At 39.1% G+C, this 72089-nt stretch overlaps 1 protein-coding gene across 1 annotated transcript; it reads left to right on the top strand.

The window, feature by feature from the left end:
* Positions 1-21681: 21681 nt before the first annotated feature.
* Positions 21682-40151, top strand: LOC126153037 (charged multivesicular body protein 2b). The gene is made up of 5 exons (XM_049916046.1): positions 21682-21847; positions 22056-22147; positions 26801-26917; positions 37707-37887; positions 39776-40151. The coding sequence occupies exons 1-5, from the start codon at positions 21811-21813 to the stop codon at positions 39988-39990; spliced, it is 642 nt and encodes a 213-aa protein (XP_049772003.1). The 5' UTR covers positions 21682-21810; the 3' UTR covers positions 39991-40151.
* Positions 40152-72089: the final 31938 nt, after the last annotated feature.

Genomic DNA, 72089 nt, shown 5'->3' with positions numbered 1-72089 from the left:
ATCAGTGGGTACATTAAGTTTGCCTTGCACATATATGATGTTAGTTGTAAATTGCTCAATGTAGTCAATATGCTTCTGTTGTCTTGGTGATACCTTGCTTGGCATCAGTTTGAAGGTGTAAGTCAAAGACTTGTGGGCTGTAAAGATACTGAAATGGGGGACTTCCAAAGAATGCTTGTAATTTTTTACTGCAACATAGGCTGAGGACAGCACACGATTGTATGTCACCCACTTCTGTTGTGAGGCTGGCAACTTTTGGCTAAACAAAGCAAGTAGTTGCCAACACTGGTTTATCCTCTGCTGCAATCCTGCTCCAGCTACTTTAGCAGAAGAATTGGCCATTAATGTTAATGGCGCATTTGATACAGGGTGTGCTAGTAGAGGTGCATCCACTGTCGCTGTTTTGTTGACATTCAAAGCAGAGTCTGCCTTATGTGTCCATTACAGTTTATCGTTTGGCCTATGTGCACCCTTCAAGGGTTCATTCAGTGGTGCTATTATTGATGCATCATACGACACAAACTGGTGGTAGAAATTTTTTGTACCAAGGTAATGCCACAACACCCGAATTGAAACTGGCTGTGGGTACGCATGTTTGGCTTTGATCTTGTCTTGTGGTTTTCGGATGCCATGTGCCTCCTCTGTGTAGCAAAGAAACTGGACTTCCTTGAAGCCAAAACATCATTTTGATTGGTTCACTATTAGTCGCCGGCCGGAGTGGCCGTGCGGTTCTAGACACTACAGTCTGGATCCGAACGACCGCTACAGTCGCAGGTTCGAATCCTGCCTCGGGCATGGATGTGTGTGATGTCCTTAGGTTAGTTAGGTTTAATTAGTTCTAAGTTCTAGGCGACTGATGACCTCAGAAGTCACATAGTGCTCAGAGCCATTTGAACTATTAGTCGTTATGCATGAAACGTTCAAACAGCTTCGTCAAATGTTGTATATATGTCTCTTCAGATGCAGATATAACGAGAATATCATTTATATATCCATAGCAAAATTCTAGAACACACATTATCTGGTCCATGAATCACTAAGAAGTCTGCACTGTATTATAGAACAGAATGCCATTCATGTGAACTTGAATAAACCAAACGGCGTGTTGACCGCTGTCTTGGAAACATCTTCAAGAGTAACTGGAATTTGATAGTATGTTGTTGAAAAAATCGTTTTGCCTTGTATCCCAAAAGAGAAATCCTCATATGTAACACACAATATCTGTCTAGAATGGTTCTCACATTTAATCACTGCAGGGGCATCAACCGTTCTTCTGTTTGTGTTTCACTTACAGAGCAACTGCTACAGCTGCTACTTGAAGAACGGCATGTACTGTGATCTAACATGCTACGAAATACAGAAGCGTCCGATCTTACCCGTCGGCTTTGACCCATGACGTCACAAATGTAGCGGAAACGACCATAAACAACAATTCCAATATGGCGGATATAAAAACATCGCATATGTATTATAAACACTGAAATACACAAGTTTCACAAAAAGCCTAATGACTCTAACGGGACAAGCGTGGGAAATTAGGGGTTTTTGGGTGGGGACAAACTAAATATACACAAATGTAGCCACCGACCGCCATACACAACCACGCAATACAACGAAATAAATCAACATTACAAAACTGACCAAATACAAAAAAACAGATTCCTATCCAGAATCGGACACTTCCCTTGACCTATATAGCTCAACAGAACCTACCGATCACATCCCCCAATACAAAACTTAAAAACCAACACTTCCCTTACACCTACATACATCTACAACAGCTCCCGATCACATAAATTACGATCGAACACTTCCATTGACCTATATAGCTCAACAGAACCTACCGATCACATCCCCCAACACCAACCTAAAAAACCAACACTTCCCTTACACCTACATACATCTACAACAGCTTGCGATCACATAAATTACGATCGAACAATTCCGTTGACCTGACCATAAAAGACACAAAGGTTTCACAAGAACAATCTGCTAACATTGATAACAAACAAAGATAATAATAAACAAGTGGTACTCGAGGCCAGGCAGGGGGGGGGCTGCGCCCCCCCCTGACCCCCCCCCCCCCGCCAAAAAAAAAATTCCCGACCTAACCTCGTATTCAGTGCTACGCTACAGATCAGTGTGTAGGTCCCTAACGTCACGGGTCAAAGCCGACGCGTGAGATCAGATATTTCTGTTGACACAAAACATACATCAAAAACAAAAAAAAAAACGGAACTTACCTCAAAAAAGTTCCAGCCCCAGAAACTAGATTGGCCACCACAATCACACACAAATGCACCCTAACTAACCACTTTCAGCCTATACATTTTATCCACAGCCCCTTGATAAGTTCTAACGCTGTGTCGCCCATCATCGCCCTCAACCGAACACTATTAAGGCGGTCTTTCATATCCATTCCTAAACAAAAAACCACATCCAAATACACTCAATAACAAACTCACCCGACGTACAGCAATGAGCATTAAATTAAAACAAACGAAAACCATGAACACACCACCAGAGAGCACCACAAACAAAAACAAGACATCTACAAACACGCCACAATCGCAAAACAAACTCCGCGCCATAATGACGTCACACACCGCAACACGCTTACGTCACGGGTCAAAGCCGACGAGTAAGATCGAAGGTTTCTGTTGACCCAGAGTAACTGGAATTTGATAGTATGTTGTTGAAAAAATCGTTTTGCCTTGTATCCCAAAAGAGAAATCCTCATATGTAACACACAATATCTGTCTAGAATGGTTCTCACATTGAATCACTGCAGGGGCATCAACCGTTCTTCTGTTTGTGTTTCACTTACAGAGCAACTGCTACAGCTGCTACTTGAAGAGCGGCATGTACTGTGATCTAACATGCTACGAAAATCCTGTTTGATAATTTGTAATTTATTGGGTGCTAAATGTCGAGGGCGTGTATAAGTTGGTGGATCTGGGTTAGTGAGGATATGATGAATTGTCGAGTGTTTGACAGGTGCTAACGTTATATATTCCTTGTGATCACTGGGAAATTTTTTGGTAGTCATGTATATATTGTGTCCCTAGCAATCACTCTGACTGTCATAGTAGCAATGTTGTTCACCTTACTTTTTGCAGTCATGTTCGTTGTTTCATTGCTTAATTACTGCTGACATAGGTCCGGTACCAGATTCTAGGGCACCTGGAAGTCTGTTCCTAGTATAAGGTGTGATACACCAGCCACAGTAAACCGCCACTGAAAGGTATGACACAGTCTGAGGTTGAGCAGTAAAATGATATTCCCATATGTTATAATCTTCATATCATTTGCAGCTTACATGCAAGTATCATCCTGACAGTGACATGGTAACTTGGTCATGGGACATACTGATATTTCCACTCTGGTCTATTAGGTACTGCACTTCAGTGCTGTGGGCCATAATAGACATGGTTGTAGCTGCGACTGTATCAGCATCATGATTTGCTTCATTTGGTGGAATACACTTCTGTGCATCTTTCCCAAATTTTCTGTGGTTGAGCCGTACATTGAGTGTGTCTGGTGAATGATTTTGACTCCATGATTGGAGACATGTGCAATGTTTTTGTGTGTTTTTTGTAGTGCAGTCACTTGTATTGTCAGCTCAACTAGATGAGACTGTAATGTCATCAAAGTCGCTGAGATGTTTTCTCCTGTGCAGTCGTCATCATTGTGATGCTTGTTGTTTGGTACATTTCAACTATCCAATCAGCTGTTTTTACTGTTGCATTCAAGTCTCTGCGGAGTACTGTTGAAATATTCTGCACATCCTCCAGTAGTCAGGATAGCCATATACTGCGTGATACATAGTCACTGATGATATTATTTGCAAGAGTACACAGGCGATGATGCAGTTGTGGCTGAGTTCTTTCGCCTAATTCCTCTGTTCATAAAAGCTTTCCCAGACGTTTAGTTTCAGACTGGGGCAGTCGCATAATCAGTGTATTCTTTATGGCAGCATATCATTCAGTTTCTGGAGGTGTAGCGAGAATGTCTTGGACTTATGCAGCAAAATCTTCCATTAAGGCAGCTCCCACATAACTCTACAGTGTGTATAAAAAAAATCATCCGATTTGGCACGTCTATATTTCTGAAACTAGTAAGCAAATAGACTGAATTTTGTTTTTTGATGAACAGGAATCTCAAAGTTTTTCATACCTTTTTATAGATGTTCAATATGCACCATTAAGATGCACAGCATATCTCAATGTGGTATTCAAATTGTTCTCATACTGCAGCGAGCATGTCTTGGGTTACAGATTCCACAGCTGCTGTTATGTGGTGTCTCAGTTCATTCATTATTGTTGGTAATGGAGGCACATAAACAGAGTCTTTTATGAACCCCCACAAGAAGTAATCACATACAGTCAGGTCTGGCGACCTAGGAGGCCAATAATGTAAGACTGAATCATTTGGTCCAGTGCAAGTCACCCATCGTTCAGTAATCCTTCGATTTATAAATTCCTGCACTTTTTGAGCAACTGACAGTTTCAATAATGGATAGGAAAGGTCATTTTTCCCTCTAGTGTTGTACATATGAACGTCACTGTTCTTCACAAATTGAGATGGATTATTTATAACGAATTTAATTATCGAATATATGTACTGTGATGGTGCATTTAAAATACCTGACTCCTTGAATAGGTGCCTATATGACATCCTTGGATGAACATCACTAATTATTCTCACTGTTCTCTTTTGTGCAAGCAATACTTTATGTCTAAGTGGTGAGTTATTCTAGAAAACTATTCTATAAAACATTATTGAGTGGAAATATGCAAAGTACATTAGGAGGCTGATTTGTTTGTTACCTAGACTAGCGATTATACAAAGAGCAAAAGAAGCTCAACTTAATTGTTTGGGAAGCTCAGTAATATGCTTCTTCCAGTTCAAGTTGTCATCAATGAGAACACCCAAAAATTTGGAGAAATCTACCCTTTAACTCAGCCTTGTTCATTTGCTACAGCAATTGTTGGCATGACTCTATTTGGTGTACAGGACTGGATATAGTGAGTTTTTTTCAAAATCAAGGGAGTCGATTTTCTGAGAACCACTTAATAATTCTTTGAAAGACATCCTTAACAATACTTCAGCTTCTTTTTCTGGAATGGGATTTATTATAACACTCGTGTCATCTGCAAAACGTACTAGTTCTGCTTGCTGAACGTTAAATGAGAGGTCATTCACATGAATAAGGAACACCACAGGACCCAAAATTGAACCCTGTGGGACTTCCTTTGTGATAACTCCCCATTCGCTAGAATTTACCACCCTCCCAACATAATTTGTGTTATTCGGCACAACTTTTTGCTTTATGTTCGGTAAGTATGATTCAAACCAGCTGTGTGTAGACCTTTCAGTTCCATAAAACCTGAGTTTTTGTAAGAGTGTGACATGATCCACAGTCAAATGCCTTGGACACATAAACTACCAACTGGAAATATTTTGTTATTTAGGGCTTGTACTATTTGATTGGTAAATGTGTAGATAGCATTCTCAGTTGAGTAACCCTTCTGGAATCCGAACTGTGACATGCTGAGTAAATTATTTTCACTTACATGAGAGACTACTCTTGAATACATAACTTTTTCGAATATTTTAGAAAATGAAGTCAGCAATGAGATTGGTGTATAATTATTTAAGTCACTCTTGTCCCCTTTCTTATGAAGATGTTTGACAATTGCGTATTTCAATCTGCCTGGAAAAAATCACTGTAAAACCAGCAAAGCATTACATATATCACTAAGGAGTCCACTTATTAAATCAGAACAACACTTCAAAAGTTTTGACTTTGTCATCTGCTGACACTGCAAGTTGCAAATGATTGATGACAAGTCAGATATTTTTTTTTTAAAGTGAGTGTTCTTACTCGCCTCAAACCTGCCACACACAAGCAATACGCCAAGCAATTTCAACTAGTGTTATGACTGCCACTGTTCCAAGTTCTGCTCTGTTTTTAGCAGCAGTCACACTTGATCTCCATATCCCTACAAATACTTACAAAAATAAATTTAAAAAATGGGAAATGGAATTCATTAAACTTGTTTTGAAATGCTTTTCTTGGGAACTGTGGGCAACTGTACAGAATACATTAAATTTTTCACTAACGCCAAGTGGGGTGTGTACAACTTCCAGTGTTAATACAACTGATTTTTCGTTCGTTAATCCTCAGTTCCTTCCCCATTATTTAGTATCATAGTTGAACTCCAAGTACTTCCACAGTTTGTTTTCGAAGCTCAATGGGTCTGTAGAAATGTTGTCAATAGCAGCACTACTGATTACTAAAATGCCTGCTTTAAATTATATGAGGGAGAATTAGATTATATGAAGTGACAAGATATTTGATTGTAGCTGTATAATAGATATTCCCTAAACATTTAAACTTAAATGTCCATTTAATATTATATGTCATTCTGTTTAGAAGTTAAAAACTTTAATATTGCTTGGAAATGGTTAATAAATAACTCGGATTCAACCACTGCATTGTGACAATTACTGTGAAATTCTAATTAATACTACTTCTACAATGTAAGGTTCAAAATGCTAGTAACAGCAAATTCAGAAGGTGTATTTTGTACTACTTCTTCATATAAATGACAACTCTGTTCTCACTTCACCTCTTAGAGTAATTTGTGGTCCCCTGAACCTTGGCAAAGTTAAACGATACAAAATTGCATGACACACTTAATAACTAGAGAAACGGGTCACAGCCGTATTTTCACACGTCACTGCAACCAACCAAGTGGCCTATTGCAAGCACAACTATCATGGAATCCATAAGATTAGTTGGGATTTCCATGCACTCATCAATCAGTGATCGATCGCTGCTATTTGCCTACACACGAGCGATATATGTAGTAATCGGTTGCTTATGCAACGAATCACTGTGGTATGTTACCCATATGTGGGGCTCTTAAAGCCAGGTTTCCACAAACACGAATTACTTATATGTTCATACCCCCACTACCAACCACGTAAGTAACTTACATTTGGAAACACCCAACTTGTACAATGTCATGCCAGTTTAAGCATAAGTTACGGAAGTTAAAAGGCATTTAACTTTCTTGCAACATGTCCCTGTGGCCACATTTGTCTACAAGCTTCAGCAAGTGCCACTAAGTGTATATGCTCTCATTCTGCTTTGGTTCATTTGGCAGCACAGACTTAGAAGCATTTCTTTATATACATGAAAAGTCATACCAAAATAATGGGCTTAGTCTTCAGCTAAACAAATAAATACTTCATGAAGTGACAAAAATTTCTTAAGCAGTGCGATACAAATGTTATTCTAGCATTCAGTAATTCCTTATAATCATTTATTTTTACTACAGAGTTATATTGTTGTATTTTACAGGATTTTAATTATGGTCAATTAAATCCCTTGTAGTCACTCCATTATATACATCTTGTGGTACAGTGCTGCAGACTGTATGAGAGTTCCATGGTTCTATGCCACATTGTGTTTCTTCATTGTTTCTGATTATATAGTTATTCCTTGTTTTGTCTCGCTGACACTGAATATCATGCAAACCGCATACTTCTGTGTAATTAAATTATATGAGGAAATAAATCTTTCGTGAGTTAACACATACATTGGTGCCACTCGATGTGATCATGCATAACAGTACTTCTGCACCTGCTTTCACATTACAAGCTGCATCAAAACTTATGACTGTTACTTCTATGCCAACCACGTCGGCTTTTCATTCAATGCAAAGATGAATTCCTTGCCAGTGCCTAGCGAGTCAGCCTCAAGTTATGGAGTTATCAGCAGGGTTACAATCAAACCACCACCTTTTTTGTAACATGACCCCTGGCTTTGGTTCGCATAATTAGGAAGCCAGTTGTTAGTACAGATTATGGCAGAGGAAACGAAATATAGGGTTATCAAAAAGAATCATCCAATTTTAAAAAAATCATAACTATTATGTTATTTGAGATACGGTGCGAGCAATGTGCTATTGGAAAGAGCAAACTCTCGAATTTTATACGGTTCCCACTAGGTAACAGCAGTGTGCATCCACTTCAGTTGTTGTAAAAATGGTGTCGGTACAAAAGAAAATATTCTGTGTTCTACATTTTGCGCAGTGACTGTCAGTAATAACTGTTCAGCGTGAATTTCGTACTAGGTATTGTGTGGATCCTCCTACAGCACAGAGCATTAGATGATGGCATGAACAATTCTGAGAAATAGACTGTTTGTGCAAACGCAAATCGCTGGGCCATCCCTGAGTGTTTGATGCAGACGTCGAATGCATTGGCCATAGTTTCACAAGGAGTCCGCAGAAATCCATTCACCATGCAGCTCAATATGCCCCCGATGTCCGTCTGACATGTATTGTGTCGACTTTCACACATGAAACCATACAAAATGCAGCTCCAGCAAGCTCTTCGTGAAGTTGACAAACAACAAGTTCAAGTAGCTTTAAGCACTATGGAACCTAACACTGAGGTCATCAGTCTCCTACACTTAGAACTACTTAAAGCTAACTAACCTAAGGACAGCACATATATCCATGCCCAAGGCAGGATTCGAACCTGCGACCATAGCAGGCGCGTGGTTCTGGACTGAAGTGCCTAGAACCGCTCGGTGACAGCAGATGGATGACAAACAACAAAGTGTGGAGTTCTGTAATTTCGTTCTTCGCAAGATGGAGGATGACAGTTTTCTTCCACACTTAGCGTTTGGTGACGACACAACATTCCATTTAAATGGAAAGGTGAACCATCACATTTTGAGAGCATGGGGTACACAACAACCATATGAAGTTGTACAACATGAAAGAGACTCTCTAAAATTTAATGTGTTTTTTGCAGTTTCATGGGAAATTGTGTATGGTCCATTTTTCTTTGGCAGGAACACTATTACAGGGAGCACATATCTCGATATGCTTGAGAACTTATTTTTCCCACAGTTGGAGACTGATTCGAATGGCTTAACTTACCAACAGGATGGGGCACCGATATTTGGCATTTGGAAGTGCAGGAATTTTTAAATTAGTCACCAACAAATATCTTTGATCATTTGTCCAACAACATAAAGTGTCTGGCAGGTAGCAGATCAAGTTTTAAATCTAGCTTAAAATCATTTCTTTTGGACAATGTAGTTGCATGTGTAGGACACAAAAATGTCAGTAATATTAATATTATCACTATTTATATATATTATTTTAAACATAGCTGTGCAACAGCAACGGTTCCACGTAAATAGATTAAAAACAGCCGACCAGTTGCAAAGGATAAAGTAATCTTTACCTAGGTTTCGATAGGTTTAAACCTATCTTCTTCAGAAGGCGGCCTGAGGAAAATGAACATCGTGTTTTATATGAAAGGTATACACATAAGTCAAGATTAGAGTTTAACATATATTAAGAGAATCTTGCAAGATTGTGTCCTTCGACATCGTCAGCCTCTATACAAATGTCCCGGTTGATGAAACCATAGGCCTTGTAAAAGAAAATCTTTTTAAGCATAAAAAACTAAGTGAAACTCAGATTGCTGAACTTATTGGTTTGCTTAAGGTCATATTAAAATACAATTATTTCACATTTAATGGGAAAATGTATATACAGCCAGATGGTCTAGCAATGGGCAGCCCCCTCGCCGGTATTCTAGCAGAGATTTTCATTAACGCCCTGGAAACAGAATTTTTCAATTCTAGTTCAGAATTACACCAAAAAATCCGCTACTATGCACGTTATGTGGACGACATTTTCACTGCTTTTGATGGCACTGACCATGAGTTAGAGCAGCTCTTCAACACTGTCAATGGTTTACATGAAAAAATTTCCTTCACAAAAGAACTTCAAAATGATAAACGTGAACTTAATTTTCTAGATTTAACAATTTCTATACAAGATAATACCTTCCATTTCAATATCTTCCGCAAGGAAACATATTCAGATAATGTCATTCCTGCTGACTCAACTCATCCTAAAGCGCACAAACTGGCGTTTTTTCATTCTGCCATTCACCGAATGGTAACCACGCCTTTATCACCTGCGGATCAACAAAAGGAATTGAATGTCATCAAAACGACTGCTGTTAATAATGGATACAACCAGAATATGATCGATCACCTGCTTAATAAGAAAATTTCCCAAAATTGTTCGACTTTGAGTAATAACCTCCCCACAGATACCACAGAAACTAAAAAATTTATTTCCATCCCTTTCTTGGGTAACATATCATATAGGATTAAACGTCTTCTAAATAAAAAATATAACTGTAACGTCTCCTTTTCTACAGACAACAGTTTAAAAAGAAATCTTATACATTCAGTAGAAATTGCTAACGATTGGTTTTCTAATTCAGGTGTATACAAACTAACCTATAATAACTGCCTCTCATATTATATTGGTCAAACAGGCAGAGCTGTTAAAACACGATATAAAGAACATCTATTAGGAAAAAAAGGAGCTAATGTTCACAACTCTACTTTTGCTGAACACCTCTTGATAGCTGGCCATATGCCTAAACAGTTAGAAGACACGGTTATCCTACACAGACAAGTTAAAGGACGGAGACTAGATCTGTGGGAAGAGCTATTTATTTTTAAACATCTAGAGCTCAAAGACGATAATATACTCAACGATCAGTTGAACCTTGCCTGTAGACAATTTTTTTGAAGGCTTTAAACCCGTACTATTTAATTCATAACATTAATGTTGATAACCTCAGTAGTCTATTTCCTCAGGAAGCTATAACGCACTTTTATATCTCTAAGCTCACTACCTTTTATGCAATGTGATTTACTCATGATGTATGGCTGCCACTACACCGGCCCTCATGTAATTCTCACTTATCCTAAAACCTTGGATCCCAGTGAATGTATAATAACTAGATTGTGGACCAGGTTTGTAATTTATGTCTTAAGATGCCATTACTGTTTATTCTTGAGGTTTTGACTTATATAAGTTCTATGTGCTTCACTAGTACGGTAATATAATTTTATTTTGGCTGTATATGCCACTGCATGTAATTCATGGTGTATGCGCCACCTGCCTTTTTGATGTATGCTTCTACGTTATTGCTTCTAAGGCTCCCACATTGTCATAATGGGAATGTTAAATGCTTTCCTTTTATTTACTGTCACTCTATCTAAAGATGCAATTAATATTTATATTTTACATGTTGCTTCAGTACGCCAATCGGCACATAGTACGCGACCTGAGCGCCACCTGCCCTGGCCGCAGTGCTACCACGCAGGCCGATTTTACTCAGTTGCTTATACGCTCTCCGACTTCCATGTACTTAATTTTATTTATCTGACAAACCCTACTCTTAGGGCTATATTGTATTTGAACTAATGGAGCTATGGAGATGTTTGTATAAATGGCAATGACGTATCACTCCATGTTAATGTAATACTGTAAGTACAAGAAATTTTTCTCATATTTTGTAACACAAGATTCTCTTAATATATGTTAAACTCTAATCTTGACTTATGTGTATACCTTTCATATAAAACACGATGTTCATTTTCCTCAGGCCGACTTCTGAAGAAGATAGGTTTAAACCTATCGAAACCTAGGTAAAGATTACTTTATCCTTTGCAACTGGTCGGCTGTTTTTAATCTAATTTATATATATCTTGTAATCGGACTTGTTCCACATCATATCGATAAAATGATCTACAGAACATGACATAACTAAACTAAACTGCTTGAGAAACTTTGATGTGACTGGATGTTATTGACGTAATGGTTCATTGACAGCCTGTGTCAATGCCACCATTTGAAATACATTGTAGAATGTTGTATCATGACCTGATATGATGGTCAGAGTGAAGTGACCTGTACATGATGCCACTTCTCCCACCATCACCTGTGAGTTTCAGCAACTGCTGATGGGTTGATCTGCTCTCATTCATTGGGCTGTACATGTCTTAAATCGCTTGTTTACGTATGTGATCAGTTAGTTAAATAAATAAATACTTTGTAAAGTGGCATAATTTTCTCAAACCATATGATACGAGACCCCTTCTGGCACTCTGCAATTCCTCATACTCACTTTTTTTGCAATAAAGTAAGCATTATTTGAAGTGATATGTGGATTTGAAGGAAACTGAGATTATCTCTCTGTGTGTGTGTGTGTGTGTGTGTGTGTGTGTGTGTGTGTGTGTGTGTGTGTGCGCGCGCACGCGCGCATGTGCAACAATCAATATCATAAAAGTATATTTTTAAGTAGAAATACAAAATTTATGTGTGCCTTTATGGATTTACATACATCAAAAAAGTTGCAATAACCTCGGTTCTGAGAGTTCCGGAACCTGTACAGAAAATTGGAATAGAGATCAACATAAACATCATTTCCGCCCTTTTTATTGCTCATGAAAACCACACATTGAATGTTGTGCCACCATACAGCGAGACCTTCAGAAGTGGTGGTCCAGATTGCTATACACACTGGTATCTCTAATACCTAGTAGCGCGTTCTCTGGCATTGATGCATGCCTGTATTCGTCGTGACATACTATCCACTAATGACCCACATTGTCCCATTCCTCAACGGCGATTCGGCGTATATCCCTCGGAATGGTCGGTGGGTCACGTCGTCTATAAACAGCCCTTTTCACTCTATCCCAGGCATGTTCGATAGGGTTCATTTCTGGAGAACATGCTGGCTACTCTAGTCGAGCGATGTCATTATCCTGAAGGAAGTCATTCACAAGATGTGCACAGTGTGGGCGCAAATTGTCGTCCACGAAGACGAATCCCTCGCCAATATGCTGCCGATATGGTTGCACTATCGGTCGGAGGATGGCATTCACATATTGTGCAGCTGTTACGGCGCCTTCCATGACCACTAGCAGCGTACTTCGGCCTCACATAATGCCATTTCAAAACAGCAGGGAACCTCCACCTTGCTGCACTCGCTGGACAGTGTGTCTAAGGCGTTCAGCCTGACTGGCTTGCCTCCAAACACGTCTCCGACGATTGTCTAGTTGAAGGCATATGCGACAGTCATCAGTGAAGAGAACGTCAATCCAATCCTGAGCGGTCCATTTGGAATGTTGTTGGGCCCATCTGTACCGAGCTACATGATGTTGTGGTTGCAATGATGGACTTCGCCAGGGACGTCAGGAGTAAAGTTGCAGATCATGCAGCCTATTGGGCACAGTTTGAGACGTAACACGACGTCCTGTGGCAGCACGAAAAGCATTATTCAACATGGTGGCATTGCTGTCAGGGTTCCTCCGAGCCATAATCCGTAGATAGCGGTCATCCACTGCAGTAATAGTCCTTGGGCGGCCTGAGCGAGACATGTCGTCGACAGCTCCTGTCTCTCTGTATCTCCTACATGTCCGAGCAACATCGCATTGGTTCACTCTAAGACACCTGGAAACTTCTCTTGTTGAGAGCCCTTCCTGAAAGAAAGTACCAACGCGGATGCGAACGAACCACGGTATTGACCGTCTAGGCATGGTTAAACTACAGACAACACAAGCAGTGTACCTTCTTCCTGGTAGAATGCCTGGAACTGATTGGCTGTCGGACCCCTTCCGTCTAATAGGGTCTGCTCCTTCATGCTTGTTACATCTTTGGGGCTGGCTTAGCGACATATCTGAACATTCAAGGGAGTGTGTCTGTGATACAGTATCCACAGTCAACGTCTATCTTCAGGAGTTATGGGAACCGGGGTGATGCAACATTTTTTTTATGTGTGTAATATAAGCTGCTACTGACACCAATCAAAATACTATGTAAATATTACAGTATTCATATAGACACAATCTCTGAGCAATGACTGTAATGCACTGTAATGAGAAGCTTGATACAAAATTAAGTACTGTATTGATGAAGGAAGCATCACACTTACAACACTTGTGACCTTTCAGAATCTTATCTAACTCTAAAAATAAAAACAAAGTAAAACTGCTGAGACAAAAATCTCACTTTCCAGTATATCTTTGATGTTTTCTAGGGCTTGATAGCATACAAGTACTTAACACAATATTTTAGTAATACTGCTCTTTAGAATGTGTTGGATGTATTGCAGTGATGAAAATCCTTGTCAGATAACTCCCTTAATAGTGAATTTGATGTCTCCAAACGATTTCTGCTTCTCATTTCCGTACCCAACGTTTCTTGATCCATTTTTTCTTAGTTAATGTCAGAATAAGCTCTTTGGCTAAAAGTTAGTCAACTATATTAATTCCCAAACAGGAAGAAGCTACTTTCACCTGAAGGTTAATGATAAACATTGGGTGGCACTAACTTCTCCTTAGGAAAAATTTCACTTTTCGCCATTTTGAAAGTTGTGTAACTAGCATTTTCGACTTTGGCGTGTGGGAATGATAACTTGCATGTAAGGGCAGCAGTGGAGGGATGCACATGTAAGTAACTCTGTCTGTGGAAACCTGGCTTTATGTACAACTTGCTTAGCAAAATCATCTGCTTTCTCATGTACTTTAGTTCCACAGTAAGCTTTAATCCACGTAAATGTAATTTGATTTTGTGTCCTTAGGCATCCATAGTTCATGATCGAATTTTGAGTAGATGTTCATTAGCAGTTTTCGAAAATCAAACAGTAAATAGCACTTATAGCACATCCTTGAAGTCTGACAGAATTACAATGGATGAGGACTTCAGACTTATGCAACACTGTACGACTTCCAGGACTGTGTCAGTCAGTTGTGGGAATTGTATCGCGATAATGCTGCCATTGACACCTCAATGCTTGTTTGTGTTTTTTTTGGCAAAAATCAATACCATAATGTTGCCTCAGCCACTGTATTCGTCCGACATAGCACCTTACTATGTCTTTCTATTCCCGAGGCTGAAGAGAACCACGAAATACCGTCCTTTTGCCACCACTGACGAGAAGGAGCTGAACACAATAACAAAAACTGAGTTCCAGAGGTGCTTTCAAGATTGGAAAAAGCGTTGGTATAAGCGTATTACAGCTGAAGGGAATGGCTTTGAAGGGGAAAAGATTGATGTTGATAAATAAATAAAGATTCATTAAGAAAACCAAAAACTCTCATTACTTGTTGACTAGACCTCATATATGAATTACGTGGTTCCCATGTTCGTCCATTTGTATTTACTGTTCTTCATTTACCTAGAAAAAGGCATCCCTTCTGTCATGTGGAACCAGATGTAGTCTCTGAGAATGAAGGAGCCATATGAAGAAACAAGCCACAGTGTTCTCGGAATGAGATTTTCACTCTGCAGCGGAGTGTGCACTGATATGAAACATCCTGGCGATTAAAACTGTGTGGCAGACCAAGACTCGAATATGGGACCTTTGCCTTTCGCGGGAAATGCTTTACCATCTGAGCTACCAAAGCAAGACTCACGCCCCGTCTCCCCCAGGCTGTGGCTAAGCCACCCATGTCTCCGCAATATCCTTTCTTTCAGGAATGCTGGTTCTGCAAGGTTCGCAGGAGAGTTTCTGTAAAGCTTGGAAGGTAGGAGACGAGGTACTGGCAGAAGTAAAGCTGTGAGGACGAGGCGTGAGTCGTGCTTGGGTAGCTCAGATGGTAGATCACTTGCCGTGAATGGGTTTTTTGAACCTGTACTTACTGAATGTCATCATATATTTGCAGTGGGAGACAGTAGCTGATACATTATTAACATATAATGACAGGAATAATTGTGCAAATACTGATCCTTGTGGGAGTCTCGATACTACATCCCTCCATTGAGACCTTTTGCTCCAATGATTGATTACACAGTTTTGGTGTTAGGCAAGGTATGAGTGTAACCACTGTGCAGCACTTGAAGAAAAATTTTGACTTGTGAGTTTAGCAAGTAGAATGTCAAATTCGACTGTGTCAAAAGCTTTGCAGAATTCCAAGAAGCACGTAATAGTCGCCTGTTGTTTAACATAGCTTGTTTCAATTTATCAATAACTTTTATAACAGCAGTCAATACCTTGCAATTTTACTGGAAACTGGACTAGTATTCATCTAAAAGATTATTTGCTGATAAATAATTAGTAAACTGTTCGTGAACTATGTATCCTAAAGCCTTGGGTAATCCTGGTAGAATGCAAATGGGCCTGTGGTCGGAGGGCAATTTGACAGATTCCTTCTTGGGTAAAGGTTTTATAAGTTCCTGCTTCCAAGCTACTGGAAAGATGATGAAGGTCAGGGAATGGTTAAAAATGTCCATTAATTTGGGTAGTATAGGACCGACAAGAAGTCTGATAATTTGCATTGTTGTATTATCTTGCCCTGCAGCCACCAAACGAATTCGCGCAATTGGCTTCTATACCGTCTTAGGGCTTACTGGCTGTAGAAATTTTTTTTTTTAGTTTGTACCAACCACTGATACTTTAAGGGAGTCGATGTTTTGTGCCCTTCTTCACTGGTCGAGTAAAGTTATTGGCATGGCAGAATACTCGTTTAGATCTTCAATAGGATCTATAGGTTCAGCTGCAGATTTGCGTTTAGCCATTCCATGACCTCATAAGTTTTTTCACAGGTCAGCAAGTCTATGAAAGTCTTCATTTAGTGAATGGGCATACCTGAGCTTTGCATTCCTCACAGACTGACTAATTTGGTTATGTAGTTGCTTGTAGATGAGATGATTATGGGAGGTCAAATGCCATTTGTATATCCTGTGTGTTACACCTGTGGCACTCATAAGGTGTTTGTGGTGACCTGTAAGCCATGGTGCAGGTTTTCTCCATAATCTTACCATTTCAGAGTAGCATGTTTTTTGTATAAATTATTGAGACTATTAGTTAAGTTGGATACTTCTGGGTGCCTTTCCTCATTTATCATTAAAGAAACTGGGAAACTTAATTATAATGATACTGTTTTAAGGTGCAATATAAATCGATATCAAGGCAGTTCGTAATCTGCAGTACCTACTTCTGTATGCTGAACAACTGTTCACTTCTAGTAGACTATATTGTAATAAAAGCTAATTAAATAAACTTATTAAATAATTAAAACTACAATGCAGCTGATGCATCTGTCGAGGTTACAGTTGTGTTCAAAGACCGGAGTTAATTATGTTTCAACATTTCACTTATTGAACACCAGCTTGTATGTGGAGTGCAGTTTTATTTCAGTGATATATTATTGTAGCATTTCAACGAGATAAACAGCAGCGGAAAGAGGAAAATGGCTAGAGGTTGTCGAAAAAAAATAGAGAAAGCGGTACCTTTTGCAGATGTTGGTGCTGAAGTTGTGTGCTTAACTTAAAAGAATACTCTTAGTTTCCAAAGAGGTGCCAGTATTGAGTTGGTCATTTGTGTTGACTTCATGGACTGTGGACAGTAACAATATTTCATTAATGTATGATATATTATCACAGATAGGTTGTACTCAGATAAGGCTGGGATGGAGCACTATATGTGGGCTATGGCTAGTAGGAAGCATCTATGCCGAGAATAATTCCATCAAGTAGGTTAACAGAAGGCAGGTGCAAAGGTGTATGTATGATGTGATATGGGTGTGAAGGCACAGCAGAGTACCTGGATTAGTAGGTAGATTATTGAGTACTGGGACTTGCAGGCACAAAGGGAAAAGACCAATTTGAGGGAAATGAGTTAGTTGGAGTAGGTCATGAGGTGGGGAAATACCAGCAGATGTAAAAGTGAGGCAAAACGCATTTGTTTCTAGTATTTCAAGGGATCTGTAACATTTACGTGGTGAGATTCAGAAAACGTTGGCATAAGTTGGAATGGGACAAATGAGGGATTTATTGGTGAGAACAATGGTAGATGGACATAGACGCTGAGAATTATCAGAAAAGGATAGCCACATCAGATAACAAAATAAATACAATATGGGATATAGTAAAGGAAGAGACTGGTAGAACCAGAGATGAAGAGCAGTACATAGCATTAAGAGTAAATGATATGTGGGCATCAGACGTATGCAGTGTTGCTGAACTTTTGAATAAGCACTTCATAACTGTTACTGGAAAGATGGTGTTGTCAGGTTCAGTAGATGCTCCCATGGAATATCTCAGACCAGACACTACAAATAACTACCTTAACCCTTTGTTTCCTGACATAAGAAAAAATGTACTTTTTAACATTTTCTTTGCAGAATTTATGCTATTGTGGCCTCAAATGACGGTAGGATTTTTTGTAAAATTTTATTTTATTTTTCACAACTTTTTTCTCTCCTGGTACTCACAAGTACTGTCAGACTCCATGGACAGAATCACAACATGCGCAGAAAAATGCTCCAATTTTTATAAGTTGTACTTTATTCCACATAAATATTAAATATTTTAACATTAGAAAATTAATTAACAGAAATATGATATTTCTGATTTTTTTTAAATTTCACATAGATTTAATCTAGAGCAACTTCACAATACATAGTAACTTAGTTATACATTTTTGACAGTATATACGTATCACATATTTAGTGATACCTCATGAAATTGTAGGAAACAGTTCTTTCTCTCATTACAGCACAAATACACTTTACATGTACCACATTGTGAATGTGCTCTCGACTGAATTTTATTTTTCGCACAAATTTCGCATCGTCCTCTTTTACAACTGAACACTACAAAATGGTTGCCTCTGTTGCCAAGACGTACATCCTTCGGAACAGAAAAGTTATCCTTCCTTCTCTTTGGGAGATCACTGAAAATGACGTAAGCATTGACAAAAGCAATTTCTATTGCTCCACATAAGAGACGGTGCCACCATTTCTTTGATCGCTTGTCAAGACCATAAGTTGAACGTAATCTGTCTGCATGATTCACACCACCCATGTTTTTATTGTAATCACATACAATAACTGGACATGGTATAGTCATACTAGTTCCATCTTTCTGTTTTCTTGTCACTACGCTCTGTTCAGTGCCATGGAAGTTTGACGCAAAATACACTACTTTATTTTCCTTCCATTGAAATACTGTTAGGTCTAAAGATGACTCTCTGTGATTTGATTTAGAAATTTTTCTTTAGGTAAATTGCCTGGCAAACCTTTCCTGTTTGTTCTAATTGCTCCACAGGCAAATGTATTTACCGATTTCTATGTGAGAAAAAGTGGACAGAACAACTAGTGAGAGGTAACGCAATTGTTGCTACAATGAAGTGTTGACACAACCTGACGGTACTAATAAGTCCGCCTTATATTTTCCACTTTATCTCATTCACATGTAACGTAATGCTTCAAACTATTATGAAAAAACAAAGAAGATAAGTACGTACAATGGAAAACTCAACGGAAGTTTCAATAAATTGCGCACAAATTCAGGCAACACCATGGAAACAAGCACATAACAATCTTCTGTTTTCACAGCAGCGCGCGAAAAACAAGTTCAAGCTCTGACCGCCAGAGAGGTCTATGTATTGCACAATAACATCTATGAAACAGTAGAGCAGAGTTACTGTTACGTACCGACAGGCTCTCAGATCACGAAACTGCACCACGAGAAAATAATGAGAGTCAAAACTTACTGGTACTTTTAAGTACCGTCAGGCAACAAAGGGTTAACATGCATATGACCATTACAACACCAGTAGAAGAAATGTCTACCATATAATCCTTAAAATCAAAAAGTTCTAGACACTATGATTATATATATATATATATATATATATATATATATATATATATGAAATGGTCATATGGCGTTGCCTGCCAGGAGGCCCCATCTGGGGAAGTTTGGGCACCAGGTGTGAGTCTTATTACAGTCAATGCCACATTGGGGGACTTGCGTGCTGGGGATGATGAAATGATGAGTACAACGCAACACCCAGTCCATGAGTGGAGGAAATCTCCAATCCAGCTGGGAATCAAACCCGGGTCTGCTGCATGGTAGGCAAACATGTAACCACTCAGCTAAGCAGGTGGGCAATATATCAACAAATTTAATGGAACAGTGTTCCTCTGAGTTTAGTGACATCTTAAGTTATTTGTCTAACCAGACTTTTGTCATTCCTGAATGGTTGAAATATGCTGAAATTAAGCCTTGGAACAAGAAACGAGATGAAGAAATACTATAAAAATTCTGTCCAATTTCACTTTTGTCTGCTGTCTCAAAAAATTTAGAAAAGATAATATGCAGACGTCTTTTTAGGCATCTGACCACAAATAAAATATTATCCAAATCTCAATTCGAACATCTAAAGGGTTCCTATATTGAGAAGGCTATCTACACTTACATTGAGAATGTACTTAATTCTTTAGACAATAAATTACAGGTAACTGGCATATTTTGCGATCTGCCAAAGGCATTTGTGTAAATCACAGTAAACTTTTAAGTAAATTAGAATATTATGGTGTAACAGGAAATGATGAAAAATGGCTCAAATTCCAAATCTACATCAGAAAACAAAGGGCGTCAATAGGAAAGAGACTTGTATAAAGCTGTCAGGCATCATCCAACTGGGAACCAATAACATGTGATGTCCCCCAAGGTCCAATCAAAGGGCCCTTACTTTTTCTATCGTATTTCATTTACCTTTCATCAGTAACATTACCAGAAGCTGTATTTGTTTTGTTTGCGGATGATACAAACATTACAGTAAATAGTAAATCAAGTGTAGCCTTAGAAAGATTGGCTAACGAAAGTTTCATGCATGTTAATAAATGGTTCCTAGCCACCCCTCTGAGACTAAAACTTGAAAACATATACTTTATGCAGTTCAGAACTAGTAAAATGTTTCCTGCCATTATAGGCCTAAAATAGGACAACAAGCCGATAGAAGAAGTTTGCAGTGATAAATTCTTGGGATTACAGCTTGATAATAAATATATCTTGTGGGAGTATACCACAGAACTGTTGACACACCTAACAAAAACTCTATCTGCCATGCAAATGTTGTTAGACATTGGTGGTATAAAAATAAAAAAGCTAGCCTTCTATGCTTACTTCCATTCCATAATGTCATACAGGATTATTTCCTGGGGTAACTCATCAAGGTGAGCGAAAGTTTTCAAAGCCTAAAAACATGCCATACGAATTAGTTATAGTGTGAACTCAAGAAAATCCCTCAGTGGGATGGGTAAGGAACTACTACTTCCCAGTACATTTCTTTTTCCTTAATGTAATTTGTCATTAGAAAATCCTTTTTTTCCCAAACCAACAGCTCAGTTCATGAAATCAGTTCTAGAAATAAAAATATTTTGCACAAAGATTTAAAATCACTTACTTTGGTTCAGAAACTTGGTCATTATTGAGCAATACACAGTTTTTTTTTACCGATTCCATATCCACAAGGGCTGTTTCACTGGGGTCACTGGCAAGTACATTTGTATAACTGGTCTTATTTTGTAAATATGTATTGTGTATTCCTGTTTTCTGACATGTTCCTCATCTCAGAGGATTTCCTCACTGCAGATCTATTGGAACGAAAAGTACAACTAATATCACAAAATATTAAGTTATAAAGCTTCTGAGTATCATAATAAAATTCTAGCAATATATCAGTTTATTGAAGACATTGATAGTATGTAGAAACGTTAAAAGTTACAATAAATAAATGTGCTGTGTTATAAATGTGCTAAAAGAAATATTCTTTGTTATAACTGTAGACATGTCAGCAGATTAGGTAATCGAAGTTTCTGTGATCAGAACGAACGGAAGTCATATGTAGCAACTATAAAGAGTTTTTATATTCTTATCGTTTGGCTTTTATGTTACTTGGGCAGGCCCTCGTTTTTCGTATGATGTAGTACTCTGGGCCGCTTGGCTGTTTTATCCATGGAGGTACTTACCTCCATGGTTCGTCGACTATTTTAAGTATCTCTGGCCGAATGGAAATAAACATAATGATTCAGTGACAAGTGACGCGCCGAATAACGTGCACATGATCAACCTTGAACGCATAACAAGTCACGTCGGTCAATAAAAAAAAAAAATGTTTAATTTTTTTGGAAGTAAACCAACTGTCAAAGGTATGTAAGATCAAACACTTAACGTTGGATTCAATGCTTCGATCGCATAGTGCTGATCGGGAAAGTTTACTGGCTATAAAAATAAAATTTTAAATCATGTCAATAGAGTAAATATTTTGTGTAGTATTTCTGCTTAACTGGACAGCGGCAGAATTGATTGTATCCGGCGGTTTGATGTGTCTGAAGCATTGTGTTTCTTTTTTCACAGAGCAACAACGCGAGAATGACAGGGCACTTAGAAAAGTTGGCCGAGATGTTGAGAGAGAAAGAAGACAACTTGAAAGAGAAGAGAAGAAGCTTGTGAGTGTCTATACATGTTAGTGTTATTGTTTTATCTGCTGCGCCTGTGCTTATTTACAGTTGAGTTACAATTGGCTGCAAGAAAAACTTTCAGCATGAAAATCACATTGTGAATTATATTTGTACAGTTTGGCACTAGACCCCATCTATCATATTAACTAGTGTGCTATGAATACTGGAAGGCACTACGTGGAGCATTGGTTAAGACATTTGCCTTGTATTCTAGAGGAAAAGTTAATCTGACCCTTCTGATTTAGGTTTTCTATGAATTACCAAAATCACTTCAGCTAAGTACTGGGGCGGTTTCTTCAATAAGTCCAGGAATGATTCTTTCATCCATCCTTATTTAACAGTGGGTGCACTTTGTTCTATTTCTTGGTATAAATATCATTGTCTCATAAAGTATGAAATAAAAGCATACACATACTAATCATTCTGGGCACTAAGAATGGATGTAAACAAGTTGGAAGTTACTTTCAGTTCAAGTTCTTACACTCCAAAAATCTAGTGTTGTGCTTCCTGTAAGCTTCTGCTTTAAAGATTTTTAATGTTTCCAGAAAATTATTAATGTGGGGCTTCATATTGTGCAAATGTCTTCATTAATTTCAAAATTGAATATGGAAACGTTACCTAAAGTTTTAAACTAACAAGTCTTTTTCATTTATAAATCATTCAGTCATAATGTTCGATAGATCACACCATGATCGAGAGCCTTCAGGAAAGTGGAAAACTTGAATGAAGTAGGAAGGGAAGTCGATACTTTGAAAAAAAATGTTATCTTCCACCTTATACCTAAAAGATGAGGTTTGTCTTATGTTGGTATATTATTTACTTGATTACAGTGATATGTTGCTAAGAAAATTGTTACCTGTGCCTGCAAATACAGAGCCATATTGACAGGCATTACTATTTTTCATGGCTAAAGAGGCACAATTGATGCTAGTGATTGGTTTTGCTCAGTGATGTGATGTTAATAGCTTTTTCTGCGTATTTTCAGTTTGGTTGTTGGTGTAGCCAACAAATGTAAAAGCAAAAAACCAGGCCGTAGCAACAGACTGGTCTGTAGCTTAACCTATTTCGACAAAATTGTCACTGATATTTTGTTACAGTCACTATGTTGTTTACAACTTTGTTCCTACGTCCCTCATCAAAGCCAATGAGTAGTGTCAAATATTTCTCTTTCGCTTTTCATCCAGCTTTACAATGAAATCTGCTACATCCTTGTAGTTCATAGAACTTGTCAATACTTGAATCTTGATAGTCGGATAAATTTTAGAAAGATTGACTTCTGACAAAAGTCTTTCATTTGAATTGGTTGGTATTTACAATTTTTTACTTTGTTAGATGGATGTGTGTTGAATACCTATGCAGTAGAATACATGCTCTGCTCTGAACACTAGAGTAGGAGGCATCATCTACATCAAAGTTTTAGTCTGTGTATTGAGATTGTGTGCACCACAGTTCAGCTGAAATTATTGTCAGCAAAAAAAAAAAAAAACTGTTAAGAAGTAATTACATTGAAAAGTGAGTACAATACCATTATCTCATAATAATGAATTGCTGCATGCAGGAGAATTTCATTCTCTGGATCCAGAATACACAATCCAAGTTAACCTAAATAATGCTCAGATTAGATTAGTACTTGTTCAATAGATAATGAATACGACACTTCGTAATGATGTGGAATGTGTCAGGTTAATAAAAGGTGTCTATACAAGAAGATATTACATTACACAGAATATTACATGACATTTTATTTATTTTTTTGTGGGGGTGGAGAAATTACCCACTTACTATATCCAAAAATTAATCTAATAAGTAGAAAGAGTTGCCATTCAGAAATTCTTTTAATTTCCTTTTAAATGCTATATGGCTATCTGTCAGACTTTTGATGCTATCAGGTAAGTGACCAAAGACTTCTGAGCCAAAGTTAGATTTAATCTTGAGTAGTGAAGATCATCCTTTCTCCTAGTGTTGTAGCCATATACACTGTTATTACTTTTGAATTTGTTCGGATTGTTAATAACAAATTTTGTGAGTCTACAGTGAAGATCCTTAGCTCTTTAAATAAGTGTCTGCAGGATGATCTTGGATGAGCTCCAGCAATTATTCTGATTACATGTTGTTGTGCGATGAACACACTTATACTCAATGATGAGTTACCCCAGAATATGATGCCATATGAAAGCAGAGAATGAAAGTAGGCGTGGTAAGCTAATTGACTGAGATGTATATGACCCTAATAGCATAAGTAGCTGAACTCAAACGTTTCAGCAGATCTTCAGTGGTTTTTTAACCCCTCATCAATGCATACACCTAGAAATTTTGAATATTCTACCTGGCTACCAATTTCTGATTGAAGTCTATATTTATTAATGGTGTCATTCCATTTACTGTGTGGAACTGTATATACTGTGTTCTCTCAAAGTTTAATGAGAGCCCATTTGCTGAAAACCACTTAATGATTTTCTGAAAAACATCGTTTACAATTTCATTAGTTAATTTTTGTCTGTTGGGTGTGATAGCTATACTTGTATCATTGGCTAAAAGTACCAGCTTTGCATCTTTGTAATTATAAAATGGCAAGCCATTAACATATATTAAGAACAGCAGAGGACCCAGGACCGAACCTTGTGGCACCCCATTCTCGATTGTTCCCCAGTTTGAGAAATCACCAGTTGTTTGCATATAATGTGAACTGCTTATTTCAACTTTCTGCACTCTTCCAGTTAGGTATGATTTAAACCATTTGAGTGCTGACCCATTCATACCACAGTATTTGAGCTTATCTAGAAGTATTCTATGATTTACACAATTAAAAGCCTTTGAGAGATCACAAAAAATTCCAAAGGGTGATTTCTGGTTACTGAGAGCATGTTCAGAAATGATTAATTCTATCTCTTGATTCAAATAAAATTGTAGGTTATTAATATTCCATTCTTTGACAAGAACGACAGTGGAAATACTAAATTCAAAGTAAAAGTAGAATGGGATGTTAGATCAAGCTGTAACAGGCAAAGGGCATCACTGGCATCGGAACATAGAACAGTTCACCTGTTTTGGTGTGACAGCATGTGGGAAAACTGCGAGATGCCGACAGATGAAGAATCTCCATATTTGCAGCTGATAATAACTTACTGTCCAGCTATAGCTACAGCTGCCTCTACATTTGTGCTCTGCAAGTCATCTTTTGGTCATTAATTTCTTGTAGTGCTGAGTCAAAGCTCATATAAATTTATGTATGTGTGGTGTCTGCTCTTTTGGACACCATACTTGATTCCGCAACTGTACATACGCATGATGAAATGAAATATTTTCTGACATCAGTGTGATTGGGCATTGAAATTAATTCAGTAGCAACAAGTGAAAATTTTTGCCAGACTGGGACTTGAACACGAATTTTCCACTTTACACAAGTGGTCACGTAACCACTCGATTTCTGCCCGATCCAAATTCCCAACTTGTAGGACACTTCTTACGTAACACCCGCTGTCCACCGTAGTAGGGTTGGACGGAAAGTGTGCTCTGGTGGCCAAAGCAGTTAAGGCGACTGCTTGCATAAAGTGGAAATGCTGTTTTGAGCCCCAGTATGGCACAAATTTTCACTTTTAGCCTTTGAATTAATTTCAATGCCCAGTTGTGGCCCATGCCAGAATTTATTTCATTTCATACTTTATAAATTTGTTAAATGATGTTGTGTTCACTTTTAGCTTCAACTGTTTTATTATACTATTGCAGTTACAGTTTCTGTATCATTTTCAAGCATTTGCAAAGCCATAACACAAGGTATTAAGAAAAATGTAATATGCTAATAGAAGCATGTACAACAAATTTGCAGTTTGACATTTATATACTTAAAAGATAAGATGTTAAGCTATAAAACAGAAGTGCGTTAAATATTGTGTTCTTGTTGGGCTGTACCACTCCCTGATCATAATATAGTCAATTAATGTTACCAGTCACATGAGTAGATTTGTTGCTCACGTGCAAGTATGGCTGACTAATCACTTTTTGATATTCATATGTCTTAACTTATCTCTGCCCCACATTGATTTCAACCTGCATTTCTATGCTTTAATGTAATATCAGATCATGTAAGTATACATATGTTAACAAGCTGCAAATTTATTGTGCAAATATGCACCTCAGAATCAAGCATGATGCCATTGCTTATACAAAGAATAAATGTGACATAACAAATAGTGAAATAAAGTGGATAGCATCCTGTCATCCCCTAAGGTCTATATTATGTTCTACCATAAAGTAATGGTGCATCCCATTTACTTAGATTCACACTGGACTCATTCAGGAGGACGACAGTTCAATCCCGTGTCCGGCCATCCTGATTTAGGTTTTCTGTGATTTCCCTAAATCGCTCCAGGCAAATGCAGGGATGGTTTCTTTGAAAGGGCACGGCCGACTTCCTTCCCTGCCCTTCCCAAATCCAATGAGACCGATGACCTCGCTGTCTGGTCTCCTTCTCCAAAAATCAACAACAATATCATTTACTTAGATTGGAATAAATTACCTAGAGAGAGAGAGAGAGTCTGTAACTCACTACCATCAATTTATGGGCTTGGAAGAGCTTGTGTTGCAACAAATATGGCAGCAAGCACTTGAAGCTATGTTTTTAATAAAGACTTTTTGCCACAGGAAATGGAAATTAAAAAAATGGCCAGAGAAGGAAACAATGAGGGATGTAAGTTGCTGGCGAAACAGTTGATTCAGCTACGAAAGCAGAAAAATAGGACATACGCAGCAAATAGTAAGGTATGTGCTGTTATGCTAATTTTTCCTAAATTATAATTAAATTCATATAGTCTCACAGAAATGTCTGTTGAATTCCTGAAAAATATGTTGGGAACTGAATATATAGAATTCTTTTAAGTGCAGTATTTCTAAGAATTAAAAAAGAGGCTACATCTTGTTGTCATCTTTGTCTTTAGTCTGAAGACTAGTTTGATGCAGCTCTCTTGGTTTGTTTATCCTGTGCAAGTATCTTAATATCAGCATAACTACTGCAGCAGACATCTCTTTGAACTTGGTTGCTGTGTTCATGCCTTGATTTCTCTCAAAAAGTTGTACTCCCCATACCTCCAGCTGTTGCAAAATTAGCTAATTTTTTAGTGCCTGTGGCTAAGTTCTGTCAATGTATGCCTTCTTTTTGTCAAGTTTATCTCCTTGATTTATCACTTCATTAGGTATTAGATTTGCCCATCCAAGCTGCAGCATATTTCTATGACACCACATTTCAGAAGCTTCTATTCTCTTCTCTTATGTACTACTTATCGCCCAGATTTCATTCACAAATAAAGTAAAAAATACTTTCTAACACAGCTGTTTATTTTTTATGTCAATATATTTCTGTTCTCAGAAAAAAATTTCTTGCTACTTCCACTCTGCAATTTCTATTCTCTTTATTTTTGCCATTATCAATTATTATTCCTCCCAAATACCAAATTCATCCTCTACTTTTAGCATGTATATTCCGATTAAAATCACTTTGTGTCTAACAGAATGCAATGGCAGGGAACAATGTTACCAGCATGCAGCTAGTCACACTACACAAGATGCTGCACATACTTGCAGAATATGGAGCACTGCTATCATTTGGCACGTCAGAAAGAACTGAGATTGAATTCCGGCTGGCTCCTACCACACAGCTTGCTGAAATGTGAATAACAAAGTATTTTTAATTGGAGTACAATTTTACCATCTGATTCATATATCATCTTGCTTCATTCAGCTGCATTTTATTGCCCCTATTCTTCTGTTATTGATGTTCTTTTTGGTCAGAGACTATCTATAAACTACGCAATGAGTTTTGTCCAAATTTTCACAGCCAAATGATGAGTGGGAAATGGACAACTAGGTTATCAAATTTACCAGCATGAAGTGTAGATTTGGAAAAGAATATTTAATTACTGTAAGTCTAAAATAACTGGGGTATTTAATAAACACTTAATTTGTGATTTGAGGTTAAATTGAAACAGCTGCTGCCAGTTGTGTAAATGAATTGTCAAAAAGTTAATCTCTTCAAGGCCCAGCATTAAAAGTTACCGAGCAGCATGGTGCAGTGGTTAGCTCACTGAACTCAAATTCTGTAGAATGATGGTTCAAATACCCATCCAGCCATGAGGATTTAGATTTTCTGTGATTTTCCTAAATTATTCCAGGCAAATGTCAAGATGGCTCCTTTGAAGAGGGGAAGATTTCCTTCCCTATCCTTTCATAATCCGAGCTTATGCTCCGCCTGTAATGACTATGCTGTTGTTGGGGCATTAAAATGTAATCTTCCTTCTGTCATTCCAGTTGTTTCAGCTTCTCCAAGTTCTATCTCTTTAAGTTCCAATCTTCTTGAAATTTCTTCATCATTAGTCTGCATATCATAACAAATAAAGGTGAAAGTCCGCATTCCCGTCTGGTTTTGTATTATATATTCTGTCTGAAGCCTTCTGGTGTCTCCAGGTCTCCATGTATACAGCCTCCTTTCATAATTCTTAAACCACATGTTAACATAAATTAACTTATGCTCTCTCTGAAATTCTACTAGGCTGATCCCTCCCTCACCCCTTTCCACCATTCCACAGTCTTACACTTTCTTTTCTTGCCTTTTGTCTCTATCAAATTCCACTTCCTCTTCAAGGTAAAATTTTTGTGAGCCTTAACATATTGAATAATTTTTTAATCATCATCATAATTGTCGTCATATTCTCCTCCTCCTTTTCCTCATTTTTCATCTGTAAAGTAAGGTGTGTGTACTTGTACTAATGTGGTGATCATGGCTTTGTGTGTATCTGACTATGAAACATCTTCACTGTGCTGCCAGTAGTAATTCACCTACATCTCTTGGATTGCCCCTATTTGATTTTGTGTTGATGAAACTTTGCTCATCTGACTAGAAATCACAATATTTTGTGTTAGCAGAAGAGCCAACACTGTGCTACGAGTGGAGGCCGAAATGCACGCATTTTAGCTCACGCAGACTGGTGTGAGGAGGGAAGAACTATACTGACGTGAGGTCTGGAACATGACAAGGAATGAGAATTCAGAAAGCGGACGTAATTAGTTTGATACTTAACTTTAATCCATTAATGATGAACGTCACTCTTGACGGTACATGATTCACAATATTATCTGTTCAGAATACATTCTTGAAGATAGTACCCTTTTTTTTTTCATCAGTCTACTGACTGGTTTGATGCGGCCCGCCACGAATTCCTTTCTTGTGTTCCTGTGCTAACCTCTTCATCTCAGAGTAGCACTTGCAACCTACGTCCTCAATTATTTGCTTGACGTATTCCAATCTCTGTCTTCCTCTACAGTTTTTGCCCTCTACAGCTCCCTCTAGTACCATGGAAGTCATTCCCTCATGTCTTAGCAGATGTCCTATCATCATGTCCCTTCTCCTTATCAGTGTTTTCCACATATTCCTTTCCTCTCCGATTCTGCGTAGACCCTCCTCATTCCTTGCCTTATCAGTCCACCTAATTTTCAACATTTGTCTATAGCACCACATCTCAAATGCTTCGATTCTCTTCTGTTACAGTTTTCCCACCGTCCATGTTTCACTACCATACAATACTGTACTCCAGACGTAGATCCTCAGAATTTCTTCCTCAAATTAAGGCCGGTATTTGATATTAGTAGACTTCTCTTGGCCAGAAATGCCTTTTTTGCAATAGCGAGTCTGCTTTTGATGTCCTCCTTGCTCCGTCCGTCATGGGTTATTTTACTGCCTAGGTAGCAGAATTCCTTAACTTCATTGACTTCATGACCATCAATCCTGATGTTAAGTTTCTCGCTGTTCTCATTTCTACTACTTCTCATTACCTTCGTCTTTCTCCAATTTAGTCTCAAATCATACTGTGTACTCATTAGACTGCTCATTCCGTTCAGCAGATCATTTAATTCTTCTTCACTTTCACTCAGGATAGCAATGTCATCAGCGAATCGTATCATTGATATCCTTTCACCTTGTATTTTAATTCCACTCTTGAACCTTTCTTTTATTTCCATCATTGCTACCTCGATGTACAGATTGAAGAAGGCTACAGCCTTGTCTTACACCCTTCTTAATACGAGCACTTCGTTCTTGATCATCCACTCTTATTATTCCCTCTTGGTTGTTGTACATATTGTATATGACCCGTCTCTCCCTATAGCTTACCCCTACTTTTTTCAGAATCTCGAACAGCTTGCACCATTTTATATTGTCGAATGCTTTTTCCAGGTCGACAAATCCTATGAAAGTGTCTTGATTTTTCTTTAGCCTTGCTTCCATTATTAGCCGTAACGTCAGAATTGCCTCTCTCGTCCCTTTACTTTTCCTAAAGCCAAATTTATCGTCACCTAGCGCATTCTCAATTTTCTTTTCCATTCTTCTGTATATTATTCTTGTAAGCTGCTTCGATGCATGAGCTGTTAAGCTGATTGTGCGATAATTCTCGCACTTGTCAGCTCTTACCGTCTTCGGAATTGTGTGGATGATGCTTTTCCGAAAGTCAGATGGTATATCGCCAGACTCATATATTCTACACACCAACGTGAATAGTAGTTTTGTTCCCCCAATTATTTTAGAAATTCTGATGGAATGTTATCTATCCCTTCTGCCTTATTTGACCGTAAGTCCTCCAAAGCCCTTTTAAATTCCGATTCTAATACTGGATCCCCTATCTCTTCTAAATCGACTCCTGTTTCTTCTTCTATCACATTAGACAAATCTTAACCCTCATAGAGGCTTTCAATGTATTCTTTCCACCTATCTGCTCTCTCCTCTGCATTTAACAGTGGAATTCCCGTTGCACTCTTAATGTTACCACCGTTGCTTTTAATGTCACCAAAGGTTGTTTTGACTTTCCTGTATGCTGAGACTGTCCTTCCGACAATCGTATCTTTTTCGATGTCTTCACATTTTTCCTGCAGCCATTTCGTCTTAGCTTCCCCGCACTTCCTATTTATTTCATTCCTCAGCGACTTGTATTTCTGTATTCCTGATTTTCCTGGAACATGTTTGTACTTCCTCCTTTCATCAATCAACTGAAGTATTTCTTCTGTTACCCATGGTTTCTTCGCATCTACCTTCTTTGCACCTATGTTTTCCTTCCCAACTTGTGTGATGGCCCTTTTTAGAGATGTCCATTCCTCTTCAACTGTACTGCCTACTGCGATATTCCTTATTGCTGTATCTATAGCGTTAGAGAACTTCAAACGTATCTCGTCATTTCTTAGTACTTCCGTATCCCACTTCTTTGCGTATTGATTCTTCCTGACTAATTTCTTGAACTTCAGCCTACTATTCATCACTACTATATTGTGATCTGAGTCTATATCTGCTCCTGGGTACGCCTTACAATCCAGTATCTGATTTCAGAATCTGTATGACCATGATGTAATCTAATTGAAATCTTCCTGTATCTCCCGGCCTTTTCCAAGTATACCTCCTCCTCTTGTGATTCTTGAACAGTGTATTCGCTATTACTAGCTGAAACTTGTTACAGAACTCAATTAGTCTTTCTCCTCTTTCATTCCTTGTCCCAAGCCTACATTCTCCTGTAACCTTTTCTTCTACTCCTTCCCCTACAACTGCATTCCAGTCGCCCATGACTATTAGATTTTCGTCCCCCTTTACATACTGCATTACCCTTTCAGTATCCTCATACACTTTCTCTATCATACGCACCAGCCAGTCCTGTTCCAATCCGGCCAAATGTGTTACATGTGGCACGGATGCCCATGAGGGTGCTTGTCCACCTCCATCCCCTCACTGCATCAACTGTATGGGTGACCACGCTGCTTCCTCTCGAGATTGCCCCGTTTTTAAGGACGAAAAGCTCATCCAGGAAATAAGAGTGAAGGAAAGGGTGTCGACCTTTGCTGCTCGAAAATTATTCGCCAGTCGACAGCCCACCGTGCCTCAGACAGGAAAATACAGCACTGTCCTTGCTTCTCCTCGGCCAACAAAGGAGGCGGCCACGCAGACTTGCGACCTCACCTTTAGTGCCACGGTCGTCAGATCGGCCAGCGCAAAGATCGCCTGTTCAACCTCACCACTTTTGCCTGCCCACTCTATGGTTCACCCTTCGTCGGGTTCTGCTAATCTCGAGCCCAAAAGTCAGACACCAAGTCTTCGAAAAAAGAGCATACTCGTGAAGAGTTTTTACGTACCGCAACTTCACAACCATCGGTTCCTCCTTCATCTAAACATCATACTTCCAAGAAGGCTACAAAGAAACCCAGTTCCTCTCCTTCTCCGCCAAGGCGTGTCCCATCTACAGCACCACCTGGCGGAAATCGCCCTCGGCCGTCTTCTGTGTCGCCGAGGCACACTGCTGGTGGCCGCTCAACCGGCCGATCGCTGGTGGCTGGAGCTGCTCCTGACCAACCTATGGATAGGATCTTCTGCCTTCGGCTGAATGCCACTCCATGCTGTCGGTCGCAAGCTCTGAGCAGTCGTTGAGTTGACAGCACCCTTGGTCACATTCCTTCATTTTCTGTTCACCCTATGTCCATTATCCACTGGAATATCAGTGGCATTCGAGCCAATCGGGATGAATTGTCGATCCTCTTACGATCCTACTCGCCGGTCATCTTCCGTCTTCAGGAAACAAAGCTGCGTCCCCATGACCGCTTTGTTCTCCCTCATTTTCAGTCCGTCCGATATGACCTCCCCTCTGTTGAAGGCACTCCCGCCCATGGAGGACTCATGATTCTTCTCCATGATACTCTCCATTATCACCCAATCCCCTTAAACAGTTCCTTCCAAGCTGTCGCCGTCTGCCTTTCCCTCTTTGGATACATGTTCTCTCTTTGTACTGTATACATTCCATCGTCCACACCAATGGCACGAGCTGATCTCCTTCATCTTCTTGGTCAGCTTCCACCCCCCTATTTGCTGGTTGGGGACTTCAATGCCCACCACCCGCTTTGGGGATCTCCACATCCTTGTCCACGTGGCTCCCTATTGCTAGACGTCTTCCACCAAGGGGATCTAGTTTGCCTCAACACTGGGGTCCCCACATTTTTGTCTGCCTCCACGACAAATTTATCTCATTTGGACCTTGCGGTTGGTACTATTCCGCTAGCTCGGCGCTTCGAATGGTTCGCCCTTGATGATACACACTCGAGTGACCACTTTCCATGTGTCCTTAGACTGCAGCCTCAACTGCCATATATGCGCCCGCGACGCTGGAAGTTTGCCCAAGCCGATTGGACACTTTTTTTCGTCTCTAGCGACATTCGATGACCGTCGCTTTCCCAGCGTCGACGATGAGGTCACACATATTACCGACGTTATCCTTACAGCTGCGGAACGTTCAATACCACGCACCTACGAATTGCCCCGGCGCCCCCCAGTTCCTTGGTGGAACGAGGCATGCCGTGACGCAATACGTGAGCGGCGACGTGCTCTTCGCATTTTCCGTCACCATCCTACTTTGGCCAACTGCATCCGCTATAAGCAGCTCCGTGTGCGATGCCGTCGCGTCATCCGCGATAGCAAGGAGGCAAGCTGGAAATTCTTTATTAGCTCATTTAACACCTTCACTCCCTCCTCGGAAGTTTGGAGTCGGCTTCAACGGTTCTCAGGTGCGCCTAGTTTCTCCCCGGTCTCTGAGCTCACTGTTGCGCATGATACATTAGTGGACCCCGTCGCAATTTCTAACTCATTGGGTCAGCACTTTGCTGAGATTTCGAGCTCTTCCAATTACCCGCCAGCGTTTCTCCTGAAGAAACGTGCAGCGGAAGCGCGACCTCTTGCTTTCTCCTCTCCAAATCGCGAAAGCTACAATACTGTTTTCTCTATGCGGGAACTCCAACATGCACTCTCTTCTTCTCGCTCCTCCGCCCCAGGACCGGATGGTATCCACATCCAAATGTTGCTGCATTTATCAACCCATAGTCTGCGTTACCTCCTTCGCCTTTATAATCGAATTTGGACCGACAGTACTTTTCCCCGACGATGGCGGGAAGCTGTCGTCGTTCCTGTTCCGAAACCTGGAAAGGACAAACATCTCCCCTCTAGCTATCGCCCCATTTCTCTCACGAGTAGTGTCTGTAAGGTTTTGGAGCGTATGGTGAATTACCGTTTAGCTTGGTGGCTGGAATCCCACAGTCTTTTAACACCTGCCCAATGCGGATTCCGAAAGCATCGTTCTGCAGTTGACCATCTTGTTGCTCTCTCCACTTATATCATGAACAATTTTCTCCGGAAACGCTAAACAGTAGCAATATTTTTTGATCTGGAGAGAGCATACGATACCTGTTGGAGGACAGGCATCCTCCACACACTGTTCTCTTGGGGCTTTCGAGGTCGGCTGCCCCTTTTTCTTCGCGAATTTATGGCAGAGCGCACATTTAGAGTGCGGGTGAACACTACTCTCTCCCGTACTTTCTCCCAAGAAATCGGGGTACCCCAGGGCTCCGTGCTGAGTGTTGTACTGTTTGCCATTGCCATCAATCCAGTTACGGATTGTCTCCTTCCTGATGTCTCGGGCTCCCTCTTTGTGGACGATTTTGCGATCTACTACAGCTCTCAACGGACCAGCCTTCTTGAACGATGTCTTCAGGGATGTCTCGATCGCCTCCACTCTTGGAGCATCGAAACCGGCTTCCGGTTTTCTCCCAGTAAGACCATTTGTGTTAATTTTTGGCGACGTAAGGAGTTTCTTCCACCCTTCTTACATCTAGGACCTGTCAACCTTCCGTTTTCAGACGTCGCTAAATTCTTGGGTCTTATGTTTGACAGAAAACTATGCTGGTCCTCCCACATTTCGTATCTTTCGGCTCGCTGTCTGCGATCCCTCAACACCCTCCGTGTCCTGAATGGTACCTCCTGGGGAGCGGACCGAGTGGTCCTTCTCCGCCTCTATCGCGCCTTAGTGCGCTCGAAATTGGACTATGGAAGCATAGTCTACTCCTCTGCTCGGCCGTCTATTCTTCGGCGTCTCGACTCTATCCACCACCGTGGATTACGTTTAGTGTCTGGAGCTTTTTACACCAGCCCTGTGGAAAGCCTTTATGCTGAGACTGCTGTACCTCCGCTGTCCAATCGGCGAGCAGTCATTCTGAGCCGTTATGCCAGCCATCTGTCTTCCATGCCTGCTAATCCAGCCCATGACATATTTTTCGACGCCTCCTTTGATGTAGGGTATGCAGACCGCCCCTCCTCCCTACTACCACCGGGAGTCCGCTTCCGTCAACTGCTCCATTCTCTTTCCTTCCGCTTTCCTAAAACCTTCTTGACAACTTGGGGCACAGCACCGCCTTGGCTCCGTCCCCGGATCTGCCTGCTTCGTGACATTTGTCGATTTCCCAAGGATGGTACCCCTTCACTTGTTTATCGTCGGGCATTTGCTGCTCTATGTGCACAAATGACGGAAGCCACATTTATTTACACCGATGGCTCGAAAACATCGTTAGGTGTAGGGAGTGCCTATGTTGTTGGCGACACCCCAAATCACTTTCGGCTTCCCGACCAGTGTTCGGTCTATACTGCGGAGCTTTACGCTGTTCTCCAGGCTGTCCACTACATCCGCCGCCATCAGCGGATACAGTACGTTATCTGCTCCGATTCTCTCAGCTCTCTCCTCAGTCTCCAAGTTCTTTACCCTGTGCACCCTCTGGTCCACCGGATTCAGGACTGTCTGCGCTTGCTCCACCTGGGGGGCGTCTCGGTGGCGTTCCTCTGGCTCCCGGGACACGTTGGTATCTGCGGAAATGAGGCGGGCGATATTGCAGCCAAGGCTGCAGTCTCTCTTCTTCGGCCGGCTATTCCATCGATTCCCGTCGCCGATCTACGGAGCGTTTTATGTCGTCGTGTTGTTCATTTATGGCACGCGCACTGGTCGACACTTCCCCAAAATAAATTGCGGGACGTGAAAACTCTTCCTTGTGCTTGGACCTCTTCCTCCCGAACGCGTCGTCGGGAGGAGGTAATTTTAACTAGGCTCCGGACAGGGCACTGTCTTTTTAGCCATCGACATCTTTTAAGCGGCGATCCTCCCCCACTCTGTCCCCACTGCTCTCAGTTGTGGACGGTAAGACACCTTTTAATTGAGTGCCCCTATTTTACTCCGTTACGCGCCCGTCTACAGCTGTCGCCTGATATATCGTCAATTTTAGCAGATGACACGCGATCGGCCGATCGCGTTCTAGAGTTCATTCGTGCCAGTGAAATGACGTCAGTCATTTGAAGTTTTTTTTTGGGACAACCAACCCCCTTCTGTAGTGAATTTTTAAGCCTTCCTTCTGCTTTTAGTTTCTCCAATTTTATGACTTTCGTTCCCATTGCTGCTGGTTTCCGTTTTCGGTTTCCATCCACTTCACTTCACTGACCCCTACTATATCTAGATTGAGCCTTAGCATTTCCCTTTTCAGATTTTCTAGTTTCCCTACTACGTTCAAGCTTCTGACATTCCACGCCCCGACTCGTAGAATGTTATCCTTTAGTTGATTATTCAATCTTTTTCTCATGGTAACCTCCCCCTTGGCAGTCCCCTCCCGGAGATCCGAATGGGGGACTATTCCAGAATCTTTTGCCAATGGAGAGATCATCATGACACTTCTTCAAATACAGGCCACATGTTCTGTGGATACACATTACGTGTCTTTAATGCAGTGGTTTCCATTGCCTTCTGCATCCTCATGTCGTTGATCATTGCTGATTCTTCCGCCTTTAGGGGCAGTTTCCCACCCCTAGGACAAGAGAGTGCCCTGAACCTCTATCCACCCTCTTTGACAAGGCCGTTGGCAGAATGAGGCTGACTTCTTATGCCGGAAGTCTTCGGCCGCCAATGCTGATTATTTATCAAAATTTAGGCAGTGGCGGGGATTGAACCCGGGACCGAAGACATTTTGATTATGAATCAAAGACACTACCCGTAGACCACGGGTACCTGGTACTTATAGTAACTTAATATGGCGCCTTGCTAGGTCATAGCAAATGACATAGCTGAAGGCTATGCTAAACTGTCATCTTTGCAAATGAGAGTATATGTAGACAGTGAACGATCGCTAGCAAAGTCGGCTGTACAACTGGGTGAGTGCTAGGGAGTCTCTCTAGACTAGACCTGCCATGTGGCGGCGCTCGGTCTGCAATCACTGATAGTGGCGACACGCGGGTCCGACGTATACTAACGGACCGCGGCCAATTTAAAGTCTACCACCTAGCAAGTGTGGTGTCTGGCAGTGACACCACACAATATTCCTAGTACCACACTTCATTGTATTTAACTTCATTTAGGTTTCCGTAGCTTAGTATCACAATTAAGGGGTCCAACTCCCCCATAGAAAGGCAATTTTTAATTATATGTCCTTGAATAATCCGTGCTGGAAATCCAAATAGGGAAGTATTTTACCTTTAAAAAAACTTCACCAAAAAGTGTGCTGCCCCCAAAAAGAAATTAATTTGCTGTCTTATATAGGGAAATGTTAGTTTCCTCGTATCAGTAGCATCAAATTATTTTCAGGAGTACTGTAATTAATATACGTGACAAACGACTTGACTGTCATTCTTCTAATGAAGACTTGTGTAATCAACAAATTTTTGTGGTCTTTACAGATACAGAGCATTGGTATACAGAACAAAGCTATGGGAGCAAATGTTGCTCTTGCAGATGCAATGAGTAAAACAGCAAAAACCATGGGTGCTGCCAACCAGTTAATGAAACCAGAACAGGTGGCTGCGGATATGAAGGCCTTTGGCCAAGCATCTATGAAGATGGAAATGACTGAAGAAATGAGTAAGTATAAATGTTAACTTGCATATTTCAAGAACAGCATTTTTATTAATGTTTCAGTTCAGCTGAGCATTTAAGATGGAGGACGTTGCTCAGAATTTAAGAATTATTCTATCACTTTTCTGGTGTTCTTTTTCTGGCCAGCAGTGGTAACTGAAGGAAACAACATGAATACAAAACCATGTACTGCAAGGCAACATTAAAGAGTAACATGTACACATGTTGGAAACACACCAGTTTTGCGTAGCCAATGGGGAAATACTTTTAGAGAGCTAATGAGAGATGTAAAAAAAAAAAATAAAAAAAAATGTGAAAACTGATTTTAAGCATTGAAAATGAAAGTTTTTGAAATTGTTCGCATTTTGTTCCATGTGTCCCAACAGTATGGAATACATAATGCTGGATACAGGTTAACTACATTTGAACATTAGAGGTTAGCTTAAACTGCTGTTACCAAATAGTTTGTAGTAGTATGTGATACACATCATTGGCCTCTGTCTTCTTTAAATACTTTCTGCTTTGTGAGATTGTATTATGATCAATCAATTGCTGAAGAAAAATCTTGTTGCTTGTTGTTCTACTTCAGACTAACTGTAATCACATCCCTCAGTGCTCCCATCATGCCGATGCTGGGTACTGCAATGTTTAGTGGTTGGTGATAAAAGAAACAGTAGTCTGTTTCATTTTAACACTTTGTGCATTGTGATGTGGTATTTATTTTCCCACTGAAAGTCTTTGTCTTCCCTCTGTGTCTCTAATATATTTGAAACCATTAAGAATGCGTACATCATGACCCAAAACCTTCCCACAACTTCAGGGGTTCCAGTTCCATGACGTCATAACCATGGCATTGTTTAAAACTAAACTAAACTCCACCCAAACAGGCCATGAAGGCTGATGTGTCATTCTCAGTCCGCAGGTGTCACTGGATGTGGATATGGAGGGCAAGTGGTCAGCACACTGCTCTCCCAGCCGTATGTCAGTTTATGAGACCGGAGCCGCAACTTTTCAGTCAAGTAACTCCTCAGTTTGCCTCACAAGGGTTGAGTACATCATGCTTGCCAGCAGCACTTGGCAGACTGGCCCGACAGCACTTAACTTTTGTTATCCTACAGGAACTGGTGTTACCACTGTGGTAAGGCTGTTGGTGTGGCATTGTTTATCCAGTGCTAATGGATAGTAGGTGTGTTGATAGCATAGCTGGTCAAAGAAGACAAGTTTTTTTGCTGAGGTTCTGGTAAATTTAGCAATGATTCCACAGAGACTCTCCCATTATTTCAGGGTTACAGGGTGGTCTTCATATATGTAATAAAAACAGGAATATAAGACAACATTTCTTGCAGGATTTGCAAACTCCATTGGTGCAGCAGTTTAGAAACATTAGGAAACCATGTGGTGCTGACCAACTGCAACTCTGTCATATGCTTAAAACATCCTTAAATGAAAGTATTAGAGGGGTGTTTATTAACTCTTTTGTGGTCTTTACGTCAACTTTTGAAATTAAAGATGTTATTTTCCTTTGGGTTGTCATCTTGTGACTAACTGGACGTTGTTTAAGTCCATCTGCCAAGGCAGATTGAAGGGAAAAATGGGTGGTGGGGGGGGGGGGGGGAGGTGGAAGGGGAGGGGGAAGACTGTCAGTGTGTTACAGGGAAGTTGGAAAGCAAGTTCTGGTAGTAAGGTGCTCCTGTATTTTGTCCAGCTCTTCCATGTAGAAATTAATTAAAACAGAGTGTTTTACCATTTTACCAAGTTTAGGGTGCCTTTTCTGGAAGCAAACATATTAAACCCTTGTGTTTTATGTATATTTTTATTCTGCAAATTAAAGGCTGCCTTGATGACATATATAGGCTACATGTGCAACATTTTCTAATTATTTTTATTTTTCTAGTTAATGATACCTTGGATGACATGTTGGATGAATCTGGAGATGAAGAAGAAAGTGAACAGGTTGTGAATAAGGTTTTGGATGAGATTGGCATTGAAATATCTGGAAAAATGGCACAAGCCCCATCAGCAATCCGTGGAAAAGTTGGGGAGAGCTCAAAATCAACGTTGCCTACGGATGAAGAAATTGAAGAGCAGCTTGCAAAATTAAGATCCTAACATGCAAGAAGTTGTGAATATTTGTGCTTCTGCTTGTGTACAGCTTTCTAATATGTTGCCGTCCCAGCCATTTTGCATGTCTGATTGTTATGTTTGTGAGTCTGACAGTTTTGTAAATGAATGTAAATATCACAGAAGTTTTGCAATAAATTTAATTATTTAATTTTTTAATAAAGAATTTTTTGTGGTTTAGTTTTTAAGGACCTGTAAAGTAATTGTTTGTTCATTATTGAAAAAAAAAAAGCACTTCTTGAACACAAGGGTGGTTACTCCCTGACTCACTCCATCCACCTACATACTTCCAAGATGCTCCTGTATCCGTATGGGCTCAGAGTTCAGAAGTGCTTTTACTTTTGTAATATTTTTCTCTTTCCTCACTTTTTTTTATCATCTTACTTTTTCATATTTAGCAAAAAGCCACAGATCCTTAAACTGAGATAGTCATTTGTAAATCATACGACAGTTGCTGGGTGCACTTGCGCTCCTAATGGCAGGTAACCTGATGTAATTATAGGTTACACAGATTCACAGCGGATAGGAAACTTCACTTACCCTTTCGTTCAGTCCGTATCGCTGCCGCATTCACAACTCGGTATGCATTTGAAGCCTAGTTCATGTGGGGAAAGATTAGTCAGAAATTTACATACCAAGATGGTATGGTACCGTATTCACTTTCCAATATCAAATGTAAGGACTGAAAACAAACAACTCTCTCCTCATATTATTCTAATGTGTATCCATCTGTAGGTGACCATGTCATGTTTGCTCTGTATTTACATTATGATTTACACACAGAGTAGTTGCTATTGATTTTTTGCCCTTCACCATCCATTTATTATTATTCTCAATTTCTATCAAAAGGGCAGAGATCTCTTTACCTGCAAAGTCAGACATATCTGTTCATCTACAACTTTCATATTTATGCTTTTCCTTGAATGTTCCAGTAAATAAAATATGCACTATTTTTATTATTATTTCAAATTACTATCTTTGAACTAACTTTTTAGAGGAGTTAATAATATTTTTCCTTACCTTAGAAATCTTTTTTTAATTTTAAGTGCGCTACTAATAAATTTCTACAATAGAATCAACCTCAATCTATACTTTTATTTCAACTTTGCAGTGGACATATCTTCAAGACCCTAATGAACTGGATATACTTCAGCAGCTACTTTATGACATGCGCGAATTTATTTTATTTTACTTTAACGTAAGTTGGGTTTTTAGTCACCAATAAAGTCTGTTACATGTTGGCTGTAATAAAGTCCCATGTAAGTCATACTACAGACATTTAATCATTCAGGCATCTATTTTGCGCTCTAGACATTGCCAGTTAACTGTCTATATCTCCTCTACATGTCACAGAATTTTTGGGTAATCAATAAAACTTCCATAGAAGTGAATACCAGTACTAAATGCTGTTCAAATTAATGGTTCCTTTTTGCACATAATGAAATCTAGAATTATGTTAATTACATCACATTTATGGAAAATAGGACTTGCTAACAAACAGTAAAATTTGCATAGTGGCTTCTAACACAAAATTAGCACCTGAGTTGTGCCTGCAGGGGTTTAGGATTCATTTGCTGGTTAAGGGCTGGTCAGCTCCAGGGTTCGTGAGCTCATGACTGGTAAACACCACCAGTCCTCTGTCACCATAAGCTCTTGGCATGCTTCAGCAACTACTGTGTGGTGTGACAGTGGAGTGTTGTGTGTCACAGGGAACAGGGATCTTTGCTTGACCAACCAGATCGCGATGATGGTAAAAACCTGTATAAAAACCGCTAAATCTCAAGGTGTGCTACCCACTGAACATATGCATGGCTGTTGAGGTGAAACAGACATTAGTGGGCAACCTGTGGGAACCTACTGCCCCTTACTTGTATAAGGCTTACCTAGTCTATGTCTAGGTGGACTTTTTATTTCCCTATCTGCTAGTGAGACTGAGATGGAACTCTCAAAATTTTCTCTTCTTCCCAGTAGAATGGATGGGCCACTGGTAGATACCAATACCCAGTCTAACAGGAGAGCTTGGGTAGTCAGTCCTCCAGACTCAGTTAATAGTAACAGAATGCAAACTGATTGTCATAATGTGTTGTAATACTTAAATGGAAAGAGGGCAGCATTGGCAGTGTTCACTGTTTTATATCCAAAAAGGTTTAGAGGGCATTGTTGGAACTTCAAGATCTGTCAAGCACTTGTGAAATGGCCCCCTTGTGGTAGAAATTTCTAGTACCTAACAAGTAAAGAACCTATATAAAGCTCTATGCCTTGGGGAATGTGCAGTCAAAACTGAACTGCCCAATACCTTGAACTAGAGCAAAAGTTGTGAGTTTCAGAGATCTGGTCAAGATTTCCAAAGGAGAGCTGAAAGCTGAGAGAGTGAGCCAATGAAGGCATTGTTGGCTTGCAAAACATTGTGGAAAGGGTGGGAGGCGATTTTGTCAAATCAGACTCTTTTTATACTTACATTTAAAGTACCAACCTTCCAGTGCATGTCAAGGCAGGTTCCTTTGCCTAAGCATGTGTCCTTATTTTCCCAGTGCACTGTGCTGTTTTAAATGCCAGAACTTTGGGCATGGTGCTCTCAGCTGTAAGGAAGAAGCCACTTGTGGGCAAATGTGCTAAGGCCACCTGTGAAGGAGTTGGTTTTTCATCTCCTCCAAAATGTCTCAAGTGCTCTGTGGATCACTCTGACAGGAGTACGGACTGTTGTCTTTCTCGAAGAATGGAAAAGCCAAGAGATCAAAACAATAAGGTGCATCCCTATGGTGAATCAAAAAAGAAATACAAGGCCGTGCAGCTGCCAACATTAGCTGTGCCCTTTTGCTTCTCTTCCCAAATGGCCAGTGCAGAAAGCCAATGCTGCTATACAAACAGAGCTTCCTAGTGTCAGCACTAGTACTTATGTTTGTTAATACACTCATGCTGATGCGATTACACTGAGGTGACAAAGATTGTGGGACACCACCTAATATCATGCTGGACCTCCTTTTGCCCAGCATAGTGCCACAACTCGGCGTTGCATGGACACCACAAGTTCTCGTAAGTCCCCTGCAGAAATATTGAGCCATGCTGCCTGTATAACTGTCCATAATTGTAGAAGTGTGGCTGGTGCAGGATTTTGTGCACCAACTGAGCTCTTGATTATGTCCCAAAATGTTCGAAGGGATTCATATCGGGCAATCTGGGTGGCCAAATCATTCACTTGAATGGTCTAGAATGTTGATAACCAGTGAAATGCAATGTCATCCATAACAATACCATCATGGTTTGGGAACATGAAGTGCATGAATGACTGCAAATGGTCTCAAAGTAGCTGAACACAACCATCCAATCATTTATCAGTTCAGCTGGACCAGAGGACCCAGTCAGTTCCATCACAGCCCACACCATTATGAAATGACCACCACCTTGCACAGTGCATAGTTGGCAATCTGGGTCCATGGCTTCATGGAGTCTGCACCACACTTGAAACCTGGCATCAGCACTTGGGGTTTCTGACCAGACCATGGTTTTTCAGTCTACAAATGTCCAATTGATATGGTCATGAGCCCAGGAGAGGTGCTGCAGGTGACATGTTGTTAACAAAGAAAAAAAGGTCGATCATCAGCTGCCATACCCAAATTTTGTTGCTCTGTCCTAGTGTACACATTTGTGGTACATCCCACATTGATTTCTGCTGTTATTTCAGGCAGTGTTGCGTGTCTGACTGGTGACAACTCTATATAAATGCTGCTGCTCTCAGTCATTGGGTGATGGCTGTCGGCTACCCCATTGTCCATGGTGAGAGGTAATGCCTGAAATTTGGTATTCTCAGCACACACTTTTGAATCTCAGAATATTGATTTCTATAATGATTTCTGAAATGGAATGTCCTGTGGCTAGCTCCAACTACCATTCAATGTTCAAAGTCTGTTAATTTCTATTGTGTGGCCATAATCGTGTTTGAAACATTCCCATATGAATAATCTGAGTACAAATGACAGCTGCGCCAATGCAGTTCTCCTTTACACTTTGTGTATGAGATACTACCATTGTCTGCATATATGCATATCACTATCTCATGATGTTTATTATCTCAGTGTATTCTGAAGCCTGACCCTCCACCTAGAAATTCTGTAGTGGACTGACAAGACAGCCAGTCCACAGTGACGGGTAACCGAAAGGCACGCGTTTACACACGCCGGCTGGCGTTAGGTCTGAAACAGGATACGTAATGAATGCTATAAAGAAAAGTACGTAGCTGCTGGAATACTTAACTTTAATCCATCATTTGTATACAGCATTCTTGATGATACAAGTGAGACTCTCTCTAGAAATGGTTAATGGCGACTTGCTAGGTCGTAGCCATGGACTTGCTGAAGGCTATTCTAACTATCTCTCGGCAAATGAGAGAAAGGCTTCGTCAGTGTAGTCGCTAGCAAAGTCGTCCGTACAACTGGGACGAGTCATAGTACGTCTCTCTAGACCTGCCGTGTGGTGGCGCTCGGTCTGCAATTACTGACAGTGGCGACATGCGGGTCCGACATGTACTAATGGACCGCGGCCGATTTAAAGCTACCACCTAGCAAGTGTGGTGTCTGGCGGTGACACCAAAAATTCAGTAAAGGCTGTGGATGCCATTGTTGCAGAGTTACCTTTCTCTCAAAGATTCTCTGGTCCACCATCCAGTGTTGCTACTACCACTTCTGCAGTTGTGGCTCCAAAGCCTCCTCAGACCAAAAAAATCAAAGTTGAAGGTGAAGAATCACCACTGACAGAGAAAGGAAGCAAACAGTCTGACGATGTCAACGTCATCCTCTCCGATGTCTCTGTTGAATCTCTTTCAGAGCCCATGAACCTTCTTGTCAGACTGTGGCAACCATCTTGCCACAAAACTTATCCTTCACCCATTTTGGGTTTCCCTCCCTGATGATGGGAAGGCAGGGTGAAAGTGCAACCCCCATTATAGATGGCTCTTATATTATAGTGGAACACCAATTAGTTGAGGACAAATGTGGAGGAATTGAAACTTGTGGCACATGCACATCCCCTGTGCTTGTGTTTCCAAGAAACAAACTTTAAAGCCACTGATACCCATGTGTTACGGGGCTATACCCTTCACCGAAAGGATGACCTGACTGGGAAAGAGCCAAGGGAGGGGTTGCAGTGTTTGTCAATAACATACGTCAGTCCTCTGCTGTATTCTTTGTTACTGACCTAAAAGCAGTTGGATGGTCAGCAGGGCTAACTGGATGCCGTTCAGCCAGCTGGCTGTGTTTGAACACTGCAACAGCATCCAGGAATGGGCAGACCACATCACACCACTTACCCATACCAAAGTCCCCAGTTCATCTTAGAAGGCAGCCAGTGTCTTGGTACCCTGGCTGATCAATCCGGGAAAGGAATGAGGCTCTGAAGATTTAAATACCACCCAACAGTAGACAACCTCACAACCTTTCGAGTTGTGAGAGCTAAGGCTTGATGCATAACTAAGGAGAGCAAGAAAAGGTCATGGCAGACATTGCTGGACTCAATACTTCCATTTGTTCTACAAAAGCATGGGAAGCCATCAGGATGATTTCGGGTAAAAACAGTCATTTACCAGTAACAGCAGTGTTGAAACAGGAGTGTCTTGGGTCTTTTGCAGTGACTGCTGCTAATGTCATCCAGGAATAGGTGTTGAGCCACTACTGTGCGATTTTAGAGAGGGACAAGTTGGGCTTCAGACCCAACAGTCTTACAACTGCCCTTTCTCCATGTGGATGTTAGAACTGGCACTCTGTGAAACTTATGATACTGCACCTGGTCATGACCAAATCTGATACGGCATGCTTAGACATTTGCCAACAGCATCATAGGAAATCCTCCTTGAATGTTTTAATTTGGTATCGCAGACAGGTCACATTCCCAATTCTTGGAGAGATGCACTTTTGATCCCCCTCCTAAAATCAGGAAAGTACCACACATGTCCCAGTGTATCACTTTAACGTGCTGTGTTGGTAAGACCCAAGAGCAAATGGTGAATCATTGTCTGGTCTGGTTGTCAGAAATCAGGCAACTCCTTAGGTGCTCTCATTGTGGATTCTGGAGATTTTGGTCCACTGTCACAACCTGACCCTGCTAGAGGCAGAGCATACTTTCCTGCATGAACATTACTGTCCCAATATTATTCTTTGACATCAATAAGGCGTACAACACTACTTAGACACACAATATTCTAGAGCAGCTTCATCAGTGGGGCTTTTGGGGCCACCTCCCTATTTTCATAGTGTCTTTCCTATCTAAGCAGTTTTTTAAGCCCTGAGTTGATGTGCTGTCAGATAGTTTTGAGCAGGAGAATAGTGTTCATCAGGGCAGTGTTTTAAGTGTTATCCTCTTTGCCATCGTCATCAACAGCATTATGTCCACAGTAATGAGTCCCATAGTGCTGCAACAGCAACTTGTCAGTTGCAACTCTCAGTGCAGAGGTTAGAGGAGTTGGCTGCAAATATGGGTTTTCAGTTTTCTGCAGCAGAGAGAGAGAGAGAGAGAGAGAGAGAGAGAGAGAGAGAGAGTGGTGTGTGTGTGTGTTTCCACTTTAATCATTCTCATCATATTTTTAATTTACTTAACATGCGTATGAGGGACACTGTTCTATGTCTTAAAGGTTTAGTGAGGTTTCTGGGCCACATTTTTGGGTCAAAATTGTCTTAGTTGTCGCACTGATCTGAAAGCAAGATTCCAGAAGCCACTGAATATCATAATGTGGCCTAGTCACAGGTCTTGGGGCACAGACAGGGTGCATCTGCTCCAGTTTTATAGACCTTTTGTGTGACTGGTGTACAGTATATGAATCAGCAAGGCCTTCATATGAAGGCCATTGATGCTGTCCACCTTGAGTGATGCTTTCCACTATGAGGGAATTGCACTAGTTCCAGTTGCTTGTAAGACCAGCCCCATACCCAGTGTCTGTGCCAAGGCTGATGAACCACCACTCTTGCTCCAGTGGTAGCTCCTCATGCTGCATCAAGCATGTAAATTACTCACAGCTCCAAATTCACTTGCATACCATACTGTTTGTTCATCCACCTCCAGAACGCTTCTTCTCCAATTGACCATGAGCAGCACAGCCATTTGGGATCTGTGTGTGATACGTGCTAGAGTTATAACCATCTGCCACCGTGGTTTCTACAGAGGCCCAGAATAATTTTAGATTTAGTACAGTACAGAAGAGGTTGCACTCCCACACAGGTTTTTAATACATTATTTACTGGCATTTTAACTGAGCACCACAACTCCACAGCTGTCTTTGCAGATGGGTCAAAATGGAGGGACTCTGTTGCCTGTTCTGTTGTTTTTCCAATCATGGCCTCAAGGTCCAACAGCCTAATGACTTTTTTGTTTTAGAGGTGAATTTACACGTGATCTTATGGGAACTGGAGCAGAGGAGACGTGCTTTGAGTACTAAATCCCTTGTCTGTTCCAGTTCTCTGAGTGTCTTTCACTCTCTACAATGGTTGTACTGAGGAGATAAAGTACTCCAGGACATTCAGGATGCCCTTCTTCACTTATAAAGACTGGGGAAGGAGGTGTCTTTCTGCTGGGTTCCTGGGCACATGGGTATTGCGGGGAATGAATGGGTGAGTGTAGCTGCCAAGGAGGTGTTTTGTGAACCTCAGCATGTTATACCTAAAAGAACCTGTGCTAACTCAACTTTGGAAACTTCCTAAAAAAGCCACATGCTAACCTTTGGTATCCTCTGGTAGCCAAGCTCTCACGCTGACTTACTTAACCTAGGTCCGTCAGTGGGACCGCCAAGATCTAAACAGACCTCCACGATTTACAACTTTAGTATGCCTTGCCCAAAATTGATTGCCATTAAGACTCCACCAAATATGAACAAATGAGTAGTGCTACCACCACTTTTTAACAATAAAATATTACGTGTTATGGCTGTCATCGAATTTTGCAGTGGCCATCTGCCACTCAGCACTCTCTCTTTGCCACTCATATTGCTGCATGACTGTAACCACCTAACACATTTAGCTTGCTGTATCTTTCTGTTCTTCTTCTATCTATAAAACCTTTTTTGCAACAATATACATTAAGGCATTACAGATAAACATAACCACAACCATATTTTAAATTACAATAAGCATACAGCTGAAGCACTGAAGAGTTAGGGTAACTCACTGTTACCGTGATGCCAGCTACAACATATTTTGACCCATCGCAGTGGGGGAAATGGCAAAGTAAGTACAATGTTTGGACAGGAAAGGAACTCTGTGGAAAATGACAGGAGAGGAAAAGTCAGCTGTATTTTATGATAACAGTGTCATGTTTGTAACAAGAACTTTCCATTTAAATACCATGAGCATCGTCTTCACACTTTTATGCGGGCTGCACTCATCTGTTTTGATCAAAGTGATGTCTCTCTGAATAACTTTGACACCTGATGTCAAGCCTACTTGGCAAGGACTTCACATTCTGGAGTAGTACTAGAGAATAGATTACTCACGCAGACACAACTCACCCACACATGATCACAATCTCTAGCTTCAGCTGCCCGAGATTGTGCTCATCTTTGTGTGTCTGGGCTTATCTGCGACTCAGCATGTCTGCTATATTGTGAGTAACAACTATCCTTTTCATAATATTGTTATTTTCCAAATAAAAACTTATGTAATGTGAAGGATGACTTGGTTCTTATGATGAGCAATGAAGCTCATTTCCATTATCTGGTTACATTAACAATCAGAACTTCTGCTGTTGGCCAGATAAAAACCTTAAGAACTTGTATTTTCTAAAGTGGCAGTGTGTTGTGGAGCGGAGTGTTTTACTATTTTCCTTTGTATCACTCTTAAGTGACATATATTGCATCAATAAATGTATTAAATGTGTAGTATGCAAGATATTCAAGATCATCAGATCCTTTTGCTGCACCACATATTTTCCCAGAATTTTCCTAATAAATGCCAGTGTTCTATTTGCCTCTCCTGCTGCTGATTTCACTTGTCCATTTCATTTCATTTCACATCAGTTTGTATCACTCCTAAAAAGGCTCAATAAGTATACCAGTAACCTTATTGGATACTATCTGGTGCTTTCTTGCTTTGTCTTGCATTCATCAATATTTAATGACAGCTTCCATTTGATCTGCCAAGTGGAAATTCCATCTGTCATTCTGAATTTCGTTGTAGCCAGGCAGTGACAAGACTTCACTTTTGACAATAGCATTGTCGGTGAACCTTAACCCTCGCTTATAAACTGTGTGTACTGAGGACACTGAAGGAATCATCTTAAAAATGATTGAGGAGTGCATACTTAATTAATGAAATTATTAATTCACAAGTGGTTATATTATTGAAGCTTCCTGGCAGATTAAAACTGTTTGTGCTGGGCTGGGACTTGAACTCCAGATCTTTGCTTTTTTTAGGCAAGTGCTCACCAACTGAGATATTCAAGCATGACTGACGACCTAACCACAACTTCACTTCAGCCAGTACATCATCTCCTAGCTTCCAAATTTCACAGAAGTTCTCCTGCATATCTTGTGGTATAAGCACTCTTAGATGAAAGGAGTCGTGAGCCATGCTTGGGTAGCTCAGCCAGATGAGCATTTGCTCATGAAAGGCCAGGGTCTAGGTTTGAGACCTAGTTTGTTGCACAGTTTTAATCTGCCAGGAAGTTTCAAATCCATTCTAGTAATATTATTTTCAGAAATTCAGTATTCACAGATTTAATGGTAATAACAATACAAACATGTGAAATACAATCGAAGTTTCTTAATTCTGGAGACGTATGTGCTGCAGAAGTAGAGGAAAAGAAATCCAACAACACAGAATTCATAGTAGCAGAATATAATGAAAAAGTGAGATTTCAGATGGCTACAATAAATGCTGTCACATAAAATCACAAGAGAAAAAAGATAAACTAATAAAAGAGGGAATACAAGGAGATGGCAACTCAGTTACATCATGACTAGAAAGATCTGTTCAGCACCCATTGCATTTAGAGTACACCCTTGTAACTGCCACCTCAGGGTGATTAGTGGTGTGGCCAGGTTGAGACTTGGTGTCACAGCAGTGTAAATTGACCAGTGCAGCATCCAAGACTGCAAACTATGGGTAACTGTATATGACTGCTACATTATTCCATGCTAAGCACTTCAAAAGGATCCAGGAATAGCCTCAAAGGGGTGCTATGTAAGATCTTGTTCAGTCACAATACTGTTCCTGCTCATGTGTCAGACAAAGTTTGAACATTTCTTCAGAAAACATATTGGCAACCTTAAGACTCGAGAAAAAGTCATTGTTTTATTTCAAATATTGAAACAGTAGCATCTCTCTGTCAACACTCATGAACATTGACAACCAAGGGACAGGAGTTTTATCTTTATGTTGGTTGACATAAAATGAGGGAATTAGGGACAACAATATTTTTATTTATTTATTCATGTTCCATAAATACAGTATACAAGAGAATTGTATGGATGTAGAACGAGTCATAATTATACATGAGAACAGTAGCCTACTTATAGATGCTAATAGATACAAATTGCAATATGTGTAAAGGAACAAAACATGTTAACAATTACAACTGTAGACACTCCCTAAATTAAAACAGAGGTATAAAACAATACAATAATAAATTACAATTATTCCATATTAAGTTATAACTTTTCTAGAAGTTTGTTTTTCTGACATAGGTCATCATGTTCTGTTACAAGTGGTAACAGCAAATATTTCAAGTCAATGTGCCATATATGACTTACAATATAGGTGTTTATGCCAAAGAACCCATCAAGAGAGCAAAAAGAGTGTTCCAGAAGATATTCTTTTAATTTACTTTTAAACTGTGGTATTACACCAGTAAGAGTTTTTATGTCCATAGGAAGTGCATTAAACACCTTTTTGCTTGAGTAGTGTAAGTATTTTTGTACTATGCTCAAGTCTTTTGCATCAACATGTAAGTCATGCTTTGATCTTGTGTCATTGTCATGATAAGTCACTGTTGGTTTTGTGCATGGGTCGGTTCTTAACTAAAAAGGCCATAAGGTCACTGTTGATATTTTGTGTGTTTTAAAAAGACCTCTGCATGAATGATTTCTACTCACTCCATTTAGAATTTGGATTTGACAAATACTTTATTTCCCCAAAACATTATGCCACATGACAACAAATAATGAAAATAGCCAAATAGGGGACACAGCTGCTGAATAAGCCTATAGACACAGCACAGTGCAAAACAGTCCTGTCTGCCACATACTCTTTATCTTTCTGACAAAAAAGGATAATTATGAGTCAATGGGATGAAGAGTAATGAACTTAAAGCTACAATCAACAAACCCAGGCATTCACTGATGTTGCACATCTCCCATCAAAAAGCTTCGTAATGCCACTGTGAATGGCTTTCTCTGTATCCGCAAATGCCACAAGATATTTTAGTTTTTATTTATTGTACATTTCATTACTAAGTGCAAAGTGAGACCTCAGGTACAGAATGAACTCAGTAACAGAGTTCACAAATACTCATCTCATTCATTCTACATATTTTTCCATCTAACTCTAAACAAACAGGAAATGGCAAAGGGCCAAGGACATGTCCACTGCCCCCCCAATCCCCCCCTCCCCACCACCACCACCACCACACACAAAAAGCTTTGCAAACTGAATTGGAATTCTGCAACCACTCTTTTAAATTGCCCTCCAGCTGAGATTGTGTTTATACACTTACGAGGAGCCATCACTAAAAGCTTGCCAAGGATCTCATAAGTGATTCTGTATTTTACATTTTTAAATCTGCCTTATTGAAAATAATGTGAATGTAGTGTAGGAACTGCATATAATTTTATTAATTAGATATTTGGTTCCATGAATAGTCAAAGCACTGAGTGATTGCAATGAAATCTCAAAGTAGTGCCAGACAAGATGTACAATACCATTCAATGCATGAAGAAAGAAAAGGTACATACAGGTCTTGGTGTTTTAATAAAAATGGTTAGAATTTAAAACTGTAGACAATGAGGGCACAATTTCAATAACTCCTAAAAAATGTAATATAAATAGCATGAACATATACCTGAACGTTCCCTGCATTTCAGCAACATACTATGTACAAATATCATAAAACCTTTTCTCTCTCTGTGAAGTATATTGTAGGCAGTTGGTACCTGTTATACTGTGGTAGCATTAGTATGTTTGGTGGTTAGCAAAAAACAGTTTTGCAATTCCACCAGCCTGAGCTTCTCAGAGAGCAGATGCTGCCTGTCACAAGCCAGAACACAGGAGGAGTGCTCGAGGAGTAACACAGCATTAAAAAACCTTGGTTCATCTAGCTCCATGTGTTAGTACAATGGGAGGGCTCCTTACCAGGATTACAGTGAAGACATCAGTGGCAATGGAGGTGTAGATGAAGGTCATCAATATGGCAGACCTGGAAGAAGAGGCAACCCTTCCCAAACAGGGTTGATCAGTTGAGGCCAGTCCTTTGTGTGTAGAGATTCTCAAAGGCATAGGGATCCAATTTGAGACAAAAAGGCTCTGGGACATAGAACCTCAGTTCCATTTTTTAAAAACAGATATCCTGTTTTCCCACCAACTTCAGCAGTTAGCATAGAGGAAACTTCTTTGGTGAAAACTACTCTAGGGGGCAATTGGAAACAGAAATCCCACACCACAAATGGTGGTGCATCAAGGTCACAGGATTCAAGAGAGCCACACAACAGTGGGGATACAGTTAGAGCCACCATGTCACGGATTGTGCAACCCCTCCCACCAGAGGTTTGAGTCTTCCGTTGGGCGTGGGTGTGTGTATTGTTCTTAGCATAAGTTAGTTTGAGTAGTGTGTAAGTCTAGGGACTGATGACCTTCACAGTTTGGTCCCTTAGGATTTCACACACATTTGAACATTTTATTTTATTCAAGAGAGCCTGGAACATTGTGTAGGGAAGAAACAGAGCATCCAAGAATGCTGTCACAAAAAATAAGGCATGAACAAAAACATCTTTTGGGAACATTGAATACTGATACACTCCATCAAATGGGAAAGCTTTAACAATTGACTAAAGTTTTAGAATAAAGGAACCCATACACTGAGATGACAAAAGTCATGGGATGCCTTCTAATGTCATGTTGGACCTCCTTTTGCCCAGTTTAGTGCAGCAACTCAACATGGCATGGTCTCAACAAGTTGTTGAAGTCCTCTGCAGGAATACTGAGCCATACTGTATCTATAGCTATCCATAATTGTGAAAGTGTTGCCTGTGCAGGATTTTGTGAACAAACTGACCTCTCAGTTACGTTCCATAAATTTTTAATGGAATTCATGTTGAGTGGTCTCATGGCCTTATCATTCACTTGAATTGTCCAGAATGTTCTTTAAAACAAATGTGAACAATTGTGGCCTGGTGGCATGGTGCATTGTTATCCATAAAAATTCCATATTTGTTTGGGAACATGAAGTCCACAAATGGCTGCAAATGGTCTGCAAGTAGCCAACATAACCATCTCAGGTAAAAGTTGGGTTCATTTGGATCACCAGCTTCTTGACAACTTAGGTCCATGGCTTCATGGGATCTGCACTACACTCAAACCCTAGCATCAGCTCTTACCAGCTGAAGTTGGAACTCATCCGACCAGGCCACTGTTTTCCAGTCATCTAGGGTCCAACCGATATAGTGAGGCACTGCAGGCAATGTCATGCTAATAGCAAAGGCACTCGCATCGGTCATCTGGTGCTGTAGCCTATTAACACCAAATTTAACCACATGCCCTAATGGATACATTTGTTGTATGTCCCACGTTGATTTTTGTGGTTATTTCATGGAGTGTTGCTTGGCTGTTATCACTGGCAACTCTAGGCAAATGCTCCTGCTCTCAGTCATTAAGTGCATTGTCCGTGTGAAAGGTTCTGCCTGAAATTTTATATTCTCAGCACACTCTTAACTTTATGTATCTCAGAATATTGAATTCTCTAATGATTTCTGAAATGGAATGTTCCATGTGTCTAGCTCCAACTACCATTCCACATTCAAAGTCTGTTAATTCCCATTTTACAGTCATAATCACATTGGAAACCATTTCGTATGAACCACCTGAGTAGAAATGACAGCTCCACCAATGCACTGCTCTTTTATACCTTGTGACTGCAATACAACCCGCCACCTGTATATGTGTATATCATTATCCCATGACTTTTGTCAACCTAGGGTACATTTTGGTGGTGTAAGAAATATGAGTTCTAGAGGAAGACACAATGTAGTCAGACAGTTTTTGAACATACATGGCAATAGAATCTCCAAAAGATGACTACCTGTTTTAGGTATATCTTCATAGTGAAGAAATCTGTAATGGAATCAACCACATATTTTAGGTCACCCTTGGAGATAATTTCATTTCTGTCATTTAGACCTAGAAATGAAGTCTACACGATCATTACCGGTGACACTCCCACAAATCAGGTCAATAAAAGAACAGGGAGAAAGTAATAGATTTATGAGAAACACTAGAAAAAGAAACATTCAGAATTCCCCAAGAAAATGTGAAAATTTTGATTGGGACTTTAATGTGCATGTAGCAAAGAAGAAGAACTAGCAAAAAAATGTTGGAGAGTATCCCGTACACATGAGAATGAACAGAAGTGGGCAAGGATTAATTGTCTTTCACAATTGGTGCAATCTAAGACTTTGCCTACTGACTTCAGAGACCACCCAGAGAGGAAACAAATGTGGACCTGCCCCAGTTCACTGATAGGATAATCTCTGATAGATCATGTTGCAATAACAACCAGAAGTAGAAGGGAGGTATTGAATGTTAAAATGATAGTAATTCTGAGCATATATTTCAGAATTGAAAGTGAAACTTCAGCTGAACACACTACAAAACAGAACTGTAACGGAAAACATGAATAGGTGCACAAATTCTCAAATAAAACAAGAACACATACCAAAATAACCTATCAGTGCTGAAAATGAACAACTGAGAGGAAATGAAGGAATCATTAACAAAAAAAGCTGAAAACCTGGGGGAAAGAAAAAGGAAATGGAAACAAAGATGGTGAAACAAACTGTGTGAAGATGTCCTAGATAAGAGGCTGAAGACTTGGAAGAGATGGTATTCCAGCCAAACTGAGGAAAAATGGAATTACGTCAGTCTGATGAGAAAACTGCTGCAAAGATTATTATAGGGAAAAAAGAAAGTATGACAGAAGTTGTTTAGAAAATCTGAAGGAAGACTTATAGAAAAATAACACCAGGGGATTTTACAGAAAATTCAAGGAAATGCTACAGTAGTACCAGTCCCCACGTTTCTGTTTCAGAAGGCAGGATGGTACTTTAGCACTGAGTGATAAAGGAGAACTCCCAATCTTTAGCCAACTATCTCAGCACTCTTCTAAACTGTGAGAAAGAACTTCAAGAGACAATCAAATGGAAATCCATAGTCAACTCCACTGAGCTTCATGGAAGTAAAAAGAATTGACAAAAGAACTAAAAAGCAATAAATTACCAGAGAAGAATGGAATAGTAGCTTAAATTTGAATGGAATAAGACAGCAGAAGACTTGACTCATGGAATTTGTGATATTTGGGAAAAAGAAACAATATGCAGTGACTGGAAATGTTCCCTATACACCCCTTCCACACAAATGGAGACCTCTCCATTCCAAACAATTACTGGAGAACTGTGTTGTTACCAGATTCTTAGAAAGTACTTTCCATGGCCTTACTGAACACATCAGAAGAACAAGCAGATCATGCATGGATGAATATCAAGAAAGGTTTAGAAAAGGAAGAGCCTCTGTGGAACAGATTTTCTGTCTGAGAAGAATCCTTAGAGTAAGAGCAATAATAGGTAGAAATACAGTAATTATGTTCATTGACTTAAAAAAAAACTCACAAGAGTCCATAAACCAACAGACACTCTTCTGTGTTTTCAAATAATTTGGAATAGGGGATAAAACCATGGAAACCGTAAATAGGACACTAATGAAAACCATGTTCAAATAAAATTTCATGGGAAAATTTCAAAGCCCAGAAGTTAGGCAAGGAGATGGCCTGTCATCCATTTTGTTCAACATCATCCTGGAAAACATAATGAGGACATGGGAGGAAGTCACAAAAGAAGGAGTAGGAGGAGTCTGTTTAGGTTCAGAGATATAGGGATTGAAAGTGGAGTGCCTGGTGTTCGCTGTTGATTTGATGTTTGTAGCCAACATAAAGGAAAAACTCTAAAAATCCCCAAAAAGCTGTTATACATGATAGCAACAAGGACATGAAAAAGCAGAATACATGGAACACAAAGAGGATGGAAAAAATATCTGAGTACAATGTTTCAAAAAGTCAAGAGCACAGATAAATTCAGGTATCATGATGAATGGGTCCAACCAAATAGGCCTGATAAAGAAGCAACCAAGGATGTGCCAGAAAGACAGAACTAGCGTACATGTTACTACAGAACAGATATATGAGAACAGCTTAAAAAGTTCATAGAATCACCACCAGATGCTCTGCTACATAATGAGGTTCCCACATAATAACATGTAATCCTTTATGAGGAAACATGTGACTTGTCAGTGTTCTGGGTAGAGATCTGTGCTACAGACATCTCTATTATTGTTATCTTGTAGCAATTTGTGAAGATGGAAAAATTGAGATTCATGTAGCGATTAAGTGCTTTTTAAAAGAAAGGTTGAAAGCAAAGTAAATTCATGCAAATTTTCAGACCTCACTGGGGGACTCTGTACCCTGATATTCAACTGTCACCAAGTAGATAAACAAGTTTAAATTTAATTTGGACAGCTTAGATAATGATGCACATAGTGGTCAGCCAAAATGAGTGACTACCCAAGAAATAATTGCAAAAGTGCAAAAATGGTCATGAAGGATCACCAACTGAATGTGTGAGACATTGTTTAAGTGGCAGGGATATCATCTGAATTGGCATATCACATTTTAACTGCATAATTGGATATGAGAAAATTATCTACTAGATGGCTGCCATGACTCTTAAAGTAGGATCAGAAACATATCAGAATGGGAATGCCTGAACAATGTTTGATCCATTTTCAGAACAACCAACATGATTTTTTGCTTCTGTTTGTGGCCACAGGTTGGTCCACTGCTGCACCCTGAGACAGAACAATAGTCAAAGCAGTGGCAACATGTTGATTGAATTCCACCAGCACCGCCACCAAAGAAATCAAAAGGCATTATGATTGACTGGAAAGGTTGTGGCATCAGTTTTATGGGATGCAAAAGGAATATCTTCTCACTGGTCAAGTAATTATGGAGAAATACTATGCTAAGCTCAGATCCACAGGATAATGCATATCCACACACAAATGTTATCATCATGGTAAAAATTCATGAACTAAGATACAAATTACTGCCACACCTGCCTTATTAACTTGTGGACCGAGATTCTCTTAAAATGAAGGACTGACAGCTTAAGTTATTGGTATTTTGCAGGATGGGTATTTTGGAGGAATCTAGTTTTTGGGATGGGATCAAGGCACTGGAACATCACTGGACCAAGTGCATTCATCTACAGGGAGACTACACTGAAAAATAAAAAAAAAATCACTGAGATAAGTTGTTTATTTCTATTCCAGCCTGAGAACTTCTCAAACTACCCTCATAACAAAAGAACAATCTCCTGCAATGCAAAGATTAGGAACTACACCTTGGTTGTTAAGTCAGAAACACTTTACAGTTCAGAATGCCTGATACCAAATAAGAAAAGAGAAATAGAAGAACTAAAAAAGAAATAAATAAAATTTTCAAGGAAAATTCATGGACTGAAAAAAAGGTACTTGGAACAGGAGTAAAAATCAAGAACTTTATAAACAGGTGGAGACACTACATGCAAGAGGACATTGAAGTTTCATGGGTGTAATGCATTGAGCAAATAAGAAAAGAGATGAGAAACTTGGGCTCAATCAGAAAGATATCTAGGATCCAGAGGTATTTCAAAAGAAGTCTGACAAATTTAATTGGTTCCAGGAACAGCAAAGTACAAGTACCAACATTATCTGGACAGAGGAAAGGTGGTGGTACATTAGCAAACGAATGAAGATATTCTGAGAAGAGAAGACGAGACTAACCAGCAAATCATTTATTTCCCCTAGACTACAATATGCTGAAGTTGCTACAAATAAGAAGCACAGTTTTGCAATATTTATGAGTTTTCTGTGAATTCCATTTTATATGCATTAGGTCATGGTCCAAACTACATTTCAGCATTTTGTCCACATGTCCACCCTTCATTAAGCTCTCCCCTCAATACACTTTCCCCCTCACCCCAATCTCATATCCTGAGTATTGTAATACTTTGCTGAGAGGTACTCAGAGCAGAAAGGACTCCACATAAACCAGACCTGGATATAGAGGGATTTTCCAAAAAACTGGACAGATATGATTGAAATGGAGTGTTTGCTGAAAGGATTGGCCGTTTTAAAGACAAATTGACAGCAGAGGGTCACTGGTGAGTCTAAAATGCCTGGGGAGGCTCGAGTGAAGGCTTATGAACATTCTCATTACAAACAAGTAGGTCTGTTGTTGGGTTGCAAACTTCTTGACATCTCTGTAATGCAGACAAACACTTGAAGTATTTCCTAGCAGCACTCATGAAACAAAGTGAAAACAATGTTGGAGTTCCCTTGCTACACATCAGCCATTGCCCAGGGACCCTTCAAGTCACAACTGCGGAAAATTTAGGACCACCCCAGGAAGAATGGCAGGCATGGTCACACGGTGTCAATCATTCATTGAGTGAGATTGCAAACTGACCCCCACCAATGACAAAGGCTGCATGATGGGAAATCAGCATCCTGAAGGACAGAATGGGGGTAATGAATGAAATTGCTGAACAGGGACAGTCACATGATCAGACAGTCAGCAAGAAATAGACAGTCAGTGAGCAAAGAATGATCAGTGAATGAGTGAGAAGAGGATCCAGAGACATCTGAGAAGAAGTGGTTTGTGTGCTAGTTCATATATTATGTTCTAACTTTGTCTCCTGGAGGCTGTAAGCCTATTGCTGACTTTGAACTGGATTCCTGTATTTATTCTGATGTTTGTGACCACTTTGTGACATACTCGTTTTCCATTCTGTGTTGGACAGGCTTTCTCATGTTCTGGTGAGTCAATTTTAAGCATCTGACTGTGTATCCCCTCTCAGACCTCAGGATCCAAATACACAAGGGACACTGCCTGAGAGAGCACTGCAGAAAATATACATTGAGTGCAGGAATAGTAACACCACATTAGCTGCTGGGCAGCACACTACCTGGAAATGGATTAGAGGAGAACGGTGGAGTTAAGTCACCCAGAGCACTGCATCGAAGTTGTAAAACATGGGAGAATGTTGCCACCTGTCAACCTGCAGCCACACAGCACCAGATGATGTAGACACATTACACTGGCATTGAATCAGCAATACACTCCAGAAAGCAGTGCCAACCCTGTTGAGTGGCAAGATAAAGTGGTTTACCCCCCTCTTCTTGCTCAACCACTGAATCATGTCTAGGTACAGTCAAACTGGCCCTGAGAGTATATTTTTACTCTCGATCTGTGAATGATAATAAAAGTAAATGTAAGTTTTCGTGTATTTGTCATTTTTGAATTCAGTTTTATTACATTTTTGGTGCACAACATGGTCCATTGCATATAATTGAAAAGATGGCTGAAACAGATATTACTGTGAGTGGCATTGACAAACAATTGAAATCATTAAAACTGAACAGAGCATCAGGGACAATGGAATCCCTATCAGATTCTACACTTTGCGGTTGAGTTAGACCCTCTTGTAACTGTAATCAGTCAAGTATCTGGGTGTGACTATTTGAAATGATCTCAAACGGAATGATCAGATTACACAAGTAACGGGGAAGGCGAACTCTAGATTGTGGTTTGTTGGTAGAATCCTGAAGTGATGCAGTCCTTCAACAAAGGAAATTGCTTATGATACGTTAGTTTGTCTAGTCTTAGAGCATTGTTCATCTGTATGGGACCCTTACCAGTTGGGTCTGATTCAAGAGATTGAGAAGGTCCAAAGAAGAGTGGCAAGATTTGTGACTGGTGCATTTAGCCATACAAGTCTCACAGAAAGTTTGAAGTGGGACACACTTGCAGATAGATGCTGCGCTAAATGGAAGGGGCTGCTCACTAAATTCCAAAATCTGATCTTCTCCAAGGATGTAGAGCATATATTATTACCACCAACTTTCAAATTGCGCAATGATCACCATTCAAATATAAGGGAAATTAGAGCTCATACTGAGGCATTCAGTCATTTTTCCCTTGTGCGATCCACGAGTGGAACAGAAGGGGGGGGGGACATGACTTTGGCGCAAATTGTGCCCTCTGCCATACACTGCTTTGTGGCTAGCAGAGTATATATGTAGATGTAGATGTAAACAAAAAACTGTACCCACTAGCTAGAAGAAAACATAGGTCACACCCATCTGCAAGAAGAGAGGAAGAAGTGACTCTCAAAACTACCTTCCAATACCCTTGATATCAATTTGTTGTTGAATCTTGGAACATATTCTGAGCTCTGACATAATGAGGTATCTTGAACAGAATGACCTACTACATGTCAACCAGCATGGTTTTGGGAAACCCAAATCACACTTTTCTCACATGATGTACAAAACAGAATGACCTACTACATGCCAAGCAGTGTGGTTTTGGGAAGCTGTGAGTGAAGCAGGTGACAGACTACAGTCTATTGGTAGAATACTGGGGAAATGCAATCAGTCTACAAAGGAGATTGCTTACAAATCACTCATGTGACCTATTCTAGAATATTGCTCAAGTGTGTGAGACCTCTACCAAAGAGGACTAACAGGGTATTTTGAACATATACATAAAAAGGCAGCATGAATGGTAACATGTGTGTTTCATGTATGGGAGAGCTGAAGAAACTGGACTGGCAGACTCTTAAAAGAGAGACATTAACTATCCCTAGAAAGTTTCAAGGTCCAGCTTCAAAAGATGACTCTAGGAATACAGGGTGAAGAAAAAATACTGCACTTCATCCAACTGCAAGACTAAAACATATCTAACAGAACATAGTCCCATCAATAGATTTAATAAACATGTGGTTTTAAAAAAAATGAAGCTCTGGCAACACTGTAACTACATGCCGCATTGCCCTGAACAGGTAGTGTGAACTCTGCACTTTGCCAGAGCTGTCCTATTGCCTCAGCAACATGAGGCAATGCCATGGCGAATGAATAGGCAGACTCACCAATGTTCGAGTCATGTTCGAGCCAAACATTATTTTTTCAGTTGAAGCAGCAAACTGTATCTAATTTACACTTCCAGAATGAGGTATCTTGTGTATTTCCTTCTGTAGCTGTTACCTTTATTTAAACATTAAGATATAACATGAACTTCTTATGGACATAAATGACCACATTGTTTGATCCATAATGCAAAAAAGCCAATAGAACATAATAGTGGAAACAGTAACATCATCTGTACCCAGTGAGGTACAAATGACACAATAGCTGACTATACCAGATTGCACTTTATGTTACACACAGTAATTCCATCCCGTACGTTTGACATATGGGCTTATCTCACGGAGCCAGCATTACAAGTACAAGCAATGTTCACTTCAGAGATGATGTTAAGAGTGACCACCTTGCATTTGCAAACAATTCACTACTTGCTGAACCTTACGCAATATACCTGCACCCACCATTGCTGAAGTGGCATGCACACAAGCCATTAGGTCATGTGCATCCATGGATGGAGTACTATGAACTTGTTCCTTTAAATGTCCCCACAAATAAAAATCTAGTGGATTAAGGTGCAGGGTATGTGGAAGCCACAACATTGGACCACCATGACCAACCAGTTTCCTGGAAACACTTCATTTAATTAGTTATTCACATTCATTCCAAAGTGTGGTAATGCACTATCATGCTGAAATTATAGCTGTCACTAAACATCAAGTGGAATGTTTTCTAATGAACAGGGCAAAGTATTGCAAAGAAATGTATGATACAAGGGCACATTCAACATGTCCAGCTATAGGTAATGGCCAAAAAGTACTCCTTCCACAATTCCAGCCCACAGGCTTATGCCAAAGCATGCCTGAAAGCCATATTCACAGGAGACATGTGGGTTGTGCTCTGACCAATAAAGGCTGCTGCAGAGTTTGAAAATACCTTCACAAGTTGTTTATAAAATGTTCATTATATTCCACTTGGTGCAAAAACCCTGCAAGAAACTGTACTCATCAAATGCAGTCTTCTGGCCACTGGTGTTGAGTTAATGTGTAATCATATGGACACAGTTCTTCAGTGTGAAACTTCTTCAACAACCTGTCTTAGAGATATCTGGAACTACCTTGCAGTATCGTGAGTACCTTGCCAAGATTAATGGTGAATGTTTTCAAGAACTTTGTCCTCTGTTTATAGAGTACATCTAGCCCTTGGATGACTGCCCATTACTTGTGGATGAAGATCACGTTTTCTAAAGGCATTACTCTAGGCAATCAAAAACATTCTTTACAGGATAGCGTCTTTGAGGGTACCATGCAACAAATGCATGGGCAGCAGCAGCAGCAACAGCAGCTTGGTTAATGGATGCAGCTTAACGACATATTCATCATTCGTGTACTCCATTGGCAAGTCACCCTACATGAATTTGACAGGACCAATTACGGTTGTGCACTGCACAGTTAGCAGACACATGCATGCAATTTAATTGATCTCACTGTTATGTGGCAGGCCATTGTTATGTGACAAAATGATGTCCTGCTTATAAATGACAAGAAATAGGGAACAGATGTTGAAAAGATAGAAAAGGAACCTGACAAGGATTCTAACCATAGCTCCATGGTGGACATGGGTTTGTTGTCCCAGCAGTCCACTCAGTGAGCTATGAGGACTGGTATGGTAGTGCAGTGTGATACACATTCTTCTGTACATTCTGATGTGCTGCATGATGTGGCAGTGTTGCCAGCTCCTCATTTTCATACATGCATTTTCAAAATGCACCCAATCTGATTTTGCTAGATAAGCTTTTGTCTTGAATCTGGGCCAGGAATCAGGTGCTGACCTCAAAGTGTGGCATTTTACTTCACTCTGTATACTAAAACCCCCAATGTATTGCTCCTGCAGGGAGTGTGAGGACAAGATTAGGTTAATTACAGCACACATGGAGGCATTTAAACCATCATTATTCCTTTGCTACATACGTGAATGGAATGAGAAGAAACTCTAGTAAGTGGTAAAATGGGACATACCCTCCACCATGCTCTTCACAGTGGTTTGCAGAGTACAGATGTAGATGTAGATATGGACATAGATCAATTGATCAATCAGTTTGATTCACTACATTTTTATGTCCATTGTGGACTAACCTCATTAATAATTAAATTTCTGAATCAATGGTTCATTTTCACTACACATTATACTTGTCAATACAGCTAAGAAAAGGGTTACTCGACATACAGCAATAAATGTACTGCTCGATACAGGCAAGAACACGGAGGTACACTTAGATGACTAGATCACATAGTACATTTTTTAGGAGATCATAAAAATATTTGCTTCTTGTCTTTGAGTAAACAGGTAATAAGCTACTATATATTTGTATTCAATTATGAAAATGTAATTGTGCTAACAATATTTTTCTATATTTTGCAAAGATATTTAAAATTATTATTATCATTGTTATTGTCATTATTGTTTCTGTAATTTTTGATACATAACTTGAAAATATTTGTAATATATGCTATTAATCACTTATAAATTTATGTGAATGTAAAAAATCAATCTTTGAAAATAATCACTGTTGTATTACAAATTTTGTATCTTGATACACTTTTGATCTTTGTACTGTTTGCCTGATAAGTTACTGTAGGTATTCTGTGAAGCAACATGTGTTGATTGGTTTCATTTTATGAACATGTGGAGTGATTTGGAATAAATAAGTGCAGAAACACCTGTCACTTTTATTACTGATTATAACAATCAGCAGTAAAGCTGTACCAGAATATCTTACCGCAACAAACAGGAATAAAATACACTTGAAGAAAATAGCTCCTACAAAATGAAGAAACTACAATGGACTTCAATAAGAAAATTAAGTCACTCTATCTATGTTCAGAAAATACTTAACACATGAGCTCTAAAGGTTAAGTCAACCTCACGAAGTTCAGAAATTATTATGCACTTAACACATGAACTCTAATGTTTTATCTTTATTCTCTGGGGGATTAAAACATTGGAGAAAGTCAACCCAAACAAAATCATTGTATAAATGAGGTTCCAGGATATATTTTTGAGTTTTGATAAAACTCAGCATTTTTAAAGGTGGAAAACATTAGAATTCGTGACATCAGCCAGGATGTTAATTCTGTATATGTAAATATTACTAAATGTTGCAGGAACTGTATTAATGAAAATAACAACATCACTGTGAAAATCTGAGTATCAAGATAAAGAAAAATGATTGTGTTTTAATCCTAGGGGGCGGAGTAGACGTCCGCTGCAATGATGTATTATCAGCAAGACGAGCGCTAAGAGAGACGCTCGAAAAGCTCAAAAATGTACATGTGATGGTAACCAGCATTCCATATGATTTTTTTAAGAAATCTCGTGTTAACGAAGAAATAAAAAAAACTAACAGACTGCTTCACAAAATAACAAAGTGCTACCCAAATTCAACATTTGTCCAGCTAGATTTCAGAAAACAACATTTCATAAACAGTTGAGATCTCCTAAATAGAGCAGGACAACTGTATGTCTGTGCTCAAATTATGAAAACAATAAATAATTTCAATGATCAGCACAAACTGCCTGGTATCCTCACCATAGCAGTAACTGAGCAAATGGAAATTTGCAAGGAAACGTCTAAGATGAGAGAGATACCTAACATACCGGTACCAGTATCTGAAGGAGTGGTAGAATATGGGGTACCAGCAGAAATGTCAGGAAAATCTAGCAGAGTTGAAGAGGAAACAATTTCTTCAGATGAGAAAGCCTACAAACCTGGTGTAAACTCATGTGCACCTGAAACCTCCAAGGATGAAGCTGTCAGCACATTCGACACTCTTAATGCTTCATGCTCACTTGTAATTAGGACTGCAACCACACCAACAGCCAAGAACCATTCAATTAGATCCAGAAACTCATCAGCTGCTCTGCAGACATCTCAAAGGAAGAGCCCCAGGATAAGAAGAGCTGCTGTGCGTAGTGACTATTTTTTATGGGATGTTCGCAATTTGAAGAAGAAGAAAAGGCAGAATCTTTACAATGTCAGCAACAAGAAAGTACAAAGATAAATAGTGCAGCAAATCCACTACATGAAACTTTAACAGTTGTATACCAAAATGTGCAAGGACTAGAAAGTAAATTAGCAGAAATAGAAGTTCTATTAACTGACTATCTAACAGACATTAACATACTATGCATAAGTGAGCACTGGGTAAAAGAAATGCAAGCGTCTAGCATAATTATTCCAAATTTTGAAATGATTAGCAAATTTTGTAGAATCAACCATAAAGGGGGTGGGACATGTATTTATGTTAGGACAGGGGTAGAATCAAGAGAAATTAAATGTAAACTAAAATGCATAGAAAAAGATTTTGAATACAGTATATGTGAACTAACCAAATTAAAAATTACTATTGTGTGTTTGTACCGATCACCACTGGGCAACTTTGCCATTTTTATGGAAAACCTTGAGGGACTGCTGAATGAACTTAAACATAATGCAATTGTTCTTGGTGATTTTAATGTTAACTTTAAGAATGATTGTAGTAAACAACACCAACTGTGCAATCTGTTTTTGTGTCATAATATGATGGCAACTGTAAATGAAGTTACCAGATGCGGAAATATGTCTGAAACTATAATAGATCAAGTATTTATAGACAAGGACAAGTGTGAATATAACACTGAAGTAATTGACACTGGTTTCTCGGATCACAAGGGTATCAAATTGAGTTTAAATGTCACATCTTACAAGGACCCTGTTATCAATAACAGTTACAGAGAAAGGAGATTTATAAATGATGACAGCATAAGAATTTTTAATTACATTCTGGAAAATAACAACTGGGGTAGTGAATCAAGTGGTGATGTCAACAGAAAGTTTGACTCATTCCTTGAAAGCTACAAACACTGCTTCGATGTTGCCTTTCCTATAAAAAGAGTCAAAACTAAACATAAAACGAAAACATGGGTTACACAGGGGATTAGAAAGTCATCAGACACTCTCAGAAAGTTAAATAAATCAGCCAGGAAGAATGTAGTACTGAAAGCACATGTTAAATGTTATAGAAGCCTGTACAAGAAAGTAATAATTGCAGCTAAGAAGCTTGATAATGATACCTATATTGAGAAAAGTAACAACAAAATGAAGTCAACTTGGGAGGTAATAAATAAAAATTTAGGTAGACACAAAAAAAAAAGATAACAGCTTTGTCATTAAAAGTGGGGGTAAAACTGTTAAGGACCCACTTCAGATTGCCAACATATTTAATGAACATTTCACAAATATAGCCATAAATTTAATTAAAACTAAATGCAATTCCAATAGCAAGGTAAAAATCCCCATGAATGACATGACAATGTTCCTTTATCCAGTAACTGATTCAGAGGTACTAAATGCTATAAATAAGTTAAAAAATAAAATGTCATGTGGGTGTGATGGGATTCCTGACAAACTCATTAAGCAAAGTGCAAGAAACATAGCCTCCCATCTCACTGAAATTATAAATGAATCTTTTAAGACAGGGGTGTTTCCATCAAAACTTAAAATGTCTACTATAAAGCCACTTTACAAGAATGGTGATAAATATGATGTTAGTAACTTTAGGCCTTTATCAATGTTGTCAGGTTTCTCAAAAATAATAGAAAGGATAATGTATGAGAGACTATACAAATTTCTTATTAAGAAAAGAATATTGGTTAATGCGCAAAATGGTTTCCGTAAAAATAAATCAACTGAAACAGCTATCTTCAATTTTTTGCAACTTGTTCTAAATTCCATAAACAGAAAGGAATTCAATTGTGGATTGTTTTTAGACTTATCAAAGGCCTTTGATGTCATCGACCATAAGTTACTGCTTGGGAAGTTATATGCCTATGGGATACGTGGAGTTCCCCACAAATGGTTTGAATCATATCTGTCAGACAGGTATCAGAAGGTGGAGATAAGCCAGGCAGATAGGACATATTCATCAAATTCGAGAGAGTTTTGTATGGAGTACCCCAGGGATCTGTATTAGGGCCATTACTCTTTTTAATATTTATCAATGACCTACCAAGTCAACTATCTGAAGCAGAGGCAGTACTGTTTGCTGATGATACAAGTTTGTTTGTTAAAGCAAACAGTGAAGCTGACTTACAGGAAAAAGTCACATTAGCAACAGACGAAGCAGACAGATGGTTTAATGAAAACAGACTCACTGTGAATGCCAAAAAAACAACGTGGATCAACTTCAGACATATTACAAATAAAATAAAAACTAACCTTACAGTAGAACTGGGTAAGTGTAAGATTGAACAAGCATCATACACTAAATTCTTGGGAGTATGGTTTGATGAATACTTAAGATGGGAAAAGCATGTAATATCATTGAACAAAAAATTAAGTCAAACATGTTATATACTTAGAATGCTTAAAAGCTCATGTAATATTAAAACAGTGTTATGTGTTTATTTCTCATTCATGCACAGTTTATTAAGATACGGCATACAGTTTTGGGGGAACATCAGTCTAACAAAACACTCATTTAGACTACAAAAGCAGGCAGTCAGAATAATAAAAGGTACAGGATATAGAGACTCTTGTAGGCAAGCTTTCAAAGAATTAAAAATCATGACACTACCATCTTTATACATATATGAAAGCATATGTTTCTTAAAAGAACACAAGGAATTTTCTACATTAAACAGAGAATTTCACAACTACGAAACAAGGAATAGGAATGATTTCCACAGAGAAATTCATAAAACAGCTATGTATCACAAAAGTGTAATATACCAACTCAAAATCCTCTACAGTGCTCTCCCCAAAGAACTAAAAATAATACCAAAACTTTACATATTTAAAAGAGAATTAAAAAACATGTTACTGAGCAATAGTTTTTACAGTATTGAAGAGTTTATGAACCATTGACAATAAAAGCGCAGTTAATATTTCCCTGACATAATAAATATGTGTAATTGCTCACATTTAAATACTTGCTGTTTCTATGAAAGTGTGAAACAGTGTTAATGTAAGAATGTAAATAATCTTTGATGTGAGAATCACTAACTTTTTTTTTTGTACATTGTTATCCTACTTGTATATTTTTATGTTAATGTTCTAAAAGTTCTATTAAAATTGTAATGTCTAAGTGACAAGTAAATTCAATTACAAATTTTCATGTATATGTATTTTAAATTGTAATGTTTATTGACAAGTCCTATGTCATTTCGATGATGTACTACAAGGACACTAATAAATTGAATTGAATTGAATATCCATGACTGGATGTTGCATGCACACTCAAACAAAGGACATGCAAAGTATTGATGGAAATGGCAATAAATGAGCTAGCGAACAATGGTAATGCAAATGGACACACGAAGATAAATAGAAAATACTTTTTTTTATAATTCAGTGTTTTATTCAATTTGTTTCATGTGAAGAGAAAGTATAAGAACAATGACCATTGGTGAGAAAGAGGTTGAAGCAGAAGTGGGTGGGGGTGAGAATTTAATAGACAAGGTAGACTCTGACAAAACAATTAAACAAGATAAAATGTGTTAACCAGTGAAATCAAGAGACTCAGATTTGTAATGTATTTTTTTGTGGCTTTATGAGCACTCACAATTAGAAAATCAGGAATGATTTAGACCTCTCATGCAATTAATGTTAAAAAATGAGGGATAGTCAAGAGGCATGGAGTACGTAGCTATGGCTATAAATCAGTCAGTAGTTAGTCTTGAACACTGGTTGTCATAGGAGGCTGAGAATCTGGGGAAGAAAATAGAGTATGCTGAATCACAAGGGGCATTCCCACAAAGATTAAAACTTTCAAAAATAAAACCGTTGTATAAAAAGAGTAATATATATGAAGTAGGAAACTATAGACCAATAGCTTTGTTATCTGTATTTTCAAAATAATAGGTACAGTTATGAAAAATATAATTACAAATTACCTCAAAAAATTCAATTTCTTGTCTGTAAACCAACAAGGTTTTTGCAAAGGCATGAGTACAGAAAGCAATTACCCAATTCATCGGAAACAATGTAGTAGGACTTGACAGAAATAATAGTACCGTAGGAATAAACTTGGACTTAATAAAGGCATTCGATACTGTTGATCATGATATTTTGATAGACAAACTAGAAGCATTTGGTATTTGAGGAGTTGCATTAAAATGGCTTCAGTCACATCTCCACTATAGAAAACAGTTAGTAGAAATTACCTCAGGAAACAATAAAAACCAAAGCATTGTGTACAGATCAGACATGCAGGCTGTACCAATCAGAGTACCTCACTTCAGCATTCCAAGACCTCTCTCATTTCTTATATATATATGAATCATATCAAGATCCCAATCAGTGGTACGCACATAACTTTGTTTGCTGATGACACAAATATTGTTGTAACAGACATAAATGGGTTATTGGCAACAAATGCAACCAGGGTTTTGGAATACATACAAAACTGGTTTGAACAGAACAGGCTAACCTTAAATATTTCAAAAACTAATTATATACATTACAGGAAAATAAAGTATTATCATGTTGTGAACCTCAAAATTCAAAATAAACAAACTGAAAGGGTAGCTGCTACAAAATTCTTAGGTGTGCAAATTGGTGAAAATTTAGACTGGAAAGCCCACATTCTCTACCTCACTAACAAGTTAAGCTCTGCTTGTTTTGCATTACGCATAATTAGTACGGTGTGTAGTAGAGAGGGTAGCAGAACTGTCTACTTTGCTTACATCCATTCTGCTATCACCTATGGCCTAACCCTCTGGGGTCATAATAAGGCAAACATGCAAACCATCTTCACCTTACAAAACTGAGCTGTTAGAATAATTTCAAACAGTAAAAGGCTAACACCTTCCAAACAGTTATTTCAACACCTAAATATTCTACCCTTACCACACCTTTATATAAAAAAAGTGTTGTTAATATAAAAATGCACATTGATAATTACAAAACCAACTCAGATCTTCACTCGTACAATACAAGAATGTGCAATGAAATCCACATAAAAAGAGTAAACAAGGCTTTAACACAAAAACAAACCAACATTCAGGGTACTGTTTTGTACAACAAATTTCTGACTCAGCTAAAAGAAATAAAAACATTATCTACATTCAAGGAAGCAATATTTAAATTCTTAATGACCAAGTGTTATTATAGTGTAAATGAATATCTGCAGTCACCTTGTAGCAAGTAACTACATTCATTTACTATATGTTAATAGTACCATAAATCAAATGCTTGCCACAGCCTCAACGTTAATTTTTCTGAATGAAAGCGTTAAATCAATTATTTACTTGTAATATATTTCATGTAAAAGGCCCCAAACAAAAGTGTTAAATCAATTATTTACTTGTAATGTATTTCATGTATAAGATTCTTCTCATACTTTTGTATTATTATAGCAATCAAAGTTGTATTGCCCAAAAATATTGTGATGATTACAATGAACCATTGTATTATGTAGTAAACTGTACACCCTTATCTTATTTTTAATATTATGTTCTTTGATGAAATCCACACAATGAACATTGTTGCTGGGTGAATAAATACTACTACTACTACTACTACTTCTACTACTACTACCTAGAGCACAGTCTATTGAAACAAGAATGGGAGAACTAGATTCTAGACTGAGTAGCAAAGTCAAAGTAGTTAAAGATAAACTAGTTACTGACAGGGAGAAAAATAAAATTTCTTTTGAAAATGTTTATGTTGAAATTAGAAATGTGTATAGAAACTGAAAATATTTGTTTTGTAAATAAAAAAGTGCCTTCTCTTGTTGCACTGTATTTTCTTCTCCCAGAGGTGTTTCAGCTTTTTCTCTTTAAGGCATTATCAGTGGGATCTACAATGATAAACTATGGTTCTGATATGCGTTATTCATAGATTATAAAACAGTTCACTTCTCACTATTTATAAAAATGTTTACTTACTCTTCTTCACATTTTTAGTTGGCACTAGTTTGAGGAACTGTAAGTACACACTTATTTACATAAATAGCAAGAAGTGAATTGTTTTATAATATATGAATAATACATGTTGAAACAAAACTGTAACATAACTGTATCATTATAGATCAGTGCAGCAACAGAAGGCGTTTTTTATTTACACAACAAATATTTCCTTGCTTGCTGTAGAGGATGGGTGCACAAACAAACTCATCAAAAACTGAAAAACTTGTATCTCGTAGGTAGAAACTAATACTGAAAGTAAGTTAGCTATTGATGAAAATAGATTTGTGAAAAATTAAAAGTTGTTAATGAAACCATAAACGGTAAATAGAAATATGTAATAATTTTGGAAAATACAATTTCAGTGCTTGTTAAGAAAACTGAGTAATTAAACAGCACAAATCCTTTTAGTAGCTCATGTACCATGTTGTCTAATATTCCAGTGAAAAACTTTTCACATGGTGGTAATTTACATCTGCTTGACTTTTCACAACACTGTAAAGAAAATTTTGAACCTATTATGAGTGACAGCAAAATGATTAAGTTTGTGAAAATGTTTTTAGGAAGGGAAGCTCTGTCAATGGCAAATCAAAATTCTTCTGTAGACATATAATATGCAGACCTTGAAATTTTTTAAAAAGTAAATTCTGGTCTGATGTAGAACTTTGCAAAAATCAGATGAACAAATTAGCTCATTTAGACAAACAATTTGATGAAATAATATAGACAGATGCTCTAAAAAGAAGGCTGCCTACTGAATTTGGACGGTATTTAGTGTATGGGCCAGTAGACATTATACAAACATAAAAAAAAAAAAAAAATCCATCACTCTGGTTCCCAGAACTCCTGAAGACAGACATTGACTGTGGATATTGTATCAAAGACACAGTCCCCTTGACTGTTCAGAGATGTCACCTGCCCAAACATGTAAACAACCATGCATGAACA

Source organism: Schistocerca cancellata, chromosome 1 (genome assembly GCF_023864275.1).
Source record: "Schistocerca cancellata isolate TAMUIC-IGC-003103 chromosome 1, iqSchCanc2.1, whole genome shotgun sequence".
Classification (NCBI taxonomy): domain Eukaryota; kingdom Metazoa; phylum Arthropoda; class Insecta; order Orthoptera; family Acrididae; genus Schistocerca; species Schistocerca cancellata.
Note: the sequence above shows the minus strand (reverse complement) of the source record. Positions and strands in the feature narration are given on the sequence as shown.

What these genes read in the sequence shown, in the direction of transcription:
- LOC126153037 (XM_049916046.1), top strand. Translation starts at nt 21,811, where the DNA reads ATGTTTAATTTTTTTGGAAGTAAACCAACTGTCAAAG. An exon ending in AAAGAGAAGAGAAGAAGCTT is followed by an intron (nt 22,148 to 26,800) that starts GTGAGTGTCTAT and finishes TTTTTGCCACAG; the next exon opens with GAAATGGAAATTAAAAAAAT. An exon ending in GGAAATGACTGAAGAAATGA is followed by an intron (nt 37,888 to 39,775) that starts GTAAGTATAAAT and finishes TTATTTTTCTAG; the next exon opens with TTAATGATACCTTGGATGAC.